This window comes from Triturus cristatus, chromosome 4_1, assembly GCF_964204655.1.
Source record: "Triturus cristatus chromosome 4_1, aTriCri1.1, whole genome shotgun sequence".
NCBI classification, from domain to species: domain Eukaryota; kingdom Metazoa; phylum Chordata; class Amphibia; order Caudata; family Salamandridae; genus Triturus; species Triturus cristatus.
Window position 1 is genome coordinate 838,706,459 of NC_140585.1, and position 72,089 is coordinate 838,778,547.

Consider the following 72,089-nt stretch of genomic DNA (forward strand, 5'->3'; position numbering starts at 1 on the left):
CATTCTTATAATGGCCCTCCTTTTTACAATAGGCACACTGATTCCATGCTAACTGTTGTCGGGAAAAACCATAATTAAATCTTTGGGACGTCCCTTGCTGGAATTGTGGCTGTTGCTGAAACTGGGGTCGCTGCTGTGAATCTGACTGATTCGAACGAGGCGGATACGCCTGTTGCAAAAGAACTTTAGTCTTTAAATCTTTTGTTTTCTTTTCTGACTTTTCCTTCTCTTCTTTCTCTCTATTCTCGTAATACTGAGCAGTTGCAAGTATCTGTGCTGTTGTCGACACTGCCCATGCACTTTCAGAATCCTTTAACTTGTTACTAAGTTCAGGTAGTAAATTAAACACGAACTTGTCGACAAACAATCTCTGGCCTCCTTCAGTACTCATATCTTGCCCACTGTGGTCTACGAAGGTCTCTTCAAATCTAGTGAAAAAGTCAGAGACGCTTTCGTCCTTCTTTTGTTTGCATGCAGATAGTTTATCCCAATTGACTCGTAACGCTGGCATCAGCGTTTTCATCAGATTAATTATTCTGCCAGGTAGGGCAGCAATCAGAGGTTCAGGTTTAGCACCGCCAACTTGTTGCGCATCTGCTGCTACAATAGCTGGCCAATCCCCTCCTAAGGCGACTGGGTGGTTCTCTTGTCGAATCTTGGCCCATATAGGCTGCGGCACTACATTACCAAATAACATTTCAATGTCTGCCAAATTCATGATGCACGCTTGAACTGTCTGTGTTAACTCTTTGTAATAACCAGCAGGATTTTTACGTGGGTCTGGTAACGCTTGTTTTACTGCTAATACTTCGGCCCGCTTCCAATGGATGTGTATCCACACTCTCTGGAAATGTGCCGGGGCAGCTACAATATTATTAGCCCCATCAGCTTGAACTGCATCACGCCATATCGGCGGAACTTCCCTCATCGGATATTGACCTCGTTTTTTCCTAGTAGTAATCGGTGAACCATCAGGATCTCTTGTCGCTCGAAGAGGGGAATCATCCCTATGAGCTAAAATCAGTTCTATCGCTCCTCTTACTTCTGAACCTATCACCATTCCTGAGGCGAACTTCTGTTGAATATTTATCAGATCAGAGGGGACGGAATCTAAGTCATCATCTTCCCATTCTTCACGCACAAGAGAACACATCACGTCAAAAACATAACGTTGAGTTGGTTCATTCCATTGCATAAAAGTATCTAACACTCTTTGTGCATCATACTTCACAGCTTTCGACATCCACCTAAGAGCTGTCGAGTCTAACATGTCTCGTTCCTGAGGACCAGGAAGCTGGCTACGTCTCTGTATAGAGTCAGAAATGGGGGTCTTAATTAAAGACCTGTAGAGAGGAGTTAAGTTATTAGTTACAGAGTCAGTTATTTTCCGACGAACGGAAAGCGGAGTCAGAAGGTTCACAGGGTTCGGGGATAAGGCAGCTGGAGCAGATGAAATAGTAAGGGTGGGAGTAGCAGGTAAAGCAGTTTGCGAAACGACAGGCAAAGGCGGAGCAGGCGACCCAGGAAGAGGGGGTGCCGAAGGAACATTAACCACGGGAAGGACAGGAGCTGGAATCAAAGGAAGTGGAGCAACTATTCCAGGCTGACCAGCAGCTGGCTGTACAACAGGTAGTAACTGTGGTACTGTAATACCTTGTGCATACGGTGTAGGTGAATTCAACAGGTAAGACAACAGAGGATCCTTCTCATGATCCTCCATCGGCTTAGTAGGACAAGATGGCAATACAGGGTAACATTTATCAATTGCCAAATTATATTTTCTATTCGCCATCTCCATTGCTTTCTCGGTCTCGTTGACATGCAGCTGCCTAGCAGACTCCATTAAAGTCAACCCTTTCTCTTTCTGTTCTTTCTTCGTCTTCCTAATTTCTCTCTGTTTGGCTTCTTTGCGCCATACGCGAAAAGAATCAAACATTGCCGGCCGGGCTTTTCTCTTAAACAACTTCTTTTCTAGATTGTCTAGAATTTCGGTTTCGAAGCTACCATGCGGTGGCCAACTAAGGACACCATCATTTCTGGTATAACGGACCCATACTTCATTATACGTAATAGGACCAACACCATGTTTGCAATAGAGCTCATATGTAGGAGTTCCAATCGGAGGAACCGAACACGAATCCTCCAACCGGGAATCCTCGTTGCAACGTAACCAGGACAGGAAACAATTACTACTGGTAGTCATGACAAACAAAGACAAATTCCAACCAAAATGCGCAAAGAACTTAGGCCTACCAAAATGAACTAATACCAAAACAAAGATTATCTAAACAAGAGCAACCAATGATAATCTACGATTTAAACCAGAGCAACAAGGAACAACCAAACTGAACGTAACCCACTTAATACTTAACTGAAATGTGGAAGACGTCACCAAGGAGAACCCGTCTACGTCTCGCCGTACTAAGGTCTGCACCTCGGGTCCAAGACAGGGCGACAGTCAGGGCAGCGGTCCTCTGTAGCCGTCTGGGAACGGGAACCCTCGTGGAAGAGATCGTCGGGCCACTTTTACGACATGCAGGGATCGATGAAGCGTGGTACCTCCCTCCGGAATCTTCACACGAAACTTCTCGAACTTTTCAGGCTTTGGACCGGTACCGGATGACGTCGCCCAACATTGGGCGCCAATTTGAGGTTCTGGACTTTTAAGAGTCCAGAGGTGTCAGGGAAACAACACCCAAAGACCCCTGAGTTCCTCCTGTCTCGGTGCACAAATAAACAGAGACACGGGCTTCTCGATGGTGGCGTCAAAGACCAAGGTTTATTTACTGCAGGGACACAGAAGTCATAGGAACCACACAGAGGCAGAATCTACGAGACTGTTCAAATTGCATTAAGTGGGTTGTTCTTTAAATACACGAAAAATGTCTTTAGGCAACATTACACGAATATTTCTCATGCCCAACCCGGTATCCCAAACAAACAGTAAATAGACATCAAACAATAATTTGTCGTAGGATTTCGGTATTCGATCAGATTCCCCTGACAGTTTTCCATTCTTTGTCCGATCCTCCCCATCATAAAAATCGTAACCTCCCCATTGTAAAAGCCCAGAAGGAGAGGAGCAGAGCCAGGTGCAAAGGATTGAAAAGTAGGATAAGAGGTGTTTATGGATCATAAACGGGCATGGCTACCGTCTTCGGCCTTTCAGTCAGAACAACGGACACGAGAACCAGTATAGCAGGACTGGCCTCAGGCAGGGGAGGCAGCTTGATTCTGCCTGGTCATGCAGCGTCAGCCTTTCTCGGGGCTCGAGCTTACGTGTCCTTAACAAGGTGACTCTGCCGGGGTCATCGCCCGTTCATTGACTATGTGAGGGCAAGAAACAAAATGGATGCCGTAACTAAAATGGATGCCATGACTTTACAACAGAATGCCCTATTTCTCAGTGAATTCATGCTAGTTGCGTAGCGAAAACACTGTTATGCATATAATGGATCATTTGCGGTTCATTGGTACCAAAATCGTGTCAGTACTACGATACCGAATTCACGGGTTGGGATCGCTACAGAACCTCAGCCTAAGCCTTTTCCTGCACCCAGTAGCACAGGGAAACAAGCTCCCACTGATTGGCTCCAACACTTAATGTCTGTAATGTACATATGTAGAGAATGTGGTGGGGAGTGTCACCTTCCCACTGGAACAAGTGCGCTCTTTAAATAGCGGTAAGGACCAGGAGCCAACTGTCGAAAGTGACCTCATAGTGAATATTTCATCTAAGACTCTTACCAAATCCGAAATCAACTTATTAAGCAAAGGTACCACCTTTGTCCCGACTTATCACTCAAACTTGGCCGAAACTGAAATTGCGCTCTTCAAATTTTTCAGATCATTGAAACTCAAATTCTTCTTTAAGGACACACATAAACCTTATTGCGAGGAAACTTGGGATAAAGCTTTCAAACCGAAGAGCACCTTCTGTGCGCCATTTTCACATAAGACCATTGAAGCCTTCGAAAGATCAGTGCTAGCTGATGTCCACGACATTCCGTTCATTAAACCAAAAAAGATGAACTTATCAGTGAAAGAATGGCACACTTTGAAAAATTTAAGCCACAACAAACAACTCACCTTTCAAAAAGCAGATAAAGGTGGAGCTCTCATCGTAATGGATACTGAATTCTATGTAAAGTGTGTGAATAATCATGTTTTAAACCAAGATATCTATCTTCCTTTGGATTCTGACCCTACTCATGCATATCAAGAAATTCTACACAAGATCATTGAACACGCACATGAAATGAACTGGATTGATGACAAAACCAAACAGTTTTTCGTCACTAAATTTCCCAGAAGACCGCAGCTATACATGCTGCCAAAAATTCACAAAAACATTACCAACCCTCCATTCAGACCCATCGTCTCGGCCTGTGGGTCGATTTCTGAACCTATTGGACAATTTGTGGATAAATTTCTACAACCCATTGTTCAACAAACCGTAACATACATCAAAGACACAACTGCATTTCTGAACTTACTGAAATCGATTGAACTAAAAACGGATGAGACCTACACGCTGTGCACCATTGATGTAACAGCGTTATACACATCGATCCCCCATAACGAGGGGTTGGAAGCACTCGAATGGATTCTACTGAAAAGCGACCTGGAGGAGTCACAAAAAATACTCATCATGGAACTTATGCAATTCGCATTATACCACAGTTACTTTGAGTGGCAAGGAAAGTTTTATAACCAAGCCAGTGGTACATCCATGGGATTCGGAGGAGCTCCTTCGTACGCCAATATTTTTATGAATAAATTTGAGATGGACCATATCCTCGAGAATCCTATATGGACAAAGGGGATTGTGATGTACAAAAGATACATTGATGATTTATTCGTAATATGGAAAGGATCTCGTCAAGAACTGGAAAATAACATCTACACTTTAAATACTTATAATGACCGCATAAAGTTCACTCATACTATTGAAGAGAAATCCATTGCTTTTCTAGATGTGAAAGTGAAATTCGATCAGAATCAAATCATCACTCAAGTCCACACTAAACAAACCGATAAAAATTCTTGCCTGTTATTCCAAAGTTTTCATCCTGAGGCTCTGAAGAAACATTTAACAACGTCTCAATACATCAGAATGAAACGAATCTCATCAAAGCAAGAAGACTTACAGCGAACTCTTGATGAACAAACTGAGAAATATCGCCTAAGAGGCTACCCTGAGAATGTATTAAAGACTTCTTTAGACAAAGTGTCAAAACTTGCACGGGATGATCTACTCAAAGAAAAAACGATTATTCCTAAGAACAAAACTGTTTGTGTTTTGAAATACTCAACTGAGTCATCTAAGATCAAAAAAGCAATCAACAAGCACTGGCGGATGATACAATTGGAACCTGATCTGAAAGATCTATATCAAGAGAGTGTTACCTTTGCATTCCAAAGATCCAAAAACTTGAAAGAAATATTGAATTCTCCACAAAAAATCATGAAGAAATGGCATGGGATGCTACAGTGCCATAACTGTACACACTGCAGTAATGTCATCGTCGGGAATAAAATCAATCATCCAACTAAAGGTTACCCCATAACTCTTAATCACACCAGCACTTGTGACACGGCCAATTGCATTTATATCATCAAATGCCCATGTGGCAAAATATATGTGGGTCAAACAGAAATAAAAATAAAAATCCGCATCACAGAACACAAGAGTAACATTCGACTCATGAATTTGAAGTCTTCTGTAGCTAACCACTGGATTGAGGCCAAACATCAAATTTCCCAACTTCGCTTCACTATCATTGAGACGATCACACAACGCCGAGACCTGGATCCCCATAAACAAAGACTGAGAGCAGAATACTTTTGGATCAAAAAGCTGAATAGTTCCCATCCGCATGGGATGAATGATCGGATTGAACTATCATGTTTTTTATAATATGACATTGGTAATGAGGAAGATTCTGGCCTGAACAGTTGAATTCAACTTGATTGTCAGCATAATGATTCGTATTTTGCCTTGACTTTACACCACAGCATGCACAATTCAACTTTCTTATTTTTTCTATTGTTTCCATTATTATTTTTTGCATCCTTCATTCTCCCAACACTTTTTTCCATTCTTTATTTAACTCACTACGGCGACATTTGCCGTAGTTTATCTTCTCGCGATCATGTGACATTTACGTTCGCATTAGATACATTCTCATTGGCCCTTCATCCACACGTCACTATTACGTTCCTCCTCCCACATCAGGTGATCATGATGTCATGAAACCATTAGACCTATTATATTCCCTGTAAGATACGCTAGCGCGAAATTCAACTCTGACTACGGCATCTCAACGGCAATCGAGACCCGCCGGTCCACAGTAAGTGTAACTATAGGGTTATAAGCGCACGATATCCATTTATATTTCCCACAGTTTACATCATGCTTCACTTCGCACCCACTTTTGCGCTGCTTGCATTCTGTCATCTAAGACCGTTCCCCCACACGCTTTTATGTACTGCTTAACATTGTTATGCCTTTTCGATTCCGTTACGGTATTTCTTTGGTATCATCTCCCATTCACTTCAACTAAAATGTGCATGTACTGTATTTTTCACTTATTATGCGATTTATACACTTGTTTATCATCCTTTATTTTGATGATTTTTGAGCTCTTATCACACATACATGTTTATTGGCAATCTAAGCTTTCTGAAAGCTGATTAAGTGTTGTGAACTTAATGGTCCCTTTCTCATTTCATTTTAGACCCCTGAAGAAGGGTCAGTTATGTGACCCGAAATGCATTGGGTGGATATATCATTTTGAATACTATGTTCGTTCTATAAGAAATGGATTATGGACACGATGTTTAAGTGTTCTATGAGGATTTGAACCAAAATTCATTGATCAAATTTCTTCGTTTCAATAAATTTTACGAACTGTGAGAAGAAACCGCAGTGTTTCATTGTTTAAAGAGCGCACTTGTTCCAGTGGGAAGGTGACACTCCCCACCACATTCTCTACAATTTCTTGCCACGGTCGGACTCCGTGGGTCACAAGGAGCGCCGAAATGAATGTTTAAAAACATTGTCTACATTGTGTGCACAGGGATACATTGTCTTTGCATGTAATGTACATATCCCACATCCACCTTGTAGTGGAGGGACCAGAAATAGAAAAGATAGCAACCCAAGTAATTCAAATAATTCTTCAGCAGCCGGCTAAAGATGCTAGGAGGCTAGGAAGCAGAGCTGGCAAGCCAACAGTCCTGATTATGGGGAGAGCAAGAATACGCGAGTGTGACAATCCAATTTACAGGCGGGAGTGTTCACTCGCAACAACAGCTGATGCAGGCTTACAGCGTTTCAGTGGCTAAACTGTCTCTATCATGTCAGTGCCGCCCCTGACCAGTTACTGGTTGACTGCAGACTGCGGCCCCTTCTCCTGGCAGCCTGCGGTGGTACACAGGCTCCTGAGGCTCAACACTCAGATCTCGAGTCTCGTGTCTCACGGCTCCGTGCCATGCTCACTCACTCCTCTGATTCCCCGGCGGCATCTGACGTCAGAGGCTCTGTGACTGTTTCTCTCATTAGCACATAACTAGCCAACTATAGTATTCCCAACTGGTAACATGTAATCTGACACTCCTATGACCCTGCTTCTGCACACATGCCTCTTTTATTACATCTGCTGTGTGCCTATCAAATTCAACCAAGTAACATTTGATGTTGTTACTGCCAGATGATTTTGCATCTCCTCAATGCAGGTCTGCAAGAGTCATGTAAGGTTCCATTTCGCATGTATGAAATCCAATCCACCCTCCTAATCTGCTGTCTTTCTGCATGCACTCAGTCGGTCAGCCTCTTTTTGGGTTTTTGGAAAGGATTATGTGGTGTGTCTCTTTAGATGACATCTGCATAGTTTGGAATCAGCTGATGTCATGGTTTCTTTTAGTAGGTTGTACTCATGTCATATTGGAACCCTATGTATGTCATGAATAACTGGTAATGACTTGAGCTGTGCCTCAGTTGAAGCTGTAACCTGTATCTTAATAGATGGATGGGATCTTCTTATGGAATGAACCTACTTTAACAGCCTTCCTGTGGTCAGCCTCTTACATCAGGACTGCTTCACTGGCGTAGTCAGCAGTATACCAAAAAGAAGATCTCCAGACCAAGCGTCAAGTTTTCAACGAACCAAAACAGCAACATTTAAAAGTAAACTTACCGGTAACAATAATGTAATAGATATTTAAATTGCTTTGTACATGACATTCAACTAATATTTCTCATAGATATAATTTGCTAATAATGAGAAATTTTAACAATTGAACATGCAAAACGTTATTACAGCTCCTTTCTTTCTTTCTAGTCCTGGGGTCCCACCCATACAATGGAAAAAATGGAAAGTAGTGTTTCAAAGATATTCCAGGGTCTGAGGTCCATCTCTTAGTGCTGAGAGTAAGTCGCCATTACTTCTCCATTGTTTAGGCTCAGAAGGCCAGGATGTGTTTGATCATCTGGTACACAACAGTTTGATCATCTACCTGATCTCCCACCTGCGGAAGGAAGACATTTGAATGATTATGAGATCTGTATTAAAAAGTTAGATAAACACTATTTACCCAAGATTAGTACAATTTTAGAGAGATATCATTTTGCAGAAAGAACGCAATGGGAAGAAGAAACTATTGAAGGGTATGTTACTGATTTACGAAAACTTGCCTATTCATGTAAATTTGAAAATTTAACTGATGAACGTATTCGTGATCAGTTCATGTTTTGGTGCAACATGGAAAAGGTTGAGAAAGAACTTTGGTTACGTGATGAACCTACTTTAGATGAGGTTCTCACTGTAGCTAAGAGAATAGAACATTCATTGAAATGTGTTGAAGTTATAAAAAAGAACATTGAGAAAGATGTAAAAGTACAAGAGGTTAAAGATATAAACCAAAATAGAGTTGAAAAAAGTAAATTTAATGCCCTAATTGGTAAGGATGAATTTAAAGGAAAAATTGTTGAGCAGCGAAGATGTTACAGATGTGGTAGAGTGTGCTATCTCGCAAACGATAAAAAGTGTCTTGTATTGGATCAGACCTCCACAAAGTGTAAAAGAAAAGGTAATTCTGCTTCAATGTGTAAAAGTAAATCAGTACCAAAAGTTAAAACTGTGGAGGTTCATGAAGCCGACAACAGTGAGGTGGGTGCTGATGATTTTGAATGTGGACAAATTGTTATTCAGGTTCTGAGTGAAACTAATAAGAAATCATGCCCTTTTGACAATATTACTGTCGAAGGGGAAACCACTTGTGTCTTATTCGACTCGGGTGCAAAGATTACCATTGTATCTAATGATTTTTATTATTCTAAATTGAAAGACAACATTTCACTTAAAAAGCCTGACATCACACCTTTGGCCTATGGTGGGGAGCCTATAAAATTCCATGGGTATTTTATTGGTTTGATCGAATATAAAAACAGATTTGTATCTGGAAAAATATATGTATCCAAAAAAGGTGATAGTGTTATCAGTTGGTTACATCAATGTGACTTAGGTGTGTTTCTTGAACCTAACGCTTATCCTACAATTCAAATTAACAACAAAGTGTATTTAGTGATGAAAATCTGACAACAATGAATTTTTGCATAATCTCAAGAAAGAATTTCCTGGTGTCTTCAAACATGAGTTGGGTTGCTTAAAGGGTTATCAACACAAAATCAAATTAAAAGAAGGTTCTGTACCGGTATGTTGCAAAGTATAAAATGTGCCTCTATCTGTAAAAGATGACATTCAAAAGGAGATTTCTAAACTCAAGAGTTGTGGAATTATTGAAGAGGTAGAGGGAACAGAATATTTGGCCCCAGTGGTCGCAGCCAGAAAACCCAACGGTGACTTGCGTCTCTGCATTGACTTGAGACAACTAAACAAATGTGCTATTGTAGATCACTATCTTTTGCCAAACATCACTGAATTGTTGGTTTTACTAGGTGGGACAAAGGTGTTTAGCACAATCAATCTCACCTCCGCTTATCATCAGGTTGAGTTGGAAGAATCATGTAGGGATTTTACATCATTTATAATGCCTTTTGGTACATTTAGATTCATTGGAATGCCGTTTGGCTTAGTATCCGCTTCATCGGTTTTTCAACGAGCCATGGAAAATGTACTTAGAGATGTTCAAGTGGTATGTATATACCAAGACGACATCCTCATTTTTGGTGATAATGTGGAGCAACATGATTCTCTATTAAGGATGGTGTTAGAAAGATTGTGTGAGTGCAATCTTACCATTAAGATGGAGAAATGTAGATTCAGAGGTGATTCGATAAATTACATAGGACACAATATAACTGGTAATGGAGTTAAACCCAAGAGTGACTTGATTAATACTATTAGTAACATGAGCTCTCCTACTAATAAGAGTGAGTTGATGAAAGTCTTAGGTATGGTGGAGTATAACGCAAAATTTGTGAAGAGTTTTGCAGACTCAACTGTGAATATGAGGTCTTTATTACGTAAAGGTGTTGATTTTGAATGGTCGGAGTTATGCGAGAGTGAATTCAATAGTGTTAAGGAAAAAAATAATTCTGCTCCTTCCCTCAAGATCTTTGATCCCACTATTAAACTTATTCTAGTTACTGATGCTAGTGAGAAAGGCCTAGGGGCTGTTTTACAACAGAATGGTCCATCTGGTGTGCAAACTGTTATGTTTCTTTCCAGAAGTTTGAGAGATCCTGAAACACGATATTCGGTGGTTGAAAGGGAATCCCTTGCGTTTTTTTGGGCAATAAAAAATTAAAGAAATTTCTGTGGGGAATTAATTTTGAGGTGCGCACTGACCATAAGCCATTAGTTGAAATATTCAATAAAAAGGGTCTTCATTTAATTTCAAGTAGGATCACTAGATGGGCCATTAGTTTGCAAGAATATAGTTTCTCACTTAAATATATTCCAGGAATTGACAATGGCATTGCTGGTGTATTATCACGTCTCATCCCTAGAGAATCCACTGTGAGTGAGGAGTCTGATGATTCCAATGAATGGGTGTGTGGTGGATCATGAAATAATTTCAGAGAAAAGGTGGATGGAGGAGTTGGTCAATGATTCGACTTTGACAGAAGTAATGTTGTTTGTTCAAAAGGGTTGGACAAACAGGAAGGCAGGCTCTGATCTTACAAGACCATTTTGGATTATACAAAACGAGTTGTCTGTTGAGAATGGGTTGTTGTTTCAAGGCACTAGGTTAATTTCTCCATGTAGCCTCAGGATTGAATTAGTGGATTTGGTTCATGCAACCCATGCTGGTCTTACTAAAAGCAAAGAAAGGTTGCGCATGTCATTTTGGTGGCCCGGCATGGATAAGGTCGTAGAGCGTTTGGTGCGGGATTGTGTTCCCTGCACCTGGAGTGATAAATATAAATGTCCACTTGTGCAACCCATGATCATAAGAAGGCGTCCCTCTCATCCTTGGCTGGACATTACTTTGGACATACTTGGACCAGTTCATCATGGTGGTATGCAAATATTTCTTTTGGTGGTAATTGATATGTATTCTCATTGGCCAGAAGTATGTTTGTGTCTACAATAGATTCAGCTCATGTAATTAAGTGTTTGAAAGAATAGTTTTCAAAGGAGGGTATGCCTGAGTCTATCTTAACTGACAATGGTGTTCAGCTTACTTCTTGAGAAATGGAGGAATTTTTAACCTTGAGAGGTATTATTCACAAAACGTGTGCTCTATATCATCCGGAATCCAACAGAATGGTTGAGAGATTTAATAGAGTACTTAAGGAAACTATTACCTTGGCAAATCCGTTGCCCTTGGATTTGAAAGGTGAATTTCTGAAAAAAGTGGAGGAGTACAGAATGTCTCCTCATGGTAACACAGGGAAAACCCCTTTTATATTATTCCGTGGTAGAGTACCCAACACATTTGTAGAACCTTATTGGGTAAACAAAAAAGAGTTAGTCAAGGGAAACGTAAGTTTATGTGATGGTAATGACGTACAAAAGAGGGAAGATATGAAAGCCAATAAAAGGAAATGTTATTTTGATATAAAGAATGCTGTAAAAAGAACTTTGGTGAAGGTTGGTGATTGGGTCATGATTAGGCGGCCTGGTCTGGGTGGTAATTCTATTTCTAAATTCATTAACACTCTTATGGTCATTAAAGTTTCCAAGAATGCTATCAAAACTCAGGATCATCGCATTTGGAATCTAAACAAAGTTGTGGTGTTTAAAGTTAAAATGGATGCAAATTTAGACAATGTAATTTCTACTCCTACTGGTTCTTTTAAAAAATTGGATAAAAATAGTAATGTATTGAGAAACACTCATTGCTCTTCTAGGACAATCAAACGTCCTGGTTATCTTACTGATTATGTTTAACCTTTTCTTTATGGTCACTTATGTTATTAGTTAAGAAAGGGAGGTGCGTGGTGTGTCCCTTTAGATGACACCTGCATAGTTTGGAATCAGCTGATGTCATGGTTTCTTTTAGTAGGTTGTACTCATGTCAGATTGGAACCCTATGTACTTGAGCTGTGCTTCAGTTGAAGCTGTCACCTGTATCTTGATGGATGGGATCTTCTTATGGAATAAACCTACTTTAACAGGCTTCCTGTGGTCAGCCTCTTACATCAGGAATGCTTCAGATTGGTTATGTGCCAAAATATCAAGGTGCAAAATATCGACCTGCAACAATCTCGATTGAAGAATATTGACTAACACTATGTTGTCAAGGTGAATATATATATGGGTAAATTTAACCCCTTCAGTGCCCATGACGAGATAGTCTTGTCATGGAGCGCGGTTACGCTGTGCCAATGATGAGACTATCTCGTCATGAACCCCGCCCGCTAATGAAACGCCCGGCACAGGGCGTGGAAAGGGCGGGGCACTGAAGAGGTTAAGTTTTTTATTCCTAAGTCGACACCTATTTACCTTCACAATATAAATTGTCAAGGCAAGTAGGTGTACAGTTTTACACTGCAATAGTGTTTCTTAACCTCTTGACTTCTGTGAACCAACCACTTAATCATTATCAGAACCCAGGGGCCCCCACTAAATCATAAATGGAATCTGGGGATCCCCTCTGATTGATTAATGGAAGCTGAGGACCCCGGTCTAAATATTTTTGATAATTTGGACCCTCAAAAGTATAAATACAGACAGAAACATTCATCAAACAAATATACAAATGATGAAATATTTAATTTAATTCACAAACAACTATAAATAATGTAAATTTTAATTTTAATGGGAAGGTTGAACTATTCTAAATTCAATTGAGGCCACTCATTGTCCATACTATATTCTGTTTGATGCACTTGCAGTTCATTTGTAGCCTTTCAATGTACATGTTGTGTCTTTATTTCTATACACTCTATTAACCTGGTAATATTTTTTTTATAAATGTTTTTATTAGCATTTTGCCAAACAAAAGATTAAAAAAAACACAACGAAATTGGTTACAGTCATGCAGTAACATACATTTGTTGGCCATACATCATACAATGCCGCCTCACAGCCACTACGGGCCTCTGGAAAAATCAGTTTCAATCTGTCCACCCATTCCCCTTGTAGTTTCACAGGGTACCTCCCTCTCTTAAATGCTAGGGAACCAATACTTATCTGTAGGGTTAAAGGAAGAATACCTCCAGGGTCGTCTAGACATTTCCCATCCCAACATCTAGGCCATAATAGGTCCTCCATTTGCCCCATACCTTGCGTAATTTCTTCGGGCACCCCCTCACCTTGTGGGTAACCCTTTCAGCTGCCATATATATATATATCCATCCCTGCCTTCCATTATCGGAGCAGAGGAGCGGTCGTACCACCCCAGGTTCTTGCTACGTCCCTTTTCACTACTACCAGGGCTAGCAGAGTAAAGATGAGCTGTGGGCGGCCCAGATCTACATCCCCGGTTATGTCCAGCAATATAAATTTAGGGTCCAAGGTATAGTCGTCTCTAGAACCTTGCTCAGTTCCCTCAATACCTTTCCCCAGTAGGCCTGTATTGTGGTACATTCCCAGATGGTGTGATAAAAGTCTCCCTCTCTCACAGCCACATCTCTGACAAAAAGGGTTGCTTGCCCGGCCCATTTGGGGAAGTCTGGCCCTGACATAATAGGCTCTGTGGAATATTTTATATTGAATGAGTCGAAGGCGGGATTTAATTGCCACCTCCCTATGGTGCATCAGGGCTGCTTCCCAATCTATGTTTTCGAGTACGCCTAGATTTCCTTCCCAGGTATCTTTCAGCTTGTCCAACCTGTCTGACGCATTGTTATTCATAGTCCGATAAGTGAGCGATACCGTCTTGGTAGGCAAGTGCTCTTGTAGTAGGTGCCCCTCCGACGGCGCATTGTCAGGCAATGAGGAGGAGGGTAAGGTCTCTGCCTGCCAGGCATGTCTAAGTTGAGCGTACTAGAAGAACTGGGAGGTATGTAATGCAAAGTCTGTCCGAAGTGAGTGGAAGCTTTTGAGTTTACCCCTGGCAATGATGTCCCCTATGGTAGAGATACCTATGGCGTAGCAGCCCTCAAAGCCTCTCAATTTTTGGATGTATTTTAGCCAGGCACAGTGCCAAAGGGGCTTCTGCTTAGTAAGTTTATGAGCCACACCCACCATCACATGATAATTTGACAGGTTAAAACTACCACGGCCAAACGCTCTCGCCACCTCCCGGACCCGGTGAACAGGGCAGGTCGTGGAAGAAGCAAAATGTGCAAAAACCGTGAGTTAAATATACCCTCCTGTTACTTTAGACAACACTGTGTTCGAGCAGCCTTAGCGCCGCGCCACTTTTTAATTTTGTGTCGGACCATCACACGTATGTCAGACAGACTTGATACTATAGTGGTCTTGAATAGCCGATATCACACACCTCCACCAGAACGATAACACACATCACAGCTAAATTTACTAGATTCCTTGATGGACTCTGTCCCACTCTGCTACGGAGTAACCGCAATTACGCCTTCGAACAAACATTGCAGATGCGTGCAAACTTTAGAAAGTCGCAACAACAAATATGGAACTGGCATTGATACAAGGATGATAAGACATGCACCAGGAATTAGCGAGTATAAACAACCAGGCATCATTATTTGCATGCTGCACTAATACCAGCACTGCACCCACAGAAATTTACCTTGTTTAGTAAATGCGGCATTAGTATAGGAGAGATAACGCCTCCACGGGTGTACATACAAAATCAGGTACTTTTTGAATAAGCATTCATAACCGCCAACGCTACACCCAGAGAGGGCTATGTCACACGCCGCTCCAGTACGAACACAATAGCAACTTCCTTTTTGAGTCATGTAACTTAGATCCCACGATTGGCAGATAACGAATAAAATATGCAAGGATTACTAAATAACCAACATGAATGAGAGTTGCCTAGTATTTACTTCAAGGACAGCAATAGCTAGTATATGTGTGTAAGAGACCATTGTCTACTGACTGCAACCAGGCTAACAACCACCACCATAGTCAAAGGAAACCTCTTAGTGAATAACTCAACCGTGATGGAGACAAGTAGATCTGCTTTAAAGATGAATATGTTTATTATATGTTTCTATATTGTCTCCCATCTAGTCCAACATACATAGGAGCAAAGCCTTATGCGTGTTTCACCGGGCACTGTTGAAGCCTGGGGATTATACTAATTGGGTGAGTCCAGTCCAATGTATTTCTGCTACGTCAGTGTTTTTCCACAGGGACATTAAGTCACAATAGTTCACTGCGCAGAATCACTACGTGTTTTTAACTTGTTTTTTTAAGACGTCCTCATACCACAAGATGCGTTCACTTCACATGTGTTAACAAACAGGAGTCAGAGTCACTGCTAAGATCGTATCAATGTTTGTTATGTACTACCTCAGCCTGAATGATGCCTGTTTTTGTTTCCCTCAACAGATAGATCCAGGTTTTAACAGGTACATTAAGCAATTGACACTTTTATCGTGAGTATCATTGAATACCACAGATGCTAGTTGTAGATAGTTTAATTGTTTCAGTCCTGAAGAATCGCTAGTGCAGATAACTACAAGCGAGAAACATGTTGACCCACACTTTCTAACAAGGACACCTCTGCGCGAGATATTATACTCAGGCAGTGCCTTGTTTATTGCTTTTATGTAGGGTAGGAGACCCCCAGAATAAAGTTTTTTTCCCAAGGTACTCCCAACCCAATTTTAAATCACCTCACCACGTCTACACAGTTCTGGCCCCACACCCACGGCAAGTCCCCAAGGCTAATTTACAGGAGTTCAAATCAGGGGCTCCGCCCTGCCAGGCAAGTGTTTCAGGTGCTGCGTCTTGCTCCATTGCCACGATTTCAGCCACCAAGGGATGTTGTAGGGTGTTGTCTTCTTCTTCTTCTCCGGATATGCTCTCCCTAGTGTCTGTCACGGTGTAGGGTTCACAGCAACCAAGGCTGCGGCTGTTGCGCAAACCCCCCGCCAAGTTGGAGTCCAGCGATCATCCACTTCTCCGCCGAATGCGTCCACTCCCTTTCGTGACATATGGCGTTCCCCTTGCAGATGTTCTCTTCGGTTACCCCGGAACCTCAGCGTCCTCTAAAATTCTAGGAGTTTAGGGTCTTTCTCCACCACTGACTGACTGGTCCCGGCAAAGCTTCCATCTGTTTCAAGACAGGACATTCTTTGATCCATTGCCACGCTTCCTCCAGTGTTTGGAAGAAGTGGGTCATTCTCATGAATAGTGCCTTCAATTTTGCAGGGAATAGAAGCATGTTTTGGATTTAATGTTCCCTAAGTTTCGCCTTCACGGGGTCATAAGTGCGCCTTTGTTTTTGGACCTCCCTGCTGTGGTCAGGGAAAATCATTATACGTGCATTTTCATGTCTAATGTTTCCTGGCCTCTCTGAGGATCAAGTGCCTGTCTAGGAAGTTCCGGAAGTGGGCTATGATGGGTCACAGCTGCGCACCTGGGGGGGCCTCGCCGTCAATGCCCTGTGAGCCCTATCTATGATGAAGCAAGTGGAGAATTTATCTGCTGGGTATGTGCGCCAGAGCCATGAGTAGAGGAAGTCCGATGTTGTTGTTCCTTCAATGCCTCCTCTAAACCCCACAAAACGTAAGTTGTTTTGCCTCGCTCTGTTTTCTGCATCATCGACATGCCACTGGAGGTCTTTGTTCAAGGCTTTAAGGTCGGCCATCCCCTTACGGCGATCCTGAAGTGAATCCTCAGCCCAACCCAGCCGGGTTTCCGATTCCGTGACTCTGGCAGCTAGGTTGCGCATGTTCTGCCTCAAGAGCCTCACCTCCATGCCCACTCCTCCTATTTTCCCCTCCAATGCCACCCTGGAGGATTGGATCACTTGGAGAAGAGTATCATTGTCGGTATGAACAGTCGGTCGATCCTCCAAGGGGGAGTGATTATCTTGGTGTAAAGGTCCATTTTCCCCTGGTGCAGTGGCTTCGGGTCTTTATCCTTTCCCATGGCCGGGGACGCAGTGATGACCCCCAAAGATAGTGGTGGGCAAGCAGAGTCTGACTACCAATCTGGCAGGGGAGGTCCCCTCTCACTCCTACAATTCGGCAGCCTTCATACACGGCCCGCTCCACAGGATGTCACTCCGCTCGAACGTTTCGTAGCCCCAGCCCAGGGGAGGCAGCAATAACCCTTCCGGCATGCTCAGGAATTTGGGGCCCACATCTGGTGGAGAGGGAAGGGGTACAGTCCAGCCCAGCAGGGTAGGTCAAATCCGATGGGGGAAAAGCCCTTCCTCTAGAGCTGCTACAGGGGGATAGACGGCTCAGAAGGGGCGGAACGGAGCGGCTCAGGCCAGGCGTGGATCCCCTCACCTTTAACTTGCAGTCAAAAGGGCATCAGGGAGGCTCTAACCCACCAGGGCAACGCAGCCACAGCCAGACAGCTCAAGTTCCCAACCGCGTAGCCAGCATGGGGGGGTGGTCATCAGCAGGCTCTCGCAGGTTCTCACAGTCCCTGCCCCGGTCCGCTGCACATGGCCCCACCAGGCGGCAAAGGGCGCAGCTCAGCACAAGCCCGACCAGGCCCAGCCCCAGCGTCACTCAGGAGGGGTGAGGGTGCAGCCCCGAGGTGCAGGTGATCTTGTTGTAGGAGTGGCAGTCACTCGGGAAACTAAATCAGTCAGTTCCCTAGGGTCCGGCCTGAAGACCCCGTCGTCATCCGTGGCTGCTGCCAATCCGGCCCCTCATGAGGTGCAGCCCCCCGCAGCAGCCAGTTCACCTCCTTCTTCGGACCCGGGTGCCGTCTGTCCACTCATGCAACCGCCGCACAGCAGCGGGGCGGCATCCTCCAGGAGATGGCAATGAAGAGTCCTGTGTCCCCTGGGGGGTGTTGCGGTCCCGCAGGTTTAGCCGAGACTCTTCAGCCCTGGGTGGGCACCATTTTGGCAAGTCGTCAGTGGAGCCTCTTGTGTCCAACTTCAGCATTAAAGAGGCCGATATGCCTCCAGATTGCACCCAGAAATATCACTGGGGTGTCCGCGCCCCTTCTGGAGCAAGCACAATTTTAGTCCGAGCCTTCGGACTGCCGGATAAATGCACGGATTTAGCTTTCGGCCGGAGCTCGGCGAAAGCACTTCTTAAGTGGCCATGCTGTTGGCCACGCCGCCTAACCTGATAATAATATGTAATTTTCTAAGGAGTTGTGGACGCCCTAAGTAGGCTTTGCGGACCCCAAAGATTGCAAATAACTTCATTTGTAACCAAGGTTCATGCACCACGAATGAGAAACAAAAGCTGATACTTTGGCAATGCAGCTCGCGTATATTTCAACCAATGCTAAATACTACAGCAGTAAAAAGGAAATCTTTCATACTGATGCAGAATGCTGCCATTGTTAACATATATGCAATACAATTAACTAGGATGCTTTAAATGTGTACATAGTGACAATAAACTACTGTAGACGTGTGCATAACCTGCAGTTTACTTAAACTTAATCCCAAATTATACTTCATAATCACACAAAACATGTGAGGAGTGAATCATACCTTTCAAAACAGCAGAAATAAAAAAACTAGAAAAATTCATCATAAATGTCCCTTCACCTGGGTTCAAAGGTTACCGCACCACTGAACCAGTGGCCATAAAATAGAATCTGAAATGATTGTAGATTGTTCTGACTACGTTAGGATTACCTTCCAAATGTTCACCAGTTTCCAAGACGCTGACAGCTCACCCAATGCCAATGTATGTTCTAATATGACCCTTGATTAACAGAGATTTTGTCAATTTATCCTCCGCCCTACCTGATCTGAGAAATGTCCCCCTAACCGCCTGTATCCCAGAAACTCTCATAAATGACTAAGGATAAAAAAACGTTTGAAGTACAAAGCACGTGCTTAAATAGAAGTTTTTAAATAAAGACATCTATTCCAAGGCATTCCAAGGATGACAATATTATGTCTAAAAATATCACAGGCATGAATAGTTACTTCCACCTATAAATTCCTGGAACTACTGAGAAGATTAATTGGAATGCTTACATCTTGCTGCGCTTCTGTCAAAGCCTTAGGTCTGAAATTAAACAGCACATAGTCTTCTCCTCTAAAATGATGGACTGCTTAAATGCTTTTCCTGGTAATTCCTCTAGCAACACATTCTTTTTCTCTGAGAAATTAATAACCTTTCATGTGGTCATAAAAAGGACTCATCGTGATGCCTCTGCCCTGTCATTCTGTCGCTCAGCGTTGAAAATATTTTGATAAATATATATTGTTTGTTTATTCACGAATGATTTGTATTAAAAACAACATGGCTGTACATTAAAAAATTATGGGGGATATTCTCAAGAACGTGTGTTAATTATCGCAAAATTAGCTTAACGCAACTTTGCATATCGCGGGAAATTAACACTGTGTTAACATTGTATTCTCAACCCAGCGGCACCGTGCGATAGTCTCATGATAGCGCGTCAAATGACCACGTAAATGATGCCGAAAAAATGCGATACATGAATGCGAGAAAAGTTGAGATGTGGTCAATCGCGATACAAAAATCAGCGATAACTAGCGACAGGCCTGCAATTCCCATGCGTCATGCGGGAAAATGCACTATAAAAGCAAGATCAAAAAAAATGATACAGAAAATAAACTGCGTAGCACCATGGATGCACCCGGACCGGGTGCAGAGGACAACGCGAACCCCACAAGCCCCAAAGACGAGAAGCAAGGAACCCCGTGCTCGGAGAAGGCCATGGGGAAGAGGAAGAGGAAGACGGGGTTCAGTTTGCAGGAAAACCGGGTCATTGTCACAGAGGTGATAGAACACTACCAACAACTGTTCACCACCTCCACTGTGTCATTGGCAACACAAACAGAAATAGTGCAGTCCATCGTGACCAAAGTGAATGCAGTCGGAGTGTCGAGGAGGTCAATGGAGGAGGTCAAGAGGCACTGACATGATGTGAAAAGCCAAACCAAGCAGAAACCCGCTGCCAACAGGAAGGGAGCAACAACGACTGGTGGTGGGAGTCCTGTGCCACAGTAGGAGCTGGAGGAAATAGTGGCCACAGTCATCAGTGTGGAGACAGTGTAAGGAGTTGTGAGTCTGGACACAGCTCCATGTGACCTGACCCAACAGCACCAGGGTGAGTGCTGACCAGGGACTGGGGGAACAGGGGAGATGGGCACAATGGCACACATGCATAATGATGTGTAGCACACTGCACACCTACAATGACTCTGGATCATGCCCCTGATCCCCGTGGCACACTGCAGCACACATACAAACACCAAGTAGGCCCCCGTCCACCATGTGCCCAAAGGGGTCCCACACATTCCACAACCAACACATGCACACATGTGCGAAACCCAGCAAATATGCATCTTTGTGAGCCACACTGATAATGCAAGTGACACTACATGACGATTATCTTGGCTGCAGTCCAATCATCATAACATTGTGCATCCCACAACACTGAGGTGGCTGAGTGTGGACCACATCCGGAAAGGAGCAGGTCACACTCTGACACATCTACGTGCACAGACAACCCCTGACGTCAACAATACATCTGCAGACAAACTGTGCACAAGAGTACAAAAACCTCCCAATAGCACAAATTACCCAAGTCGCCAACATCTCAGCACCGTAAACGCACACAAGTCAAAGGCACACCGCCTCAGAGTGATAAGGAGCAGCAAAATCACAGACTCTACCACAATGCAAAACAAACATAGCAATAACAGCACATCCACATTGACGACAATGTGGTACAAAGTTCAACACTTTCACCACAGAACATAGGACACAACTAGTTCCGCCTGTGTGTAGAAACTGGCCAATCACATCTGGCCTAGCAGGAAACTGTGAGATGAAAATGAATGTGTACAACCTCACATCCGTGATGTAGTTCAAATGTCCACTGTCCCGCATCAAATAGTCAGCTCCTCCCAGTCACAATGTACATTGTCATGCAGTATGTATGTAAACTTGAACAATGCATCAACATACATGTCAACACAATGTTAAAATGCATCTCCCCTTCACATTGCAGAGGGACAATCAACACCTCCTGCAGAGCAGACCAGAGAACTCATCAGTGATGATGAAGAGGACCTCCACACCTTCAACACCGATGCCCTACAACAGCTCATGGACATCTTAGGCAACCCACCTCCAGGAGTAGGGCAGCCCAGCTGCATAGAGGAGACCCCACCCCCTGCAGAGACCACGCAGCAGGAAGCACCCACCACCACGGCTGGCTCCCAGCACCTCACCGAAGAACACATCACAGTCCAAGGCCAGGTGTTAGGCTGCCAGAAGGAGGTGGCCAAACAGGTGCTGGTGGGGTTCGACCTCATGGCAGCCGAACTAGATCACATACGTGGGTGTCTAAGTCCCATCGATGACCACTTACACGCCCCAAAGGAGACCCACACTGCGACAGAGACACACGCATTTGCACATTTCCAGTACTGAACCATGCCCAGAGCCATGGGCTAATCATTCACACCCCCATGCTGGACTTGCGTACGCTGGCCCAGTCCACTCCTCTTACATATTGAGTGGGGGACACCAAAGCTACATGTCCAAGGTCTCGCCCACTGACTGCGGTGACATGGTTGCGTACTCTGCACACAGCACAATGTAATGTGGTAGGGCCCGGGGCCCTCATGCATACATTATGACCACACGGACACACTGAGATATTTTGTGGAACAGGCTATGAGCACGTGCGCCCGGCCCCTTTTATTGCCAGGGTCACATGTCCAGTGACGCCTGTGCTAGATGGGTGTGGGGTGAGTGTAAGCCAGCCCTCATAGAGTGGTTGGTGCTGGCAACAACTTGAACAGTGATCACTATTAAAGCGGAAACAGAAACAAAAAACTCCAACAGAACACAAACAGCTGCGAAGCATCATGGTGGTAAGCAAGGTGGAGAACGTACAGAGGTCACCCAATATGAAATCAGAAGGGTCCGTGAGTTGCAGTGCACTGAGGTTCGGGCACCAGAACTGAGCGTGCTCATGTGAAGAAATTGTCTAGGATTGTGTCCCTTCAGCAGTGGGGTGTGTTACACCTGCATCATCTTCCTCATCATCGTCCCAGGCACTCCCCACTGCCTGAAGTGACATTGCTGCATGAGCTGTCCACAGCACAAAACTCAATCAGAAGGGGTCCATGGGTTGTAGTGCACTGAGTTAGTGGCACCTGAAGAGCTGAGCAGGGTATCAAGCTGATGATGGCATCCACGACAGGTGTGAGCAACTCTGATAGTCTGGCTGTAAGACACTTTCGACTCTGGAAGTTGTTGTCTGGAGGTGCTCCTGGTGGTGGTGGCGTGTACATCCTGCAGTGATGCGTCGTCCGGGCAGGTCTGGACTCGATTTGATGTGTGAACCCTGGTGGACTGCAGTTGAGGCCAGAGGCGGCGGTCAGCACAGGGCCACAGACACATGGTGTTGATGACCCCCTTTATTTAGAAAGGGTCCATGACTTGAGCTGCACAGAGTTAGTGGTCCCGGATGCACTGCGGTCGGCGCAGGCTCATCGCCACGGGACGGTGACTTGCGGAGCACTGAGATAGGGCCATGAGAGCTGAGCGAGTCCTCGTCGATGTCCAAGGTGAATGTCGCAGAGTGTTCCGGCGGACAGTGGAAGGTGTTCTTCCAGGGCATGGTGCAGAGGGCAGAACCAAGCAGAAACAGTCAATATGGAGGAGATGAATGCTACAGACTCATCATTAACACCAAGTCAGTATCAGCTACATGATGATGAAGACAACACCCAGGCCATGTACTCAGACGCCACCAAAGCTCAACCAGAGAGTGTGCATGAATTTCGGGGAACAGAGTTAGTGGCACCAGAGCTGAAAGGGGATGCAGTCTGCGTTGAGGCCTGTACAATGATATAAACTCTGCCATAAATAAATCACGGCTCCGTTCCAAATGTGTGACCTACTTGAACGCAGTGTAGGCCGAAGGCAGCGGTCAGCAGGGGCCCACAGCCACGTGTCATTGGCTTGTGATGCACAAAGTTAGTGGCACCAGAGCAGTTGTTTTTAGTGTTCGATCACCTCCTTAACGATGATCCTTTTTTCCTCCAGACTGAACCACGTCTTCCTCTTACTCCTCTCCTTGTGGACAATGATATGAACTCTGCCATGAAGAAATCAAGACTCAGTTCCAAATGTGTGACCTCCTCGACTGCAGTGTAGGCCGAAGGCAGTAGTCAGCAAGAGACCACAGACAGATGTCGTTCAAATGCTATGCACAGAGTTGGTGGCACCACATCGAAGGGAGTACAGTGATATAAATGCTGCCATTGACCTATGAACTCGGCCATTGGAAAATCAAGATTCAGTTCCAAATGTGTGACCTACTAGACCACAGTGTGGCTTTTAACTCATTGTTTATCAGATCTACATGTGAAGGAGAGACTGGTTCTCAAGCACCAGTGACTGCTGTTGCCTCTACACTGTCAATGCAGATCCTGGAAATTGATGGTGACTGTTCCCAATCTCCAATGACAAGATTAGGTAACAAAATGAAGAGAAAAAGATTATGGAATAGATTTAATTGTATATTTATAGATATTTTATACAAAATTTAATTTTTCATTTAACAGAAGGAGAGATGTATTGTCTTGTGAGTTAGCAATGATGGAACTGTTTTGGCTCCTGATGGACTCCGTAGAGCTGTGACTTGTTAAAGCAGAATGCAAAGAATGCTGATTTAGAATGTTCAGTTTGCAGTTACACTCAGATGAATAATGATGTGTAATACTAAGCTCAGTATGTGGCATAGTTTATTGGCAGGTAGCCAGGCTGGGGATGACGCTACAGTGTCCACTGTGCTGGTCAAGGATCGCACCCAGCCCCACTGGGCTGGTATCTACTAAGATCTCAGTAAAAAGTTTTGGATCAAAATAGGCCATTTCAGTAGCATTCTCAAATGCATGTTTGATTTTCTTAAAGCTTCAATCGCATCCAGGTGACCACTTGAACACAGTGTTCTTTTTTGCAAAGTTTCTCAAAGGGGCACTGACTATGGCAAAATCACAAATGTACCTGGAACAGAAACTGGCCATGCCAATGAAGGATCGCAGTACAGCCACATCTTGTGGTGGATTAGTGGACAATGAGGCTTGTACTTTAACCGGATCTGGTGTTATCCCCTTTTCAAAGAAAACGTGCCCAAGGAATTTCACTTTTGCTTTGTGAAACTCACACTTTTCTGTGTTCAAAGTGAGACTGGATTAAACAAACAAGCTGCATAAGGGCTTTGTCATGTTACTTTCCAGTGGCCTCAAATACCAGTATATCATTACTATGATTAAAATCATGTGTGACAGGCTGTATTATATGGTGAATGACATCCTGAAAGTGTTTTGCAACTGATGACACCCAAAAACATAGGGGCTCAATGCGATTGCAGTGAAAGTGGAACCGCCTGACTAGTAGTCGGCAGTTTCACTCCCCATATTGCAATGCAACCGCCCGCATATCAGTCGGAAATATACCTTTTTCATTTGCAGCTTGTGCTGAGGCCTGAAAAAGGGCCTCAGCACAAGCTGCAATTGAAAAAGGCATATTTTTAAACATCCATGCACCGTGTGCCGGGCACCACGTGGTGCCTGGCACATGGTGCATGGATGTTTTAGGGGGGTCACCATATGTGCCCCACCGGCTTCATAAGGGAGGCCCAGGGGAAACAGGGTCCCTGCTTGGGACCCCAAAGTCCCTTTCCATCTGCCATTTCATTGAGGTTGAACCAACATAAAAAGGCAGAAGGAAACAGGCATTGTAATCCCTATGGCAGTGCTTGAGCAGGCACCGCCCCTATTGTAGGGATTTCAGTTTGACTGCTGCACCGACGGGCTCCTTGGGCCTGTTGGAAAAGCAGCATTCAGTCCCTCTGCCCAATGCCTCCAACTGCCAGATCAGAATCCGGTGGTCGGACCACTCCTGTAGATGTTGGTGGGCCCACCAACACCAGCCTGTCGGTAGCGGGCCCACCGACATTGGAATAAGGCCCATAGTCTTTTATATCTGAAGGAACCAATATGGGACAAAAAGTTGGTAATGTACCTGAAATTTTCCTCTAGTTCGAGTTGATGAAATCCCTTGTTCATATCAAGATGAGAATATACGTTGGCGCCACTCAGCTGTGTAATCATGTATGCAATGTGCAGACCTGTATGTTGTTCTCTCAAAATTCCTTTTGTTAGCTTGGAGTATTTCAACACAGATTCACAGGGCACATCCACTGTCTTTTTCAGGCACTACCACTATGGGGGAAACCCAAGGTGTCGGACCACTAGAGCGTTCAATGATATCATGCTTTAACAGCATTTTCAGTTCTTTCTCAAAAACTTCCTGTTGCAATTTGATAATGTGGTTGAGCAACAGGATGAACTACTCATTGATATGAAGTTGCACTTTCATAGTCTTAAGCTTCCCTAGTCCATGAAACAATGACGGTAACTGACTTACTATATCTCCATGTGCATTTATGTTATAGTTGATGGAGATCAGACCCATGTACTGAAACTGAGTAAACATGCACTTGATGAAGTACCTTAAAAATATGAATCAGCGCTTGTACTTTCATCTTCATGTGTCGCACCGTGATTACAAAGCTTCCTTGACTTTGCAACAGGGTGGAGGCAGCCGATGTGAATATCTTTGTCTTCGAAAGTGTGAGACGGGGCATCAGAGGCAGTTCACTGTACTTCTCTGCCGACATGATATTTATTGATGCACCACTGTCCAAGATAGATGGTATGGGACAACCATTCATCTTTAGTGTGATCTTGGGGCAATGTCTAAAGGAATGTGCTTTTTTCAAGTGGCGATCTCCTTTGGACTTGGACTCCTCTCGGCATGAATCTAAAACCATGCGCGCATGCCATTCACCAATCAACATCATCATTGCACAGCCAGCTTTTTCACTGTGCTTGAAAATTATGTTGAAGAACTTTTTGAAGATCAATTCCATGACGATTTACGGCATTTAGTTTCCACTTGCCTCACGTGGTGTTGCTTTTTGGTCTTGTGGGTGTGGCTAGATGGTTTCTTGAACTTTCTGACATCCATTTTCTCTGTTCGACGTGTCGCAGCTGGTTTCTCTTTCACTTTGCAAACCTTTATGAAATGGTTTTCTTTCCCCCAACTTATCCATATTTGTCAAATAGTGGCACATTTACCTTTTAGCAGAAAAGAGGATCTGCATAGGAAACACACTTTTATTTTCTCATGAGACATCACTTTTTGCCCCTTGAACTTGTGTCTCTGCTTCTTTTTATGTTCAAGGTTGATTTACTCTGGGCTACTCCAGCTTCCATATCAGCAGCTTGTTGACCTCCATGTTCTTCTGCTCTTGCAGCCATGAGCCCTCTCTCCAGACTAAGTATCTCATGCAGTTTAAGTTGTCTGAATGAGTCAGAAAGTCAGCCATCAATGACACATAGGCGGGTGGCTTTTTCATAATTGAATTCATTGAACTTACAATGCTTGATGAGGACCTCAAGTATTTCGTCAAACTCATCCATCGTTTCTCCAGCTTTCTGTCTTACTTGGTTAAAGATGTAGCTTTCTTAGTCAACATTCGGCATTGGATTGAACTTGATTTCTAACACCACTTTAATCTGACCATAAGATGCTTCATCAGCTTGTGGTATTCTCTTTATCGCTTCTTTAGCTCTGTCATGTGCATGATTCCTTAAGTATTTGGTGATCTTTTTGACAGCTGCTTCTTCCAGCACACCTTGAGATCATCACATTTTGTGATCCATCCGTCCATCTGGCACCAATATTGTGCTTTTTGGAGGTATTGAGTAGAAGCGGCAGTTTCATGAAAACCACAATATCATAGCCAGCTCTAAACTTCACTTTTGATAAGAGTAGGGCTTTCTCCAGCATCGTCTGCGGCCCGATTGGGCTGGCCCGATTCATGCCATCTCTAAGCCCCAGCTGTCTGTTTGCATAGGTGTCGTTGCAGCTGATCTGATGTTGTATGGCCACTTTTTCATCTTTTGCGGTAAGTAATAGTTTTGTTTCTCTCATATGGTCATCACGATTTTCAGTCTTCTGCACTGTACCTGGTTTTCATTGTCTTTAGCTTTTCTTAGTGCCTGCATGCTTCTGCTTTTATCGCACTTTTGTACCTGGCTATCGCTGCCTTCTGCGTTTCTCATTCTGTATGGTTGCAACTTGAGGTTACATGGTGCAGCAATCCTTCATCTTTCTGCCTTGCCAGCAGGTTCAGGGCCGATTGTGACTGAACTTTCCATAGGGCATACGTCTTCACCAAAAGCTTTGCACTGGTTGCAGCGGCTCTTTAACTTCACATATGCCAGTCTCTTCAACTGAGGTACACTTGGCATGCATGGGCATATTCTTGAAACCTCAGCAAGATCTCAGGGAGAGCACTCTCATTTCTTTGGGTTTCAGATCCCCGATCTTGTTGCTTGTTGTAGCGTCCTCCCCAGCCCAGAAGCATGCAAATGGGCACGTCACACATGGAGCTCTGTAGTGCATGTATTTATTCTTCAGAGTGCAACCGTTAACTGTAGGCACTGCATCATGAACTTTATTAACCACACCTTGGAACATTCAAACATTTATGTCACTATCCTATGGAGTCCATCAGGGACCAGATGTATCGCACTATTCCTCATCGTCAAATACTTTATTCGGCTCAACTGAGGCATAAAAGTCAGAGCAAATAAAAGAAAACTACATACAGTATTAAGCTTCATAAAACTGAGAGAGACATTTTCCAAAAACACAAAAAACAAGTATTAAAAGATATCTGTGTGATGAGAGAATCATTCAGTAATGAGATTGTATCTTTATGGTACTTAAAATGTAATTTAAAACAGCATGTATCACAGTTTCATTTCTCAAGCAGTGTAAATAAGCAAAGGCCGAGGCTAGAGATCTGGTTTTAAGTGCTCATAATATCGGCCGAAAATGGTTTGTTCTGCTGGGAGCTCACAGTGACAGCAGGGGAAAGGAAAAAAACACATGCCTTTTCTTGGGAAAGCTAGCAGAATGTGTATAGTTTGGATGCGAAACCGTGTCAGAAAAAACTTGTGACTCTCATTTGCAATTACCTGCAAATAAAGTGCCAGGTGTGCTGGAAAAACCCTAAGGTTATTTTCTAACCCTACCTGTTGATCTTTGCTCTGGATCATTGTACTTTTGGAGTGCTTTAGTTTGAGTTAGGGGAATAGTTGAAAAACTGTCTGGGTTAAGATAAAATGTTGTGGCACCAAGTCTTTTGAAACTCGTTTTAATATCCTTAAGCCAAGGGATATACAATCAGTTGTCCAGTTTCAGACAATCTTGTTAGACTGTTCTGCATAAATGGGCCTCCGTGTTCTCCAGAGTCTATGACATAACAAAAGTGGTTGTAGTTTGATATAATCTTCTTTAGAATCCAGCCCAGCCTGTTCATGGCAAAAGGATGTTGGGATAGAGTGTGGAACTGCCAGGAGGCTACTTATAAACGAATTAACCACAATTTGTAAGGATTTGCCACTAATAAACCACCATAAGCCTGCACCAGAGATGTAAACAGACACGCATTTACTTTTAAAAATACAAAACATTTCTCTAGGCGGTTTGAGACCCAGTCTTTTGGAGAATCTAAAAACAGCATCTACTGCTCTTTGGAATTGCATGACTCTTACGTCCAAGAGGAATTTCCAATTAAAATCTATGTCAATCAGAATTCCCAAATACGTGAAATGCAGAGTTTTCATGATTTCTACCCCAACAGGTAAAAAGGTTTTAGTTTTGGCTAGCTTAGGACCGCATTTCATTACAAAGGACTTACTTTGATTTGTTTTTAGTCCTGGACTACTCATAAAATGATTAAAATTGTCTAGTAAAATCTGGAGACTATTCCTAATTTGAGCAATAAGAACGGCATCATCTGCGTAAAGCAGCATGGAAATGTCTCTGTTGTTGATCTTTGGCAAGTCCTTCCCAGCAGGTGCTCACCCAGAGAATTAAAATAAATTAATATATATTATAAAGAGAAAAGGTGCCAGGGCACAACACTGTCTGACCCAGGGAATTGTTGGAAAGTCTTTAGATAAATCTCCATTCCTAATATATCATACTCTGGTTGTAGTATGTTCATGTAGTCTACTGAGTAGGGATATTATTGGACTGTCAATGCCTAATTGGAGCATTATGGACCACAGCTTTGGACAGTCTACAATGTCAAAGGCACATGGTAGGTCCATGAATGCAAGGTGGACACATCCTTTGTTGGCCTTGGTATACTTTTGGACAATCAGGGAAAGATTTCGCGATTGTCCAACAGTGCCTAGCCCTGGACAGAAGCCAAACTGCAGGTCTGAGAGCCCAAGTTACTCTGTAGTCCAGTTTTCCGATTTAGCCAGTAGTACCCTTCCTAGGATCTTAACTGTGCTACCTTGGAGGAATATTGGGCGATAGCAGTGAGACTGACTCTTATTTCAGTTTTTGTAGATAGGGACGATGACAGCCTGCTGCCAGGTTTTAACCAGGGGGCCTGTAATTGCGCTTTCAGAGGGGATTTCAGAGGGGATTCTGTGAGGTCCCGAGACTTTCCCAGATGAACTACTTTGGATGACAAAGATTACATCTGGTATTTTTTATGGAATTGCATAATTCCAGGGCAGCAGTTCGATTACAGGTCATTTGGGTCTGTATTCAGAGTCTGCTCTTTCGGGCCAAAGACTTTAGAGAAATGAGCTACCCAGACTTTACTCGGAATAACACAGTCCATTGATTGGATGGTCTCGCCCAGGGAGTTCAGTGAGTTTACAATCTGACTGTTAGAAGGTGTTCCCCGGGGAGGCTGCGGAATACGATCCCGACCACCCGGAGGGCCACCTTTCCCAGAGTTTAGGCCGAGCAAGAGCAGGGAGGCCCTTCCTGGAAGGGTCTCGTACCTAGGATCGCACACGCTGCACTTACTCTCTTCGGATAGAGGGACACCACACAGGAATTCTTTGCAAGACAATAGGCTTTATCGTTGTTGTCAGGGATCTTTATGATCCGGAATGCAGGTGCAAAATTAGTGCCACAAGCGGCAGCGATCTCGTGATGAGGGGTAAGGGGTAGCAGGACAGTCTTTGAATCAGTGTCTCTGCGGAGTATCCGGCGCACAGCTCTCAATCCTCGAGCTGAGGGGATGTTGCTTCTCTCGGCAATCTCTGCCGATTCTCTTGGAGGAGCGGGCCGCGAGTCACTCAGCAGGCACCGGAGGTTCGTAGTTTGGGGAGCCGCGATGGCGTCAGCAGGGCTCAGATGGTTCAGAGTTCGGGGAGCCGCGACAGCGTCAGCAGGGCTCAGATGGTTCAGAGTTCGGGGAGCCGCGACAGCGTCAGCAGGGCTCAGATGGTTCAGAGTTCGGGGAGCCGCGACAGCGTCAACAGGGCTCAGATGGTTCAGAGTTCGGGGAGCCGCGACAGCGTCAGCAGGGCTCAGATGGTTCAGAGTTCTTCGGTTCGGGGAGCGATCGAGCCGCGACCAGGTCAGCTGGCTCTCGTCAGTCCAGGTCTTCTCTGCCTCCCGTCCCTTTAGCACTTCTTGTTATACTCTCCCTCCTCTTTGAAGTCCGGAGTCCTCGCCGAGAGGGGTCTTGGTGCCTGGGGGGCGGTGTGTCGGGATTTCCTGTCGCTCGGCCCTTTGATCTGTTCAGGTGGGTCTGGGAGGGACTCCAGACACCCAGCAGGCGAGGCGGCCGCTCACCGGGGGCCTGGTGGTCGATCGAAACCTCCCTTGGGGAAGAGACCAGAGGTGTGACAGGGTCGGCGCCTCTCGGTCTGGTTTGGGGGATTTCGCTCTCCCTCGGCCAGGCATGCGTGTTGGGGATCTGGCCGGCCCTCGGAATGTTGGGCCACGGGGGCCGGAAGTCTGTGACATCGAGGTTCGGCGCGGTTGCAGGGTAGCTGGCTGGTCGGGAGGGCCCACGCCACGAGGCCGGTCTCACACGTGCCCCCCCCAGCTGAAAGGCGGGGAGAACTACCCATCCACTTGGGGGTCTCCTCGCTGAAGCGGAAGAATCGGGACAGGCCATCCGCGTTGGCGTGGTCCGTCCCGGGGCGATGTTCCACAGTGAAATCCATCCCTTGGAGGGAGATGGACCAGCGTAGCAGCTTGGGGTTTTCCCCACGCATCTGCATCAACCACCGCAGGGGTCGATGATCTGTTTGTACTCGGAAGTGTGTTCCAAACAGGTAGGGCCGTAGCTTTTTGAGGGCCCAGACTACTGCGAAGGTCTCTCTTTCAATTGTGCTCCACCGCTGTTCTCGGGGCAGCAACCTTCGGCTGATAAAGGCTATGGGCTGATCTATGCCTTTGTCATCGTACTGTGAGAGGACTGCCCTGATGCCGTGTTCCGAGGCGTCCGTCTGGACCACAAACTCCTGGGCGTAGTCGGGGGCTTTAAGCACCGGAGCCGTACACATCGCGGCTTTTAGGGCGTCGAACGCCTTCTGGCAGGGGGGAGTCCATTGTACTTTCTTGGGGAGTCTTTTGGAGGTTAGCTCTGTGAGGGGGCCTGCGATGCTGCCATAGTTCTTAATAAACCTCCGGTAGTAACCGGTGAGGCCCAGGAAGGCCCGGACTTCTGTTTGGGTCGTGGGGGGTTCCCAGGACAAGATGGCGTTGATCTTTGGCTGGAGGGGGGCGACCTGTCCGCTTCCCACCTGGTGCCCCAGATAGGTTACGGAGCCGTGCCCAATTTGACATTTGCTGGCTTTGATGGTGAGGCCGGCTCGGCGCAGAGCCAGCAGGACTTGTCGGAGGTGCTGGAGGTGCTCGGTCCATTGGGAGCTGAAGACCGCTATATCATCGAGGTATGCTGCGCTGAACCCCTCTAGTCCGGACAGGACCCTGTTCACCAGCCGCTGAAAGGTGGCCGGGGCATTCTTCATTCTAAACGGCATCACCCTAAAGCGGTAGTGCCCATCCGGGGTGGAGAAGGCGGAGTGCTCCTTGGCTCCCTCGGTGAGGGCAATCTGCCAGTATCCACAAGTTAGGTCGAAGGTGCTGAGGTAGCGAGCGGCCACGAGGCGGTCAATGAGCTCGTCTGCGCGGGGGATAGGGTGGGCGTCCGCTCGTGTGATCGCATTGAGTCCTCGGTAGTCCACACAGAATCTCAGCTCGGGGGCGACACCAGGGGCAGCCGCTTTCGGGACCAGGACTACCGGGCTGGCCCAGGGGCTGTTGGAGGGTTCAATCACCCCGAGGGCCAGCATCTTCGCTACCTCAGTCTGGATGCAGGTTCGGACCCGATCAGGGACCCGGTAGGCCCGGTGTCTCACTGGCGGGCTGTCGCCGGTGTTCACGTCGTGGACACACCAGTTGGTGACCCCAGGGGTCAGGGAGAAGAGGTCCGCGAACTGCCTTAGTAGCTGGCGGCAGTCGTCGGACTGTTGGGCTGTGAGGGCGGTTGATAGTCTCACCCCCTCCACGGAACCATCGGTCTCTTTCGCCCCCAGGGGGTCTGGAAGGGGCTCGTTGTCTTCTTCGGCCCCATCGTCAGTGGCCAGGAGTAAATTCAACTCCGTTCTTACAAAGGGGGGTTTGAGGCGGTTCACGTGGAGAACCCGGTGGGGGTTCCGCGGGGACTGCACATCGACGAGATAGGTGACTTGGCTCTTCCGCTCGACCACCTTGAAGGGTCCAGTGCATTTATCTTGGAGAGCGCAGGGTTTCACCGGGGCCATGACCCAGACTTGTTGGCCCGGCTGAAACTCGACCAGCGTAGCATTCTGGTCATACCAGCGATTCATCTCTTCCTGGCTAGCCTCAAGGTTCGCCTCTGCGAGTTCTCGGAATTTCCGGGTCTGGTTGCGGAGTGCCAAGATGTATCGGAACACATCTGGAGGGGTCCCCCGGGGAGTCGTTTCCCAACCCTCCTTGACCAGGCTCAAAGGTCCCCGGACGGGGTGTCCATATAGCAGTTTGAATGGGCTGAACCCCAGGGATTTTTGTGGAACCTCCCGGTAGGCGAACAGGAGGCAGGGGAGGAGGACGTGCCATCTTCGGCGTAGAGGTTCTTCGAGGCCCATGATCATCCCTTTCAGTGTCCTGTTAAAGCGCTCGACTAGGCTATTCCCTTGGGGGTGGTACGGGGTGGTGAACTTGTACGATACTCCGCACTGCTGCCAGAGGGACCTCATGTATCTGGAGATAAAGTTTGTACCCCGATCACTTACGACTTCGCGGGGGAACCCCACGCGGGAGAAGATCCCCATAAAGGCCTGGCCCACCACGGGGGCCGTCACGGTGTGGAGGGGGATGGCTTCGGGGTAGCAGGTGGCATGGTCCACCAGGACGAGGATGAACCGGTGGCCCTGGGCGGTCTTGGAGTCCAGCGGTCCCACGATGTCGATGCCTACCCGCTCAAAAGGAGTACTGACGACGGGGAAGGGTTGTAGCGGAGCCTTGCACTTCCCCCCACTCTTTCCGCTGGCCTGGCACGTGAGGCAGGACTTGCAGTGGGCCTCCACATTCGCTCGCATCTTGGGCCAATAGAAGTGGGTGACGAGTCGCTGGTAGGTCTTATCTTGGCCCAAGTGTCCGGCCAGGGGTACCTCATGTGCCAGGCCCAGGAGGAGACTTCGGAAGCGCCGGGGTACCACCAGTACTCGGGCCGATCCCAACTCGTCCGACTTCTGTTCGCTGTACAGGAGGCCGTTTTCCCAGTATACCCAGTGGGTGCCGGTCCGGTCGCCTGCTGCTTGGGCCTCGGCCTGTTGTCGGGGTCCAATGAGGGAAGGGCAGGTGGATTGTTCTTGACAGAATTCTTCTCGGGAGGGGCCTCCTTCGCCGTGCCACTGGGCCATTTCCGGCAGGTCCCGGAGCTCGGTCAGAGGTTCGGGGGTCGGAAGGCACGGACCCCTCGTCGGGAACGGTCGCTTCGTCCGGAAGGGGGTTGTTAGCCTCGGGTGTCGCATCCGGGACCTCGGGATGGTGGCGGTGCTCCGTGGCATGGCCTCCCCCCCCTCGGAGGAAGGCACTCTGAGAGTCATTGAGCGCGTTGTGGCGCATACCCATTCGGGTAGGCCCATCATCTCGAGATGGGCTCTTCGTTCCACTTGTCCCCACGGGGAATTCTCAAGGTCGTTGCCCAGGAGGCAGTCCACGGGCTGGGAGGTTCGGACCGCCACTTTTAACTTGCCAGTGACTCTCCCCATTCGAAGGGAACTAGGGCCATCCGGCAGAGGCTCTCGGAATTGTCTGATGATATGACGGGAAAAAAGGCGCCGGGCAGGATTTGATCTTCGGAGACCAGGTGACAATGAACCGCCGTGACACTCGCCCCCGTGTCTCGGAGGCCCTCGACGCGGTGACCGTTGACCGTCACCTGCTGTCGGTACTTCTTCGTGTTGGCGGGTAGGGACGTTCCGGGGACCATCTCCCGGTCCCCCAGGGAGACCAAGGCCATGGCGGCTGGTTCCCATTCTTCGGAGTCTGCCACCTCTTCCCCCAGGGCTACGGAGGCCATTTGTCGAGCCGGCGGGGTGGTGGTTGCGGTTCGCTGGTACATGGGACATTGAGGGTCGCTGGCGTAGTGTCCGGTCTGTTGGCAGCGGAAACATGTGATCCTCACTCGGGGCCCCGGCCTCCCCGGTGGCCCAGTGCTGGCCGGAGGTGGAGCTGGAAAGGGCGGAGGTTGTCCTCTGGGGGGGCTGAGCGGGGATCCCCCCGGGAGTTCCCTTGGCCGGCCTTGATTCCCTCCGCCCCTCTGGCGGGGGGGTCCCTGACTGTGGCGACCGTAGTCTCCCACGGGACCCCGGGAGGTCCGGGTGTTTACCCACCGGTCAGCCTCGACGGCCAGTTTTCGAGGATCTGTGAGTTTGCTGTCTAGGAGGTGCTGGCGCAGTTCTACAAATTTATACAGAACAAGGGAACCCAATAGGTAGTTGAGGACCTTGGGTAATTGTTAATTTGAAGCAAACAGTGGTCCTCAATTTAAGGAATGAGGGGGATGAATATAGCACAGAATCGGAACTATATTTAGGAATGTCCAGCCGGACATCCAATTTAATTCTTCAATGAAAAAGATAACAATAATAAACAGCAAAACAAGGGTGGGACACAGTCCTGTATCCGTTGGGGGAAGAAAACAAATACAAAGCAGACAAACATTACAGGCAAGGCAAGCGAAGCTTAATTACGAAATCCAATGTTATAAGCTTTTTTTCTACAAACAGTGCACTTTTTTCCATAATAGACTAATGTGCATGCTGTCTAGATTGGGGTCGACGACGTTTCGATCCTATTACACGGATACAAGGATCATCATCAGGACGAGACAATGAACAAGCCTGGTGTTTAGAGAAATTGCCTGAGGAAAATAATGAAGAAAAGAAGGGAGAAAAGCAAGAAAATTAAGAAATTTTAAATCTGAATAAGGCAGCGCGGGATAAATATCCGTAATAGTGTTCAGTGCACATGCCACATGTGACTTCATGCAGTTGCTAGAATGCAAACGAGTGAGCTAGTGAACTAGATGGGACGATCTGGTATCCAAGAATTGGCAGGCATTAGTTTAGCGCCGGTGGAGGAGTAATCTAGTTAGAACGTAAGGCCGTGGCGTGGCGAGGCGTAGAGTGTGTGGCCGCAATGAATATAAACAGCCGGTCTCGAAGTGTGCGCTTACCAGGGACTGTCGGCGTGGTCATGTGCCGGAATAAAAATCACGTCTGGAGGTGCCAAGAGGTCTAGAGATGCTGGCGTGTGCGGCTAAGACCGCAACAATGGCTGGGGAAGGAAGGGAGGCAATTGAGGCAGGGGAGCGAGTGAGAGGGTAGTGCCAAGGTGACGGGATGCGGACAGAACAGGTACCTGTTAAATTATGTAGACGGGCAAGGGGGATTTCTAGCTCCGGTCCGTGGTCAAAGTGAACAATCTGCGAATCCAGGGTAGACACGCAATCATAATAGAATTGCGGGTAAGAGGAATCCGTGGAAATACACTAGAAGGGAAAGTTACAGTTAACTCAAGGGATCCAAAGTGAGAAAACCAATACGGGGTGGAGGTTCAGGTGCTTACCGTAATCAAGTGGCGTCCTCAGTTGACAATGAACGAGTGACGGGGAGGGCCAAAAAAGCGCGAAGATATACATGCAACGCGTTCGTGTGGTACACTAGAGCGTGAGATTACGCCGCCATGATGGAAGAGGATAGTAAAAATAGAGGAAAGATTGACCAGAAGCGGACAGTTTGAGGGTACATAATTACTACGAAGAGACAATTTATGCAAATAAGACGAAAATACAATTAATTATAAAGCGAACCAAGGCTCATCAGCAATACATCATAATTACTTGGCTGAACCCAAGGAAAGCAGTGAAACAGAACATAAGGAAATAATAAAGTGCGAACATCAAGAACTGTGAGGAGTGTAACAACGAAGCAATCACATTTCCGTTATGTTCGAGTTAAGTATTGTGTGGTGAGAGGCATCATGTGACATTTGTCATAGCAACCGGCGTTCCGATTGAATTATCTCAGGAAACAGTCTGAGAGAGAATATGGGATCAAAGTTTGTTGTTCAAATGAGATTAGTCCAGTCCTCATTCCGATTGAGACCATCCTTGATGCTGTTCAAACGAATGATCATTCTCAGCTCTTCTTTATTTAGAATCTTGGCGATGTCACCGCCCCTTGGGGGTAGTTTGACGCTCTTGATGATTGTCCACTTAATGTCATCCTCGGTGTGTCCCATTTCAGAAAAATGTTCAACAAGGGGAGCATTGGGGGTTTTACAGCGCAGTCTGCTCCTGTGTTGGCCAATGCGTAGTTTGATCTTTTGGGTAGTTTGGCCAATATAAACTTTGTTACAGGGACAGGAGATCAGATAAATGACATTACTGGTATTGCAATTAGAAAATGAAGTCAAGGTGATAAGTACATTATTAAATAGAAAAGTTTTTCCTTCAATAGTCATGCTACACACATTACAATTTCCACATTTAGCATGACCAATGAGGGGCGTGAGCCCCCAGTGTTCATCCAAGGTAGTCAAGGGACGAGTGGTTGGCAGGGTGGCCCTTACCAAGTGATCCTTGAGATTGCGGCTCTTTCGGAAGGCAAACAGGGGTCGCTCTATGGAAAGGTTGCCCGCATTTAGCACTGGCCAGTGTTGCAGGATGGATTTTCTGATTCGATTGGAGGCGGGGGAAAAGGTGGTGACACAGACTATGCGGTCCGTGTTGCTTTTGTTTTTAGGGGAAAGAAGGACTTCCCTAGGGCAATACCATGCTCGTTTTTTCGCATTGCTTACAAGTCTTTTGGGATACCCTCGGTCTCTGAGTTTGTTGCTAAGGGTAGTGGCCTCAAGGAAAAAATCTTCCTTGGAGTAGCAGTTGCGTCTAATGCGCAGAAACTGCGAGTATGGTAGTGAGTCTCTTAAGGCTCTGGGGTGATGACTCTCATAGCGTAGTAAGGTGTTTCTCTCCGTACTTTTCCTGTAAAGTTTAGTGAGTAATTCACCATTACAATGATATATGGTAAGGTCCAGGAAAGGAATGTGTGATCTGTCATGTGTATTGGTAAAATTGAGGCCTGAGCAGTTATTGTTCAACCAATGATTGAACTGACAGAGTGTTGCTTCATTGTGATGCCAGATTAGAAAAATATCGTCTATGTATCGACGCCAGAGGGTGATACCAGAGAGGAAAGGGTTTGTGGGGGAAAGGATGGAAGACATTTCCAAGTGATCCATATACAGAATGGCCAGATTCGGCGCGAAAACAGCCCCCATCGATGTACCCTTCACTTGTTGATAAAATTCATTCTCAAAAGAAAAGAAATTGCGAGTTAGACAAAGTTCTAATAACTGGATAATGAACAATGTGGGGACACAGTGAGGGCGTGGTCTGGAGTCTAGAACCTGTTGGATTACAAGGAGTGCTGGGATTTGTGGAATATTGGTGTAGAGGGATTCTACATCCATGGTGCATAGGAGATCATTGTCAGGATCAAACGGGTGGTGTTCAATAAGGTTAATCATGGACATGCTGTCTCTGATATAGCACTCAGTGAGGGGGACAAAGTCCTTAATGAAATGGTCTATATATTGGCCAAGTGGTTCGAGAATAGAACCGCAACCCGAAACTATGGGGCGTCCGGGTGGGTTACTCTGGTTTTTGTGCACTTTTGGGAGAGTGTAGATGACTGGGGTACGTGGAGCCTTAACATTAAGGAAAAGAAATTCCTTGGGACTGAGGAAGCCCTGTGCTTTAGCTTCAGTAGTAAGTTGGAGAATTAAGGTCTGTAATTCCTTAGTAGGATTAGTGAGCAGTCTGCAATAGTGATCAGTGTTTGATAACTGTCTCAGAATTTCAGCTGTATATGCATCCTTCTCTTGCAGCACGATGCCACCGCCCTTATCTGCTGATTTGATGATAAGTGATTGGTTCAATTTCAGCGAGGAGATTGCGTTTTTCTCGGGAAGAGTAATGTTATAAGGGATAAAACGTTTTTTAGATTCCAAAGTGGATAGATCTCTTAGAACCAATTTCTCAAAGGTGGGGATTTCACTCGGTACCATACTGGTGGAAGGGGAGAAGGTGGAGGGAGGCCTGAAGGGAGTGTTGCCAGTGGGTGGTGTGGAAGGATTTAGAAGAAAGAAGGTGTGTAGACGCAATTTCTTTTCTTTTGAGAATGAATTTTATCAACAAGTGAAGGGTACATCGATGGGGGCTGTTTTCGCGCCGAATCTGGCCATTCTGTATATGGATCACTTGGAAATGTCTTCCATCCTTTCCCCCACAAACCCTTTCCTCTCTGGTATCACCCTCTGGCGTCGATACATAGACGATATTTTTCTAATCTGGCATCACAATGAAGCAACACTCTGTCAGTTCAATCATTGGTTGAACAATAACTGCTCAGGCCTCAATTTTACCAATACACATGACAGATCACACATTCCTTTCCTGGACCTTACCATATATCATTGTAATGGTGAATTACTCACTAAACTTTACAGGAAAAGTACGGAGAGAAACACCTTACTACGCTATGAGAGTCATCACCCCAGAGCCTTAAGAGACTCACTACCATACTCGCAGTTTCTGCGCATTAGACGCAACTGCTACTCCAAGGAAGATTTTTTCCTTGAGGCCACTACCCTTAGCAACAAACTCAGAGACCGAGGGTATCCCAAAAGACTTGTAAGCAATGCGAAAAAACGAGCATGGTATTGCCCTAGGGAAGTCCTTCTTTCCCCTAAAAACAAAAGCAACACGGACCGCATAGTCTGTGTCACCACCTTTTCCCCCGCCTCCAATCGAATCAGAAAATCCATCCTGCAACACTGGCCAGTGCTAAATGCGGGCAACCTTTCCATAGAGCGACCCCTGTTTGCCTTCCGAAAGAGCCGCAATCTCAAGGATCACTTGGTAAGGGCCACCCTGCCAACCACTCGTCCCTTGACTACCTTGGATGAACACTGGGGGCTCACGCCCCTCATTGGTCATGCTAAATGTGGAAATTGTAATGTGTGTAGCATGACTATTGAAGGAAAAACTTTTCTATTTAATAATGTACTTATCACCTTGACTTCATTTTCTAATTGCAATACCAGTAATGTCATTTATCTGATCTCCTGTCCCTGTAACAAAGTTTATATTGGCCAAACTACCCAAAAGATCAAACTACGCATTGGCCAACACAGGAGCAGACTGCGCTGTAAAACCCCCAATGCTCCCCTTGTTGAACATTTTTCTGAAATGGGACACACCGAGGATGACATTAAGTGGACAATCATCAAGAGCGTCAAACTACCCCCAAGGGGCGGTGACATCGCCAAGATTCTAAATAAAGAAGAGCTGAGAATGATCATTCGTTTGAACAGCATCAAGGATGGTCTCAATCGGAATGAGGACTGGACTAATCTCATTTGAACAACAAACTTTGATCCCATATTCTCTCTCAGACTGTTTCCTGAGATAATTCAATCGGAACGCCGGTTGCTATGACAAATGTCACATGATGCCTCTCACCACACAATACTTAACTCGAACATAACGGAAATGTGATTGCTTCGTTGTTACACTCCTCACAGTTCTTGATGTTCGCACTTTATTATTTCCTTATGTTCTGTTTCACTGCTTTCCTTGGGTTCAGCCAAGTAATTATGATGTATTGCTGATGAGCCTTGGTTCGCTTTATAATTAATTGTATTTTCGTCTTATTTGCATAAATTGTCTCTTCGTAGTAATTATGTACCCTCAAACTGTCCGCTTCTGGTCAATCTTTCCTCTATTTTTACTATCCTCTTCCATCATGGCGGCGTAATCTCACGCTCTAGTGTACCACACGAACGCGTTGCATGTATATCTTCGCGCTTTTTTGGCCCTCCCCGTCACTCGTTCATTGTCAACTGAGGACGCCACTTGATTACGGTAAGCACCTGAACCTCCACCCCGTATTGGTTTTCTCACTTTGGATCCCTTGAGTTAACTGTAACTTTCCCTTCTAGTGTATTTCCACGGATTCCTCTTACCCGCAATTCTATTATGATTGCGTGTCTACCCTGGATTCGCAGATTGTTCACTTTGACCACGGACCGGAGCTAGAAATCCCCCTTGCCCGTCTACATAATTTAACAGGTACCTGTTCTGTCCGCATCCCGTCACCTTGGCACTACCCTCTCACTCGCTCCCCTGCCTCAATTGCCTCCCTTCCTTCCCCAGCCATTGTTGCGGTCTTAGCCGCACACGCCAGCATCTCTAGACCTCTTGGCACCTCCAGACGTGATTTTTATTCCGGCACATGACCACGCCGACAGTCCCTGGTAAGCGCACACTTCGAGACCGGCTGTTTATATTCATTGCGGCCACACACTCTACGCCTCGCCACGCCACGGCCTTACGTTCTAACTAGATTACTCCTCCACCGGCGCTAAACTAATGCCTGCCAATTCTTGGATACCAGATCGTCCCATCTAGTTCACTAGCTCACTCGTTTGCATTCTAGCAACTGCATGAAGTCACATGTGGCATGTGCACTGAACACTATTACGGATATTTATCCCGCGCTGCCTTATTCAGATTTAAAATTTCTTAATTTTCTTGCTTTTCTCCCTTCTTTTCTTCATTATTTTCCTCAGGCAATTTCTCTAAACACCAGGCTTGTTCATTGTCTCGTCCTGATGATGATCCTTGTATCCGTGTAATAGGATCGAAACGTCGTCGACCCCAATCTAGACAGCATGCACATTAGTCTATTATGGAAAAAAGTGCACTGTTTGTAGAAAAAAAGCTTATAACATTGGATTTCGTAATTAAGCTTCGCTTGCCTTGCCTGTAATGTTTGTCTGCTTTGTATTTGTTTTCTTCCCCCAACGGATACAGGACTGTGTCCCACCCTTGTTTTGCTGTTTATTATTGTTATCTTTTTCATTGAAGAATTAAATTGGATGTCCGGCTGGACATTCCTAAATATAGTTCCGATTCTGTGCTATATTCATCCCCCTCATTCCTTAAATTGAGGCGCAGTTCTACAAAGCAATTAGCGGACAAGTGTTCCCATGCGATTAGGTCGAGCAGCTCCTCAAAGGTGGAGACCTTGCTGCCCTTGATTCACCCGTCCAAGGCTCGGCTGTAAAAGTTCACGTATTCCACCCAGGTGGTACCGGGTATCTTCTTGCAGTCTCTAAACCGTTGTCGGTACATTTCAGGGGTGAGCCCATATCTGGCTACTAGGGCCTCTTTCATGTGACTGTAGGAGTTCATCACCGTGGAGGGCAGGTCCAGCAGGGTATCTCTCCCCTTGCTCAGGAACCTGCCCCACAGCCCAGCCCCCAGTCTTTCTGCGGGACTCGGTGGGAGGTCATGGCGACTTTGTAGGCTTTGAACCATTGCTGGATGTCGTCGTTCTTATAGTATTCCTTCACCACATCCTTGGGGATGTGGACCTTTGGTTCCACGGAGGAGGAGAGGGGTTGGGTTTTCGAGGGTCTGGCCTCCGCATTCTTAGCCTTGAGCTCGATCTCTTTCAGGCTACGTTCGTGCTCTAGTTGTAGATTTCTTTCTTCGTGTTCTCTTTGTCGTTTCTTTTCCTCAAGTTCTCCTTGCAGGCGTAACTGTTCTACCGCCAGCTTCTTTTCGGCCAGTTTTAGTTCTCCTTCGATTTTTAATTTTGCTAGTTCTAGTTCGTGGGTGCGACCTCTTTCTCGGTCCGCTAGTTCCTCTGGGAATAGGCCCCCCTCGGGGGCGCCGTTCCTCCCCGGGGTGCTTCGTGGTTCGTTAAGCGGCTCTCCTTCTGTTTGTGTCCGGGGAGTTCCCGCCTCGACCCAGGTTTTTAATGCTTCCTGGAAGTCCTCTTTCGTGCTTAGTCCGGTGGTAGCGATTCCAAGGTCTTTGCAAAATTGTTTCAGTTCTCGGTGCGTATAAGATTCCAACTGGTCGGGGGGCGCTAGGTGGCGCTGGACTGACATGGCCGCACTTCTGTGAGGCTGCACCCGGCCAGGCAAATCACGATCCGGTACGCCGATCCTACAGGCCAGCAAATGACCCGATGACCATACCGGCGAGTGCGTGGACACCTTAGGCCTCTTCCGGGCCAGTTTGGTGGTGAACGGCAGCCGAGAGGAGGTGAAATCGGCTCCTGCAGATCTGCGGCGACGGGACCACTGAGAGGGGCGGAGCGACGAGGCGGACTCTGACGCTGCTCCAGGCCGGGGCTCTTCGGTGACTGCTGGGCCGCGGAGCCGATGCGGTAATCGGATGCTGTGACTGCTGCGGACTCACCGGAGAGCGGGCCGACATCATCGGACGGTCTCGTGTGGGTGCTGATGTGCGCGGAGCCTCGGAGGCAGTGAGATCGCCCCCCGCGAGCTGCCGGGGAGAAGCCTGCTGCGGGGCCCGGGGCCATCAGATCCCTCGAGCTCTGACTCTGCCTAAGCGCTGCTGCCTGCGCTGGGTCCCGGATGCGCCTCTGACGGGCCCATATCGACCCCGGTGAAGACTGTGCTGGCTGGCGCGGGGCTGGGTGAGCGCCCGCTCTGGTGAGAGGTGCCCTCAACTGGACGTGCTATTAAGAGGCCTACCCAGTGTGACACCACAACCCTGCCCTGAGCGCGTGCTTTCCTGCCTCAGCAGCGGACCCGACGGGTGTGTGGCTGATTATACGAGGGCTGGGGAGGCGCGGAGGACGCAGCGTTCCCCACTGACCGGGGGTCAGCGCCGATCACTTGGTGGCTATTCCCCGCCCGGCTGTGCCATTTGGTCCCGACGGGCTGGCGTGGAGTGGTGCCGCAGAGAGGAGTGTGCGCGACCTGTGTGTGGTACCAACAGCGTGCATCGTCCAACCCACTCCCCGCTCGAACTGACCCCAGCGGGGGCAGCTACGATGGGTAAGACGGACACGAAGCAGTCAACGCTACCCTTCGGCTCCGTGAAAGGGAAAAAGACACGCGCACAGAATGCGGATGGCGGAGAGACGGACCCCGGCGTGGAGGATGAGGTGGACTGGAAGTCCTTGCTCTTGGGCATGCAGCGGAGCCTAACCTCCATCGACGCAAAGATTGATAATATGAATACCAGGCTGGACACGGTGGTGCAGCGACTGGATCGGCACGGGGAGCGGCTCGAGGAGGCGGAGGGCCGGATCTCGGTGTTGGAAGATGGAGCCGGGACTACCACCAAAAAACTCTCCCAGATGGACCGCCTCCTCAAAATCATAGCGGAGAAAAACGAAGATTTGGAGGCGCGTTCCCGGAGAAATAACGTCCGCCTGGTTGGCCTGGCGGAATCCAGCGGCGGTGGCCGCATGGAGGAGTTCATAGAGCGCCTACTGGCAGATAAATTTGGACGGGACGCCTTTTCGCCTCAGCTGGTGGTGGAACGTGCCCACAGATCCTTGGGTCCTCGACCGATCCCGGGTGCTCCGCCGCGCCCGGTGATTATCAAGTTCCTCAACTACCGAGACCGGGACACCCTGCTGCGCCTGGCGCGTGAGCAGCAACCAATCCAGCACGAGAACACTACACTCTCTTTCTTCCCGGACTTCACCCAGATGGTACAGGAGGCCCGCCGCAAGTTCGTGGGAGTGAAGAAAAAGCTGCAACAACGCAACATCCCATACTCCATGCTTTACCCCGCTAAGCTCAAGGTCACGCATCATGGCAAAGTCCACTTTTTCGTTAACCCACAACAAGTAGAAGACTTCCTACGGGACCGTGGGTCCTCCGCGTCTCCGAGGCGCAGCCCCGGGGCGAGATCTGGATCCCGGTCCCCGACATCGGCTCCGGACTGATGAGTATTACACCATGTCGTCATAATGTCTACTTCTGTTTCCCCTCCTCTGTGTCCCTCTCACTTCTCCTTCTCCACTCTTGGCTGCTCCCCCCCCCCCCTTACCTCTTCCCCAAACTTACTCATGCTTCCGTTCTGACTGTAAGGCTGGACTGGCGGACTTCGTAAGCTGGACTGTTTGGCTACACGGGAAAGAGAGTCCAGTCCTTTGATTCCTGTCTGAATTAGGGGGGGATGGGGGGAGAATATGGAATTTGAGTGTCCCACTCATATCGCCACTTGTTATTCAGGAGGAGCTGGCGAGGTCGAGGTAGCTGCTATTTGCCTTGGCACTCCCCCTCCCACCCCACTTTCGCTCCCAGCCCTTTGGCGGCGGCGACATAGTGGGTGAAATATCGGGATAGGGGAGGGTAGGTCCAGCTCACTGGTGCTACCCACAGAGGGAATACCCCATACGGATGGTTTTGTTTGATGGGGGGGTCGGGGGGGGTATGGTTCCCGGCAGGATTGGGCTGTCGTGGTGGGAGGGGGTGGGGTGGGGGAGGGACGGGTTGTTGAGGGGATTGTTGATTGATAATTTTTCCTCTGACGAGTTTGTTGAGTCGGTAGGAGAGGGCGAGGGGAGGGAATGTATATACAGCATTACACTGAACCATTGGACCAATCACACATATGCATTGGAGTTTATGACACGGCGATACATGTGGGGGTGCCTGAGGTCGGCAGTGTGCCGCCTAGTGGGTCGGGAGCTGGATGTGCGGCTGGCAGTTCGGGCATGGCTGGGTACCGATCCGCAAGCGGGCATCTTGCATCAGTTGGTGTGACTGCCCAGGAGGGTGATGGGACGCCGCGCGACCCGCATAGTAGAGTGAATGTTCTGGCCTGGAATGTACGGGGGTTGGGTGACCCGCGCAAGCGTCGCCAGGTTCTGGGGTATCTCGATCGCCATCAAATACATATAGCGCTGCTGCAGGAAACGCACACGGACCCCCGGGGCGTGCCCCCCTTTGCGTCCCGCTGGGCGTCTTATAGCCTATTCTCCTCTTATTCTACCTATTCTAGAGGAACGGCCATTCTGGTCAAGAAGCACACCCCCTTTGTGCCCCTAGGGGAAAAAACGGATGCCGAGGGACGGTTCTGTGTCGCGTGGGGCCGCATGGGCAACGCCACGATCACTATCGTGTCCTCCTACGGGCCCAATCTTGATGAGCCCACCCACTTTATCTCCCTATGGGAAGTCATATTGGGGGTAGGGTCCACTCACCTGCTCTGGGGGGGCGATTTCAATGTTACCTTGAATCCGTCTCTTGACCGTTCCAATGTAGATACTCCACACCACCCCCGCTCTCAGGCATATCTCTCTGACCTGCTGACCCATCATTTGCTGATAGACGCTTGGCGCCAGATACACCCAGATACGCGGGAGGGTACGCACTGGTCGGCGCTGCACTCCACATGGGCTCGTTTGGACTACATACTGCTTTCTAGGGGCCTGGGACCCTCTCTGCTGGCGGCGAGGCACTTACCTCGTACCTTTTCAGATCACGCACCGGTACTGATCACTCTGGCCAGGACGGGGTTGGTCGGGGCACCGCTCCCATGGCGCATGCAACCTAACATCCTCCGGGATGATCTATTCCTGCACGAAATGTCCCAGGAAATCACGGACTTCATAGATCGCAACAGAGGGTCGGTGGATAGCGTTGCGACTATATGGGAGGCATTCAAGGTCACTATGCGGGGGGTGTGCATCTCGAAGGGTTCGGGGGTGCTTCGCTTTCTTCGCGCCACTCTGGCTTCCCTGGAGCGAGACCTGGGGGCGTTGGAGACTGCCCCGGATTTCCTGGAGAACCCCGGAGCGCAGCTAGAATATCGCACTAAGCTCTCGGAATATAAACGTACCGCGGAAAGGGAGGTCCATTTCAGAGGGAAACACTTCAGGGCGCGGGCATATGGTGAAGGGGAGCGACCCGGCAGATTCCTTGCGGGGGTTCTTCGCCCTCCGCAGGGCTCTAATCACATACTAGAGGTCAGAGACTCGGATGGTTCCATATGTCGGGATACCCCCTCCATACTTTCCTCCTTTGTCTCACACTATTCGGGCTTGTACACGTCCAGACGGGAATCTCCGCTGGAGATGTCCGACTATCTCTCGGAGCTCACCCTCGGATGGTTGTCCAATGCCCAGCGGGACCTCTTGGCGGCCCCTATCGGCCTAGCTGAAATCAAGGAGGCCATAATGCAGACTTCCTCCGGGAAGGCGCCTGGCCTGGACGGCTTCCCTATCGATTACTATAAAGCCTTCATTGACCCGCTTGCGGCGGTCCTGCGGGAGGTGTTCGAGGAGGCGAATGAGACTGGCTCGCTGCCACCCAGTATGTCAGAGACCCTGATAGTTTCGCTCCTTAAGCCAGGGAAACCCCCGGATTCCTGCGACTCCTATAGGCCACTTTCTCTCCTCAACAGCGACGTGAAGATACTAGCCAAGGTTCTTGCGAACCGTGTTAACCTCCTGATTGGAGACTTGATCCTGCCGGATCAGTCGGGGTTCGTCCCAGGCAGGTCTACCTCCCACAATCTGCGGACCCTGTTCTCGGTACTGAATAATGCGGACCCCTCTCTCGCTTTGGTGGCGGTGTTCTTGGATGCCACCAGGGCGTTCGACTCGGTCGAGTGGGACTACCTCCATTTGATTCTGCGTAACATGGGCATGCCCATAGCCTTCTCCAGATGGATCCAAATCCTGTATCACCGCCCAATGGCAAGAGTTCTTATCAATGGGCGGGTCTCCGAGCCTTTCCTGGTCACTAGGGGCACTCGGCAGGGATGCCCACTCTCGCCGCTCCTTTTTGCCTTGGCAATAGAACCCCTGGCGTCTCGGCTCCGGCAAAACTATCTCGAGGCTTCCTTGCGCTGTCAACGGAGGCAACTCTTGGTGTCGCTCTACGCGGACGATCTCACGCTGTACATTAAACACCCCCGGGAACACTTGAACCCCATTCTCAGAGAGCTTGTCCGGTTCTCGTTGTATTCGGGAATACACATCAACTGGGGCAAATCGGCGGTCTTTCCCTTAACTACGGGGGTGGACAAATTCCCACTTGACTTCCCCTTGGAGTGGCGTGACACTGACGTGAAGTATTTGGGGGTGTGGGTCTCCAGGGACCGACAGGAGGTTATGCGTATGAATTATGGCAAGACTTTGGAGGACATACGTACAAGCATAGTCCGGTGGCTGACCTTACCGCTGACCATGGCGGGGCGCGTTTCACTTATCAAAATGGTTATACTTCCCAAACTACTTTATTTATTCCTTAATATACCGCATCATCCGGGGGGCTATTTTTTTAGGGCTCTGCGGACGGAACTCATCCGTCTGGTGTGGGGGGGCAAGAGGCCGCGACTCCGATGGCCTGTGCTCACTCGCCCGTACATGCAGGGGGGCCTAGATATCCCGGATTTTGAGCTCTACTACAACTGCGCTCAGGCGCACTATGCGTATTATTGGTACCATCCTACCCCCTACATGCCGCAGATTGCGGTCGAACACTGGTTGGCGGACCCTATCCCGCTGGAGGGCGCGGCCCTCGCGGAGATCCCCTCGTCTCGGGCAGATCGGAATCCCGTTCAGGCCACGGCGCATGCTTGGAGTGCACTGGCAGGCCATGTTGGTGTACCGTTTCTTTATTCCCCACTGATGCCTCTGGTCTACCATCCGGCCCTTCCACTCCTTGAGGAAGGTCTGTTCCAACGCATCAAACTAAAAACGGGGATTGCGCGGTGGGGGGACTTATTCCATGAGGGTAGGTTTCGTGACCTCCCCCTCCTATTTGGGGCGGTTGTCCCAACTCCCCTAGAGGTCTTCGCGTTTATTCGGCTGCGCAGTGGCCTGCAAAAAATACTGCCGGCATATCCGGCGGAGCCTGCAATCCTGGAGCCGCTCCATTACCTTCTCGACTCAACCTCCCCGTCGCACATGGTCTCCTTGCTTTACCGGCGCATCTACTCTCACGGACGGGGGGATGTTCTGAGGTCTAGGGCCGGCTGGGAAACTGAGATTGGCGCAGAATTCACAGATAAACAGTGGGAGTACTGCTGTCTGCAAACAGAGATGATCTCCTCGAGTAGTAGGTTCCGCATTATTCACTACAAATTCCTGCACCGCCTCTATTGCACCCCAGTCCAGATGCATAGGTTTCATCTCCGAGACAACGATCGATGCGATAGGTGTCACTCCCCGGGGTCTGATTTTTTACACCTGGCTTGGACCTGCCCGAGTATAGACGACTATTGGAACCAAGTCTATGCTGCCTTGGGCGAAATGCTTGGAAACCCGCTGCGTCCCTCCCCACTTCAGGCTTTACTGGGATACACCCGAGATATACCCAAGGCGGATCGGCGCTTTGTTACCTGTGCGTTGTTGCTAGCCAAGAGACGCGTGGCGTGTCGTTGGGGGAGGGGGAGAAGCCCTAAGTTTAAGGAGTGGCTGCGGGATATGCTCACCTGTCAGGAGAATGTTCTACTGTATGCTGAATTGTTGCCGCCTGCGTCACGGCCCCCAGACATTTGGACCCCTCTGACGAGCTACCTCTCCGCACATGAGGACCAGGATGGGCACTCTAATGCTGCCGAGGGATAGTATTGGATGCTTGTATGTGGTTGGGTGACTGGGCTGAGGTACACGTCTGGTGAGATTACGAACCGCAGGGGCCCTGGGAGTTCTTGTATTCTTCTCTGGCCTAAGGGACTACTACGATCTACTGTTTGCCTCCAATGTAATGTAATATGTGACATGGTGATATTGCAATGCCTCCTTTTTTACCACTCCGTGTGATGCTTGTCGGCTTCCTCTTGCTGTATAACTTTTAAAAAAATAAAAAAATAAAGAGTTAAAAAAAAAAAAAAAAAAAAAAAAAAAAAGATTCCAACTGGTCCTCTCGGAATGTCGTGCTCGGGTTGGTGCCTGCGGCACCTAGGGAAGTTTCTCCTTCCATTTCTTCTTGGTAGTGCGTTAGCCGTCCACTGCACGATCTCTAGGTGTTGGCTCGGATCCCGTCGCCTGCCACCAAATGTTAGTAGGCGTTCCCCGGGGAGGCTGCGGAATACGTTCCCGACCACCCGGAGGGCCACCTTTCCCAGAGTTTAGGCCGAGCAAGAGCGGGGAGGCCCTTCCTGGAAGGGTCTCGTACCTAGGATCGCACACGCTGCACTTACTCTCTTCGGATAGAGGGACACCCCACAGGAATTCTTTGCAAGACAATAGGCTTTATCGTTGTTGTCAGGGATCTTTATGATCCGGAATGCAGGTGCAGAATTAGTGCCACAAGCGGCAGCGATCTCGTGATGAGGGGTAAGGGGTAGCGGGACAGTCTTTGAATCAGTGTCTCTGCGGAGTATCCGGCGCACAGCTCTCAATCCTCGAGCTGAGGGGATGTTGCTTCTCTCGGCAATCTCTGCCGATTCTCTTGGAGGAGCGGGCCGCGAGTCACTCAGCAGGCACCAGAGGTTGGTAGTTCGGGGAACCGCGACGGCGTCAGCAGGGCTCAGATGGTTCAGAGTTCGGGGAGCCGCGACAGCGTCAGCAGGGCTCAGATGGTTCAGAGTTCGGGGAGCCGCGACAGCGTCAGCAGGGCTCAGATGGTTCAGAGTTCGGGAAGCCGCGACAGCGTCAACAGGGCTCAGATGGTTCAGAGTTCGGGGAGCCGCGACAGCGTCAGCAGGGCTCAGATGGTTCAGAGTTCTTCGGTTCGGGGAGCAATCGAGCCGCGACCAGGTCAGCAGGCTCTCGTCAGTCCAGGTCTTCTCTGCCTCCCGTCCCTTCAGCACCCCTTGTTATACTCCCCCTCCTCCTTGAAGTCCGGAGTCCTCGCCGAGAGGGGTCTTGGTGCCTGGGGGGCGGTGTGTCGGGTTATCCTGTCGCACGGCACTTTGATCTGTTCAGGTGGGTCCGGGAGGGACTCCAGACACCCAGCAGGCGAGGCGGCCGCTCACCGGGGGCCTGGTGGTCGATCGATACCTCCCTTGGGGAAGAGACCAGAGGTGTGACAGGGTCGGCGCCTCTCGGTCTGGTTTGGGGGGTTTCGCTCTCCCTCGGCCGGGCATGCGTGTTGGGGATCTGGCCGGCCCTCGGAATGTTGGGCCACGGGGGCCGGAAGTCTGTGACATCGAGGTTCGGCGTGGTTGCAGGGTAGCTGGCTGGTCGGGAGGGCCCACGCCACGAGGCCGGTCTCACACTGACAAAAAGCTTGGGAGTCTTTCGTCTCACTTGCCACCCTTAGGTCCTCCCAGGAATTTTCCTTGATCTCTGTTTTTTTTAGTTGCTTTTTCATAGATTTTTCTAGCCTGAATTATTCCTGATTGATCTCTTTGGTGCTTTTCAGCGCAAGCTTTAAAAGTCCATGGGCCTTAGAGCAGGTTCCATCAAACCAACTTGAATTGTAACAGGATTTTGCCATGCACATGGTTAACCTGTCTGCCACATAGTTATTCAGCCTAGTGTATAGAGTTATTAATTCTGTCGGGTTAGTTTCTTTTTTACAGAAACACACAACCACTCACAAATCCACTCATTCAACCATAGAACCACTCACACCCACTTACTCACCTATGGAGGCATTGACACAGACATCCACTGACCCATACAGCAACTAATACAACCAGCCACACAGCAACTCAAACATCCAAACACTCATCCATACAGCTACTCATCCACCCAGTTCATCAACTATACAACCAATCACATGGCTATTCACTCACCCTTACATCCTCTGAACACACCCACAGAACTTCTTACATACACATTCACACATCCATACAAACGCTTACACACCCGCACACTCACTAATATAAATACTAACACAGGCACTGACTCTCCAATACGCCACTCACACAACAACTTACTTAACCAAAAACCCTCTCAAACAGCCAAACATTCACCTATACTGCCACTCATAGTGCCACTCACTCACACATATAGCTAATTACATACACAATCTCACTCACTCATCAATACAGCCTCACACACACCCACACACTCACCCATACAGCAACTCACACAATCACTTATTCACCCATAAACACACTCACACACCTAGTCACACACCCATACAGCCACTCAGACAGCCGCTCACACACAGATTCAGACAATCTCACAGCTGCTCAAATGTCATATGTTAAAAATAGTATCACTCATTAGTAGTACAGAAAGAATAGTAATTTAACCGATACAGTAGGTTATTATATATCGTTTAGTGTCAGGAATGTTTATGAAACACTTAAACTCACTGGATGATGTTGGGGTGTAAGTTATAGTTAGCTCAAGTAACTATAACTGCTGAATTTCAATGGTTTTGTGTGAGTGAAATGTGAGCCTAACTATAAAATCCCTGTAATCTACATATATATATATATGTATATATATATATATATATATATTACCTACTGGTGGTCGCCAGTAGGTAGATATAGTTAGGACCTATCTTGCATAGGTAATCCGCAACATTCTATTTGGAATAACGTTGGCGCCGATTGACGAATCTTTGCAAAAGTTTCCAAACTTTTGGCCAGCTCCGGTCCGCTCCTATCCTGAAAATTTCACGGTGATTCGTCAAGTGGGGGCCGAGAAAAAAGTGGGGTCCCAAAATGCGTTTTCCCCATGCGTGTGTATATATATATCACACACAGGTAACAGTTTGCCAAAGCCATTTAAATATACAGGGTGAGTTCACTTCCTGTGTCACGTGATCATAGACACAGGCAACAGACTTGAAAAGAAGACAGATTTTGAACAATCCATTATACATTCACCACAAATTGCTTAAATGCATCACGAAATTACTAGATGATGTATGCGATATATCTGTATAAATACAAATAAAATTAGAACAGCATCATCGTAAAACGTATATCAGTTGGTTCACTAAGTGCAGTTCAAAGTGCAAATAATGCAAATACATATATAAATATATTTACAACAACACTGGTAATGGATAAAAGAGTGTAACACATTATACATATATATATATATATATATATATATATATATATATATATATATGTATGTATATATATATATATGGAGGAAATGTAGCAGACTCCCAGCAACATTAAGAAAAAACAGTAAGTCTCTTTGGCCATTAAATCCATGACCGCAGCAGAGTTACCATATGTTTTGAAGCACGCTGGAGCTGTGTGCTCTTCAACTAGAGTGTGGATCCCCCTTTTGGTTGGTTCCACGGCTGCACTTTGTAGCTTGAAAAATGGTAAAAAATATTCAAACGCCAGTGTAATGTTTTGTATAAAAATTGCATCATTACAAATACATCCCATCATTAAACATTGCAATATATGAATTTTTGAAAATATAAATATTTTAATTATAGTTATGGGTGTTGTTTTGGTAAAGCCAATACATCTGCTTTATATATGTTAATGTGCTGACTCCTTGGTAGAGTCAATATGCCTGCTGCTTTTTGTATTTTGACCCATTGACAAAGCCAGTAGGTCTGCCTTACTTATAATCACACCCTTGAAATTGTTACATGACAGTAGGCCGTGTGTGGCAGCGGTGGTTGGTGCCTGGCCATGCACTGCCAATTACCTCATATATTACATCACCCATGACATGCTCTATGACATCAGAAATAGCATAAGTGAAAGGTCCGAAAATACATAATTAATGACAACACTGTGCATGACTGGGTGTGATTTTGTTAATTTAAAATAGTGTGTTCTTACTGACATTTTCACCTCACCTCACTACAACATGCCTATAAACTTAGTTTGTTCATTGAATTTCTAAGGTTTTTTTAATGTAAAGTTAAATATTATCACAATTCCTAACTATAACATCACTTTATATATAGTCACTCTTGTAACTATTTAAAGATAAAATAGCAATTAATGATTACTTCAAAGAAAAAGAAAACAATGTTCGTGCTGAAGCCTTTGTTATTGTTATAAATTGTGTGAATGGAAGGAGCAATGTCACTTGTAGAGCCAACTCTCCTAGCAGCAAAAGGCTGACCATAGAGGAGACAGACATAGAGATGCTGATTAAAAAAACTCATAAGTAGCTATGTGTGCATTTTACATTCATACATGGTCATAATTTACAAGTGTCGGTTAATTTATAAACCACTCCAATGAGCATGGATAATTAATTACAATCTAAAGGTAGAATTCTATGTGAATGCCATTAATTAATGTTGCTGACTTACACTTGTGTCCCTAACACCATCATAAACTTATGAATGTTTAGGTGATTGTGGAATTTTTATTTATCTTCAAGAACTTACACCTTCACCATTCAGATTGAGGCTTTCCAGGTGCATTTCCGACTTATCATTGAAACAACTGTGCAAATTAGACCTTGAAAAGTCAGTATTCCTGTGGCAGCTAGGCTAGGTTGCCATAGTCTCTTACACTTGTACCAGAGCTCCACTCTGTCTGCACAGTCAACCTAAGAGTGTAGAAGACTATTGCCTTTTACGGTAAATCCAATTAATCTATTACATATTCCTGCTTTCAGTTTAATTATGTTTGGGTTGCACCAGTAATTAGGATTTTAAATAGCAAGCATCAAGCAATACATTAATTACTAAAGTATGCTTTGAAAGGGGTGGAGACAGGATTCAAATAATATACTTTGTTAAACCTTGAGTAATTATCTCATAATGTAATTTCTGTTAATAGCAATGAGAGCTGTCGCTTAGGACAATCTTTTTGAAACTCATACATTGCAATAGGTGAGCCTGCTACCAGTTTGGCTTATTTAGCTGTGATGAAATCCAAACAGAATTAATTTCCTTTCTGTTAGAATGTTAGTCTAGTTCAAGTTAAGGCAGCACCTCACATAGTAATTTACTACACATTGAAATACATAGACAATGCAGATAACACCACAGAGGAACATTTAACACAAACGACTAATAAACAACAACATTGGGATTTCTCCGAGAGTGGAACAGCTTAGCAGGATCTTAGAGTATTTATTTTGGGGGCATGGCATCCAGAAATGACAGTGTAAATTGAGGTTTTTGATTGCTGGGTTGTCTGTTCTTATAAGTCATGGAACACATAATTTAATGCTCAATTGTAGTTTTGAGCCACATTCATACATCTCCACTCTTTATTACATCTACTTCTCTTCTCCTTCAGGATTAACAATGTTAAGAACTGGACAAGGCTTTTAGGTCCCTAAATTCTAAGCTATGCAGTTACTGGTAGATGTAGACCTGGATAGAGCTTTGATTTTACATGACCCCACTAGATACACAATTATCCACAACTAAGTGATATGCCTTAGGGGCAACCTCTTTCCCTATTCTATTTTAAACCTACAGCTGCACTGCAAATCAGCATGCAGTTTCATGATTCCTTATAGAGAATGAATAGGAGATCTGAACACAAGTACCACATACTGTTTGTGCCTAATGGCTGGTCAAACTCTTACAAGGCCCTCAAATCTGTGTCTGATTCAGGTTACTGAAATCAGACACATCACACTTTTTTATAAGGAAAATGATTTTCTCATCTACTGATTTTTTATGTGAATTTCTGCCAGCCCCAACACAAGTCGCATTACATATGTCTACCTTCACTGTGCTTATAGCCACCAAAAACTATTGATCATGCCATCTGCAGGTGGAGTACAGGATACCATTTTCCACCCTCTCCCCCCAAGTTAATGAAAATTAAGGAACAATGGTTTACTGAAAGCTGCATTTTCCACCCAAAACTGTTTTACCTTGTATTCAACGATACTATAAAATGATAGTTCTTTGCTGAATCTTTAATCTTTCTGTATATGGAACGAACCTGACTACTTCACACAAAGCCATGGGTAGTGAGGTTCCGTGTGAGACGGGACGCCACTTTTTAATGGTGACGAATATGGATGAGTTTGGTATCTATGAACCGCAAATGACGAGTATAGTGGGTGTACGAAGTTTCGCAATACAGCCACGTATGGTTCGCCTCATTTTTGGGTTCGTTCATCCGAACCCTCGGGTTCCATTTTAGATACAGCGTCCATTTTGTTTCTTGCCCTCAGGTAGCCAGCGAACGGGCTTTTTGTCCGCTTCGTGACCCTGGGACTCTCAAGCTTACACGAAGGACACGTGTTCCTTTGAGGTGACTTTTACGATGAGGGAAATGACACGACTAAGGCAGATGGCCCTGCTCGAGGCTCATCTTGCCGCTCCGGTCTATTGTTTCAGCCACGCATACATTAGACACGAGGTCTTTGACCCCTCTATCGAGTTTCCTCTATTGCCCTCACACTCTTTTCTAACCTGTTGTGCATCCTTGTCCTTTCCTTACATCTGTTTTTCGTCCTTCCTCTTAATGTGTTTATGGTTAGGATGGAATGTGTTTATTGCGGAGGGGATATGTTTTTACAGTTGGGAACCGGCAAGACTGTTGTAATTATGTTCCGGCCTCTTGAAATATGAACGCGACCCTTTTGAAGTTTATTGTGGGAACTGAGTTGTAACCTTTGTTCACCATACTGTGCTATGGCCAAAACCTGTATAAAAGGAGCGATCCACTTCTACGAATTTGAAGCAGTCTCCGAGAACCTACACGTTGTGTACTTCTTGTGACTTCTGTATCCCTGCAGTAATAAACGCTGATCTCTGACGTCGCTGGAAGTGTCCCGTGTCTCTGTGTTTGGTACGCCAGAACAGGTAACCCACGAAGGTTTCAGGTGTTGTTCCCTGGCACCGCTGGGTCTTAAGAATAACCCAGTCCTTCAGTTGGCACCCAACGTGGGGCGACATCAACGGTACCGGTCCAAAGCCCGACGATCGTGAGGAACTTCGTGTGAAATCTCCGAGGGAAGGTGCACCCCGCTTCATCGATCCAGTTGTCGGAATAAGTGGCCCGACGTCTTTTCCCGCGAAGATCCCCGCCTCCTGACGGCTGCGACGGACCGATGCCCTGACTGTCGACCTGTTTTGGCGCCTGGCGTAGTCCTTTGTACGGCGAGACGATCAACGGGCCTTCCTGGTGACGCCATTGTTCTCTCAGTTAAGTATTTGTGGGTCGCTCCCAGTGTTGCTTTGTTGTTTGCATGGTTCCATAGCATTCGTGGTTCTTAGTTGTTGGGTTTTATTTGACGATTGCAATTGCCAAAAACCGAGGGTCTCGCATTTTTGCGAGGACATCGTAATTCGATAGCCCTTGAAGTTTGTATACTCGGTTAGTGTGCACGATGCCTGGCCGTAGTACTTTGTTTGGGTTTCTTAAATGTTGCAGCATGGATTCCCGGCTGGAGGATTCATGTCAGATACCTCCGGCTGGAACTCCGCTTTACGAGCTCTATAGTCGTCATGGCGTGGGTCCTATCGTATATAATGAATATTGGGTTCGTTACACTAAAAAAGATGGCGTCCTTAGTTGGCCACCTCATGGTAGTTTCGAGACTGCCATTTTAGATAACTTGGAAGCTAAATTATTTAAAAAGAAAGCTAGGCCGGCCATGTTTGATTCCTTCCGGTTATGGCGGAAAGAGGCCAAACAGAAAGAAATCAAACAGAATAAGAAAAATAAACGAGAAGGTGTTATTACGGTGATGCGGAATGCTGAACAGTATCAGTTAGACAAAGATGAGAAAGAGCAGGAAGTTAGTGCTCGGCTTCACCACATGGCAGTGGACAAATGTTATCCGGCGCTACCTTCTACGATCGATAAGACAGGAGAAGAATCGATGGAGGATTCGCTCTTGTCTTATCTGATGAAATCGCCACCTCCCTATGCTCCCGATGTTATGGGTCCCGTTCGTCCACCTCTTCCTCAACCCGCTGTTTTGGCGGCTGCTGGTCAGCCCGCCGTTCCTCCCGTACTCCCGAATCCCCTTGGGCCACAGATCGTACATCCTCTTGTTCCGGCTTCTCTCCCTACTGCGCCTTTCCAAGTCCCTCCTCAGCCTGTCGTTCCCGCTACTCCTGCTGCTGCGTCTGCTTCTACTGTTTCCACCCCTATGGCTGCTACGCCTGCATCTTCGTCCTCTTCTCCTTCTGTTCGTAGTCGTCTCTTGACTGCTGTTGCTTCTCTTTATTCTCCGCTCTTTGGGCCGATACTTGGCTCGACTCTTTCAGATGTTGCTCAAAGACGCAGTCAGCTTCCTGATGGTAGGGAACGTGAATCGTTGGTGAAAACGGCACGTAGATGGATTCGTAACCCTGTTAAATACACCCCACGTGTAGTGTTTGAAACGTTTTCTCAGTTTAATGTGCCCACGCAACGATTTGTGTTCGAAGAATTGTGTAAGTCATTGAAAGAGGAGTGGGACGATGATATAGCGGATGATATACCACCTGAGGTTTCCGAGCTACAGCTTCGGTTTGCCACGGGTATAATCGTAGGTGACAAAGTTCGAGAGGCTCTGGAACGCTTGTTATCCTTTCGATGTACAGTGCAACCACGTGCGCTGTTTAAGGACGCGACTGCGGAATGGATGGCACAACCTGGTCAATATCCCATGCGGGAAGTTCCCCCGGTATGGATGCCAGGTGATCCTACTGCTGTCCCTGCTGTCCCAGGCCATTTCCAGAGAGTGTGGATACACCTCCCTTGGAAGCGATCGGAAGTTTTGCAAGTGAAACAATCCCTACCTGATCCCCGTAAGAATCCTGCGGGTTATTATAAGGAGCTGTCCCAATTGGTGGATGCTACTGTTATGAACCTAGCCGATATTGATATGTTGTTTGGCAATGTGGTGCCTCAGCCGATTTGGACGAAAATTCGTCACGAGAATCACGTAGCCGAGTTAGGCGGTGACTGGGCTGCCCTTACAGCGGCAGATGCCCGGCAGGTCGGTGGGGCTAAACCTGAACAGATTGTTGTGGCTTTGCCCCAGAGGATAATTACCCTCATGAAAACGCTTATGCCAGCGATGCGCGTCAATTGGGACAAATTATCAGCGTGCAAGCAAAAGAGGGATGAAAGTGTTTCTGATTTCTTTACGAGATTTGAGGAAGTGTTCATTGATCATAGTGGTCAGGACATGGGTTCCGAGGGTGGTCAGCGGCTGTTCGTTGATAAGTTTGTATCAAATTTGTTGCCCGACCTTAGCAACAAGTTGAAGAATTCTGAGAGTGCGTGGGCTGTTTCTACCACTGCCCAAATATTGGCTACGGCCCAATATTACGAGAATAGAGAAAAAGAGGAAAGTGAGCGTGCAGAAAAGAAAACGAAGGATCTCAAAACTAAGGTCTTGTTGCAGCAAGCCTATCCACCGCGTTCGAATTTCAGTGATACACAGCAGCCAAACAGATCGCAATCACAGTTTTCCAGATCGCAGACGCGAAATGCTTCTCCCGCACCTCGCTTTGTGTTGGGATATAATCAATGTGCATATTGTCGTGGGGAGGGCCATTTGAAGTTTGACTGTCCGGTTCTCCGTGATAGGAACAATGGTGTGTCGGCTCGAGGAGGTCGTAGTGGCCCTCAACAGGCTTCCCGTGGTAGAGGTCGTGGAGTTACTCAGAATCAGGCTGACCGTTTTTCAACGTCTGCGGACTCGCAAAATTGTTTCGATCGGCGCGACCTGCCGTCCGGTCGGTCTGCACAGTATCATGTGGATGACTGCTATGTTGAGTGTGATGTTGATGCGGATGGTATCTACTAGGACAGCCATAGACAAAGGAAGGGAGAAGTATCAGTTCCGGTTGATCAGAGAGGGCCTTATGTTGCAGTAGCCACTTTGGGCGTTGTTGAGCCTTTTCTGTTGGACACTGGTGCAGCAAAAAGTTCCATCATGCATTCGAAACTCCCTGGCGCGCCTTTGTCTGGCTTAACGAATGTCTCCGTTGGATTTTCTGGCGCCCCCGTTAGCAATCCAGTTTCTAGCCCTTTGCCCCTTACAATTGGGTCTCATGAGCTGGAAGCTCCTTTGATTTTGACTACTGGTTGTGGTGAGAATCTTTTGGGCTTAGATTTGTTGAAAAGGTTACATGCGACTTTGTACTGTTCTCCTACGGGTGTGGAGCTTACGTTGGGTAAGAGCGTGATTTCCCCTATGTATTTATCGATCGACAAGCTCCCATCGGAATTGAGATCTCTTCCAGACTCCTTGTGGGCGACAGGTCCCAATGACGTGGGCCTGTTGGATATACCACCTTATGTTGTCCAACTAAAAGTTGGTGCGCGTTTGCCACGTATACCTCAGTATCGTATTTCCCTTGATGGTGAAAGGGCACTGTTAGCGATCATTTACGATCTGATCGGCAAAGATGTTATTGAGGAGACACGAGGTAATGTGTGCAATAGTCCTGTGTTGCCTATTCTGAAACGAACGGATCCCTCCAAGCCTCCCGTGTATCGTCTAGTTATCGACTTACGGGAGGTAAATAAAGTCGTTGTTCCGCAGTTTCCTGTGGTGCCAGACATTACAGCTTTACTGACTCTGATTCCAGCCACTGCATCATGGTTCTCGGTCATCGATCTGAAGAATGCGTTCTTTAGCATTCCGATTGCTGAGGAAAGCAGAGACTTGTTCGGTTTCTCATTAGGTGGTCGTAGCTTCAGATTCAAACGCGCTCCACAGGGCTACTGTGAGAGTCCATCAATCTACAGCCAAGCTCTAAAGAGTCAACTTGATGCGTTTGTGTTACCGGCTGGTGCAGCCTTGATTCAGTACGTTGATGATCTGTTGGTTGCTGCTGACACTGAACAGCTCTGTAGAGCCGCTACAGTGTCTTTGTTACAGCATCTCTGCGCTTTACACCATAAAGTGTCCCCTTCCAAACTACAATATTGTTGTCAAGAAGTTACCTATCTCGGTCACTTATTGTCAAAGGCGGGAAGAAGGTTGACCCCTGAACGAATTGCAGCAATTGCTCGAATGACTGTGCCAGCAACTCAGAGAGATGTGCGTGCCTTTTTAGGTATCACATCATACTGCAGACAGTGGATCCCGAACTTTTCACTGTTAGCGAAGCCATTGGTAGCTCTCACGTGCAAGGACGTTTCAACTCCTTTGCCGTGGACGGAGGAATGCCAGAAATTTTTTTCTGAACTACGTGATGCGCTGTGTTCGGCTCCTGTGTTAGGTACTCCTGATTACAGCAAGCCTTTCACATTATACGTCCATGAGAGGGACGGTTGTGCGTTGAGTGTTCTAACGCAACAATTTGGTGATAAGCAGCGTCCGTGTGCATATTTTTCCTCGACCTTAGACCCGGTGGCTAAAGCGTTGCCAAGTTGCTTGAGGGCGACAGCGGCAGCTGCGGTGTCTATTCGGCAGTCCGCAGGTCTGGTCATGGACAATATGCTCATAGTAATGGTTCCGCATGCAGTTGATACGCTCTTGAATAGGACAAAGACTCAACATCTGACGAGTGCAAGGTTGTCTGGGTACGAGCTGACCCTTTTGGCAAGTCATATACAGATCAAGCGTTGTAATGTACTGAATCCGGCGACATTGTTGCCGATTAATATGGAATCAGATGATGTGCTGCCCCATGATTGTTATTTACGGACTGAGGAAGAAACAAAAGGTCGGGTGGACCTGAAAAACACTCCCTTGTCAGATCCCGATGGTACTTTGTATGTGGATGGCTCTTGCTTCAAATTGCCGAATGGTGATGTGACGACTGCGTACGCTGTAGTGACGTTGAGCACGGTTGTGGAAACTGCGAGATTGAACCAGAATTCAGCACAAGCGGCAGAATTAATTGCATTGACAAGAGCGTGTGTTCTGTCGAAAGGAAAGCGAGTGAATGTGTTTACCGACAGTCAGTATGCATTCGGTGTTGCGCACAACTTCGGAAGATTGTGGAGAGAAAGAGGATTTATGACATCGCATGGTACAAAGATCCAGCACGGGCATCTCGTGAATGATCTTTTGGATGCACTTACGTTGCCTAAACAAGTGGCGATCGTCAAATGTAGTGCACATCGGAAAGTGACGGATGATGTTGGTCGTGGTAATGCATTTGCGGATGAGATTGCTAAGGAAACGGCTAAGAATCTTGCGACTCGAATGTATGTCACGAATTCAGTGAGGTGGCCGGCGGAGACGGGTATGTGTGAAAATACTGTTGAAAGTGTGAAAGCAATTCAGAACGAAGCTACTGAAGCTGAAAAGACCAAGTGGAAAGAAAGTACAGGGAAATTGGATATGCATGGATGTTGGGTTGACCTGACGGAATGTCAGAGGTGGATGTTACCAGACGCGTATGTATTAGCTGTTGTGACGATGGCTCATGGGCTGTCACATATTAGTGCGAAAGGAATATGTAAGTTCTTGTCTCCTGTATGGAGGAATGATGGTATCGCTAAGTGTGCCGAAAGAGTGGTTAAGAATTGTATGGTGTGTTTGATGCACAATCCCGGAAAAGGCACCCCCACTCCACCTGGTCATTTCGCTCCTCCTGCCTGTCCCTTTGAGGTTATCCAGCTGGACTTCATCCATATGGAGAGATGCAATAATCTGAAGTATGTTTTGGTTGTGGTTTGCGCGTTCTCCAGATGGATTGAGGCCTATCCTCTTAAAGATAATACTGCCCTGTCCACAGCAAAAATCCTGCTGAAGGAGTACTTTCCTAGGTATGGAATACCGCGGATTGTGTGGTCGGATAATGGAAGTGAGTTTGTGGGAAGTGTAATGCAGAGTGTGTGTAAGGGCCTTGGAATTCGTCAGAAATTCCACAGTGCTAATCATCCTCAGGCAGCGGGTCTGGTTGAAGGGTACAATGGTACCCTGAAGCTGAAACTCGCTAAGATTCAAGCTACGACTGGTCTGTCATGGCCTGATGCCTTGCCTCTGGCTCTCCTATCGACCAGAGCGACTGTACACTCTCGAGTAGGGCTCAGCCCATATGAGATTGTGTTCGGTCGCCCTGCGAATATTTGGGGAGTCCCGAGGCCTAGGGCTTTTGATAGTCTTGAATATCCAATGTTGATCGATTACTTGCATGATTTGACCACTAAACTACGGTTAATTCATCAACAGGTCTTTGAAGCTCTACCAGCGCAGACAGAGGGTCCTGGACACCAGCTCCGGCCAGGAGACTGGGTGGTTACCCGAAACTTTGGTCGAAAGCGTAATTTGGAGCCAAGATTCGTCGGACCCCACCAAGTCTTGTTGACGACGAGGACAGCGGTTCGACTGGAGGGCCGGAAAAATTGGGTGCATGCCAGCCACACAAAGAAGGTACCGATCCCCTTACCAACCGACGGTTGGGTGAGAACTGGGATTTCGGCCGAAGAAACTGAGACTCCTTTGCGCTTTGTGCCATTTAGCGATGCTCAACTTGTGGAGGAGGATTCGTCATTGCCAGATCCACAGGTGGAGACATTAGTAGTAGAGAACCCAAGGTCCGACTCGTCATCTGCTTCATTGAACACTGTTGCGCCAGCTGAACAATTGTTCGTAGAGCAAACTCGACCTGGAAGAAGTCGATACTTTCTTCGTTCAAGGACTAATAAAAATTAACAGTATAGTGGTTTTTTTATGTTACGAATATTATGGACAATTACATCCTTTCTTTCTGAGTTTTTGTGCTTTCCACTGCTAAGAGACTTGTAATAACTTTGAACGTTTCGAGGAAACCTCGCCATCCGGGTCACCGTAGGGCCGTGCGGGTACTTCTTTCTGCCTAGCAGGTTTCTGACGCTAGGTTGGTTACTTTTGTCGATCTCTGGGAACTCCTGGGGATTGATAATCGCTACTCAGAACGAAGTGCGTCAAGTACGTCACGGACGGTTTGTAGAGGATGGCATTCTCTAAGCTAGTGGATGAAGAAAGGGTGTCAGCACAGAGATCAGAGTTATGGAGGGTTGTACGAACAAAATGTTTTCTGTTTCAGGTGTTTCTATTGTTCCTAACTGTATCTATGTTATTGGTGGGTGGAGTGTATTTCGGAGTATCGCAATTCTTGCCTTCTGTTTCACCTACCTCTTCTCTTAACCTAAGTTCCCTCACCACTGTCTCCCCACATTCCTTTCATCCTTTGCCTCAACATGAGCAGGTTAGACGTGCGGAATTCATGAATAATTCCTTTGTTCAACTCCTACATCAGCATCAGTTGGTGGTGAATACTACCAATTGTTGGGTATGTGGGTTAATGCCACACACTATGGATAGGGGTATTCCGTATTTGGTCCTTCCATACAGCTCCCAGGGTTCAGCTCGAGCATTCCAAACTATGTTCCGCAGTGCACTAGATTCCTACCCCAGTCGAGAGCCACGGTCTGTCAACTTTGGTCCTGGGCCGTACCACAAGCCTTTGGCGATAGCCATAGCAGATCTGGATAGAGATGTTTTTGATGCATCACTCATTCCAGATGAGGAAGTACAGGCCTATAAAGACCTGAGTGAGACTGAGTATAGTACGTCAGTGGGTGATAGACAACTTAAGAGCTCGTCCCCAATATGGATTGTACCGCACCTTGGAAATTTCTGCTTGCAGGGTTTGGGTCGAAATCCGAGAGCACAACTTGGGAACAGTGCTTGCACTGAAACGTATGTCCTACCGATGCTCTCCTCCCCTGTTTTTCTGACTGCTAAGGGCACCTATTTTGTGTGTTATGAACGCGCATATACATGGTTACCCTGCGACTTTTCGGGTACCTGTTATATTGCAAATCTTTTACCTCCGACCTTCACAGTTGCTTCGGACTACCACAAAACTAGAGTCGTGAGAGGCGTCATTAGCAAAGAGGATACTGCTGGTCAAGAAGCAGGAGACTTCTTTAAGGGTTTCTTGCCGTTTTGGGGACCTATGGTTAATAGTAGGAACCTAAGACAGTTGACCCGTGTGGTAGAGTCGACTGCTAATGTTACTGCAAATGCCCTTGGTAATCTAACAGCTGAACTACAGGCGGATAGACTCATGACGTTGCAGAACCGTATGGTTCTAGACGTTGTTCTTGCAGATAGAGGGGGCGTGTGTAAAATTATCCATTCGAGTTGTTGCATTTTTATTCCTGACAATGCTCCAACTGTTTATCAAGCCATCTCGAAGTTGCACAAGATTTCCGAGTCCATACACGTGGACGAAGGTAATTGGACGCTCCTAGGATGGTTTTGGGGCCTGATGTCAACCTGGGGTTGGAAGATTCTAATGATCGTAGGGGCTGTTGTAGCGTTTCTGTTCACGTGTTGTCTTTGTGTACAGTGTGGTCCTGCCTTATGTGGCCTATGTGCTGCGACGTGTATAAGGCGGCCATCTGTTACTAAGGAGACATTGATGAATAGAATGATGTTCCAGCAGCAGCTGAACGATCTGATGAATATTGATATAGATTCCGATCTTGACTAGTGCTTGCCTACATGAGGGCAAAAGGAGCGTCTGAGGTTCCGTGTGAGACGGGACGCCACTTTTTAATGGTGACGAATATGGATGAGTTTGGTATCTATGAACCGCAAATGACGAGTATAGTGGGTGTACGAAGTTTCGCAATACAGCCACGTATGGTTCGCCTCATTTTTGGGTTCGTTCATCCGAACCCTCGGGTTCCATTTTAGATACAGCGTCCATTTTGTTTCTTGCCCTCAGGTAGCCAGCGAACGGGCTTTTTGTCCGCTTCGTGACCCTGGAACTCTCAAGCTTACACGAAGGACACGTGTTCCTTTGAGGTGACTTTTACGATGAGGGAAATGACACGACTAAGGCAGATGGCCCTGCTCGAGGCTCATCTTGCCGCTCCGGTCTATTGTTTCAGCCACGCATACATTAGACACGAGGTCTTTGACCCCTCTATCGAGTTTCCTCTATTGCCCTCACACTCTTTTCTAACCTGTTGTGCATCCTTGTCCTTTCCTTACATCTGTTTTTCGTCCTTCCTCTTAATGTGTTTATGGTTAGGATGGAATGTGTTTATTGCGGAGGGGATATGTTTTTACAGTTGGGAACCGGCAAGACTGTTGTAATTATGTTCCGGCCTCTTGAAATATGAACGCGACCCTTTTGAAGTTTATTGTGGGAACTGAGTTGTAACCTTTGTTCACCATACTGTGCTATGGCCAAAACCTGTATAAAAGGAGCGATCCACTTCTACGAATTTGAAGCAGTCTCCGAGAACCTACACGTTGTGTACTTCTTGTGACTTCTGTATCCCTGCAGTAATAAACGCTGATCTCTGACGTCGCTGGAAGTGTCCCGTGTCTCTGTGTTTGGTACGCCAGAACAGGTAACCCACGAAGGTTTCAGGTGTTGTTCCCTGGCACCGCTGGGTCTTAAGAATAACCCAGTCCTTCAGTAGGGGGATACATACTATCCAATGTTGGCACCAGAAATAGAAATCAGATTTTTTACAGAAGAACAACAACAGAAGTTACTTGATCAGGGTGATGCATAATCAGGTCAATAGAATAAAGTTCTGAGAGAGTACCCACCCGCCAAATTTGGAGATGTCTCCCTGCCCAGCAGACGTATCTTGCATTGGCAGGAAATGCCGTCACAGAAACAGATTTGCCGTTTAAGTGTATTTTACATCCTTCAAATATAACATCATTTTCCTGGGGTATACTTTTTTAATAGTTTTTTCACTAGTTGTGCACTTTCTATGTCAGCTTACAAGATTAATTCACATGAGATATCTTTATCATTATACGATAATCCTGCACTGCACTGTAACAGTGACATATAGTTGTGTTCCACATAGTCAATTATTTTTTCTTTAAAAAACATTCTTCCAAGGTTTTATTCGAACTAGTTACAGAACTCACTCTCTATATTCAAGCACCTGCTGAGAGTAGCACTATTTAGGTGGGTAGTGATAGTGTCTATTACAGTGCTGGGAATCTATGAGCCTATGACAGAAGGTGTTACCTAAAGTACACATAATTATGATCTTTTTAACCATTTGGTTTGGAATGTTAATCGATCTTTCCATCAACATGGTATTTATTAAATGTGACCTGAATGCTCCCTGAACTTCCTAGTAACCTTCTTTTTATAATGAAAGAATCTATCAGGTATGGTAAATTATGATGGGGCACATAACAAAGTTACTTTGGTCATCAATTGATAGGCATGGTGCCGTGGTGTATTTATACCAGTCTGCGTATCTGACATCTGTGTTTCAGTGTCTATGTATTTATTTGGTCTCTGTGTGTGCATTTCTGTATTTTTCAAGAATGGACAACCGAAGTCTGATCAGAAGGAAGAGTTGCTGCCATGTCCTAGAACACCTGGAGGAGACCTGACTGAGAGAGGATAGAAGGAGTGAGTCAACTCTTCAGGAGGAGATGACTGCCAGCATGGACAAGAAAGATTGACCCCGTAACTGAGAATTCACCCTTTCCAAGAACATTACTGATGTGCTCCCATCTCAGAGCATGCTATCCTAGCTTAAGCAGAGGATTCATGCCACTACCAAAGCAAGCTAGAGCTGATTGCCTCCAATAAAACCTGCATTTTGCTGGAGTGTAATACTTGCCCAAAATCTGATTGAATAACCCACCATTGTCATGTTCTGTGTACCTTTCCCAAGTGTGCTCAAGTGGCCTGTACCGATTGCTGCCAAGCCTGTGGCACACATGTGTACCTGAAAGGACTTTGAGCACTTGTCCAATGTGTGTCAAAGTGGAGTACACCACTGCTGCCTCAAAGCAATTGTCCAATGCATTCCGGACCAAAAAAGCACCTGATTGGAACTTGCTGCCATAACCAAGTTGCCATCTAGACTGACATTTTTCTTCATCACCACATTAACCCCAGGGAGGTCAGCCCAGCTGAGTCGCTGACTCACCAATCTCTAGTCGAGTCACAATGTGCCTGGGAGAGGTCCACTACTCTGAAGACAGCTGCACTCATGCCAGCCATCTCCAGCTTTTACCTAATAGCCCTATGTCTGCTCCCAGGCTCAAAGCAGTGGGCTGGTGCACCTGCAACTGACACATTTTCCTGCACCAAGAGGAAGACATAGATTTGATTATTCAAAAGCTTCAGAAAGTCTAACAGAGAGAGACCAACATTTGTGGGATATCCAAGACAGAGACTGGTACACTAAGCATAAATTACTGATTTCCAAGTCATCATTTAAATTCCGTAAATTGCACTTTTTCTGGCATTGTTTTTCATCAACATTATCAACACTTACTTGTGCAACCGCCATGTTCTACAACAAAATGATTCATCATTAAAAATAAGTTATGGGGATCAGGGCAAACTAACAACAAATAGAAAATGGTTAAAAATAGTTATGTGCAATTGCAATATAGGGGACCCTTAAAACAAGCATTTGCAATGCAATAGGTCTCTCATTTATAAGAGTTTGAGCTATTGGCATTGTAAAATTACAATGCCTTTTATTTATGTTTTGGTTTTAAAACAAATAAAAGGCATTGTCAGTAGCATAAACTTGCATAAAAGCAGTGTGTGGAGTGCAGCAGTGTGCGGCGTGCAGCAGTGTGCGGTGTGCAGCAGTGTGTGGCGTGCAGCAGTGTGTGGCGTGCAGCAGTGTCGGCGTGCAGCAGTGTGTGGCGTGAAGCAGTGTGCGGTGTGCAGCAGTGTGTGGCGTGCAGCAGTGTGGCGTGCAGCAGTGTGAGGCATGCAGCACTGTGTGGCGTGCAGCGGCGTGCAGCAGTGTGCGGTGTGCAGCAGTGTGCTGCGTGCAGCAGTGTGCTGCGTGCAGCAGTGTCGTGCAGCATGCAGCAGTGAGTAATGCAGCAGTGTGCAGCAGTGTGTGGCATGCAGCAGTGTGCGGCGTGCAGCAGTGTGTGCCGTGCAGCAGTGTGTGGCATGCAGCAGTGTTTCGTGTAGCATTGTGCGGCGTGCAGCAGTGTGTGGCGTGCAGCACTGTGTGGCGTGCTGCAGTGTGCTGCGTGCAGCAGTGTGCGGCGTGTAGCAGTGTGTGGCGTGTAGCAGTGTGTGGCGTGCAGCATTGTGCGGAGTGCAGCAGTGCGAGGCGTGCAGCAGTGTGAGGCGTGCAGCAGTGTGAGGGATGCAGCAGTGTGAGGCGTGCAGCAGTGTGTGGCGTGCAGCAGTGTGTGGTGTGCAGCAGTGTGAGACGTGCAGCAGTGCGTGGCATGTAGCAGTGTGTGGCGTGCAGCAATGTGTGGCGTGCAGCAGTGTGTGGCAGGCAGCAGTGTGTGGCGTGCAGCAGTGTGTGGCGTGCCGCAGTGTGCGGCATGCCGCAGTGTGCGGCGTGCAGCAGTGTGTGGCGTGCAGCAGTGTTCCGTGTAGGAGTGTGAGGCATGCAGCACTGTGTGGCATGCAGCGGCGTGCTGCAGTGTGCGGCATGCAGCAGTGTGCTGCGTGCAGCAGTGTCGTGCATCATGCAGCAGTGAGTAATTGTGAGACCGGCCTCGTGGCGTGGGCCCTCCCGACCAGCAAGCTACCCTGCAACCGCACCGATCCTCGTTGTCACAGACTTCTGGCCCCCATGGGCCGGCCAGATCCCCAACACGCATGCCCGGCCGAGGGAGGGCGAAATCCCCCAAACCAGACCGAGAGGCGCCGACCCTGTCACACCTCTGGTCTCTTCCCCAAGGGAGGTTTCGATCGACCACCAGGCCCCCGGTGAGCGGCCGCCTCGCCTGCTGGGTGTCTGGAGTCCCTCCCAGACCCACCTGAACAGATCAAAGGGCCGAGCGACAGGAAATCCCGACACACCGCCCCCCAGGCACCAAGACCCCTCTCGGCGAGGACTCCGGACTTCAAAGAGGAGGGAGAGTATAACAAGGGGTGCTGAAGGGACGGGAGGCAGAGAAGACCTGAACTGACGAGAGCCTGCTGACCTGGTCGCGGCTCGATCGCTCCCCGAACGGAAGAACTCTGAACCATCTGAGCCCTGCTGACGCTGTCGCAGCTCCCCAAACTCTGAACCATCTGAGCCCTGCTGACGCTGTCGCGGCTCCACGAACTCTGAACCATCTGAGCCCTGCTGACTCTGTCGCGGCTCCCCGAACTCTGAACCATCTGAGCCCTGCTGACGCTGTCGCGGCTCCCCGAACTCTGAACCATCTGAGCCCTGCTGACGCCGTCGCGGCTCCCCAAACTACGACCCTCCGGTGCCTGCTGAGTGACTCGCGGCACGCTCCTCCAAGAGAATCGGCAGAGATCGCCGAAAGAAGCAACATCCCCTCAGCTCGAGGATTGAGAGCTGTGCGCCGGATACTCCGCAGAGACACTGATTCAAAGACTGTCCCGCTACCCCTTACCCTCATCACGAGATCGCTGCCGCTTGTGGCACAAACTCTGCACCTACCTGCCGGATCATAAAGATCCCTGACAACCAATGATAAAGATTATTATCTTGTAAAGAACTCCTGTGTGGTGTCCCTCTATCCGAAGAGAGTGAGTGCAGCGAGTGCGATCCTAGGTACGAGACCCTTCCAGGAAGGGCCTCCCCGCTCTTGCTCGGCCTAACTCTGGGAAAGGTGGGCCTCCGGGTGGTCGGGAACGTATTCCGCAACCTCCCCGGGAACCGCCTTCCAACATTTGGTGGCAGGCGACGGGATCCGAGCCAACACCTAGAGATCGTGCAGTAGACGGCTAACGCACTACCAAGAAGAAATGGAAGGAGAAACCTCCCTAGGTGCCGCAGGCACCGACCCGAGCACGACATTCCGAGAGGACCAGTTGGAATCTTATACGCACCGAGAACTGAAACAATTTTCCAAAGACCTTGGAATCGCTACCACTGGACTAAGCACAAAAGAAGACTTCCAGGGAGCATTAAAAACCTGGGTCGAGGCGGGGACTCCCCGGACACAAACAGAAGGAGAGCCTCCTAACGAACCACAAAGCACCCCGGGGAGGAACGGCGCCCCCGGGGGGACCTATCCCCAGAGGAACTAACGGACCGAGAGAGAGGTCGCAACCACGAACTAGAACTAGCAAAATTAAAAATCGAAGGAGAACTAAAACTGGCCGAAAAAAAGCTGGCGGTAGAACAGTTACGCCTACAAGGAGAACTGGAGGAAAATAAACGACAAAGAGAACACGAAGATAGAAAACTCCAACTGGAGCACGAACGTAGCCTGAAAGAGATCGAGCTCAAGGCTAAGAATGCGGAGGCCAGACCCTCGGAAACCCAACCCATCTCCTCCACCGTGGAACCAAAGGTCCACATCCCCAAGGATGTGGTGAAGGAATACTATAAGAACGACGACATCCAGCAATGGTTCAAAGCCCACGAAGTCGCCATGACCTCCCACCGAGTCCCGCAGAAGGACTGGGGGGCTGGGCTGTGGGGCCAGTTCCTGAGCGAGGGGAGAGATACCCTGCTGGACCTGCCCTCCACGGTGATGAACTCCTACAGTCACATGAAAGAGGCCCTAGTAGCCAGATATGGGCTCACCCCTGAAATGTACCGGCAACGGTTTAGAGACTGCAAGAAGATACCCGGTACCACCTGGGTGGAGTACGTGAACTTTTACAGCCGGGCCTTGGACGGGAGGATCAAGGGCAGCAAGGTCTCCACCTTTGAGGAGCTGTTCGACCTAATCGCATGGGAACACTTGTCCGCTAATTGCTTTGTAGAACTGCGCCAGCACCTCCTGGACAGCAAACTCACAGACCCTCGAAAACTGGCCGTCGAGGCTGACCGGTGGGTCAACACCCGGGCCTCCCGGGGTCCCGTGGGAGACTATGGTCGCCACAGTCAGGGACCCCCCCGCCAGAGGGGCGGAGGGAATCAAGGCCGGCCAAGGGAACTCCCGGGGGGATCCCCGCTCAGCCCCCCAGAGGACAACCTCCGCCCTTTCCAGCTCCACCTCCGGCCAGCACCGGGCCACCGGGGAGGCCGGGGCCCGAGTGAGGATCACCTGTTTCCGCTGCCAACAGACCGGACACTACGCCAGCGACCCTCAATGTCCCATGTACCAGCGAACCACCACAACCACCGCGCCGGCTCGACAAATGGCCTCCATAGCCCTGGGGGAAGAGATGGAAGAATCCGAAGAATGGGAACCAGCCGCCATGGCCTTGGTCTCCCTAGGGGACCGGGAGATGGTCCCCGGAACGTCCCTACCCGCCAACACGAAGAAGTACCGACAGCAGGTGACGGTCAACGGTCACCGCGTCGAGGGCCTCCGGGACACGGGGGCGAGTGTCACGGCGGTTCATTGTCACCTGGTCTCCGAAGATCAGATCCTGCCCGGCGCCTTTTGTCCCGTCGTATCATCAGACAATTCCGAGAGCCTCTGCCGGATGGCCCTAGTTCCCTTCGAATGGGGGGGAGTCACTGGCAAGTTAAAAGTGGCGGTCCGAACCTCCCAGCCCGTGGACTGCCTCCTGGGCAACGACCTGGAGAATTCCCCATGGGGAAAAGTGGAACAAAGAGCCCATCTCGAGATGATGGGCCTACCCGAATGGGTATGCGCCACCACGCGCTCGATGACTCTCAGAGTGCCTTCCTCCGAGGGGGGGGAGGCCATGCCGCTGAGCACCGCCACCATCCCCGAGGTCC